The sequence below is a fragment of the Ascaphus truei genome, chromosome 2 (genome assembly GCF_040206685.1).
Source record: "Ascaphus truei isolate aAscTru1 chromosome 2, aAscTru1.hap1, whole genome shotgun sequence".
In the NCBI taxonomy this organism is placed as follows: domain Eukaryota; kingdom Metazoa; phylum Chordata; class Amphibia; order Anura; family Ascaphidae; genus Ascaphus; species Ascaphus truei.
In genome coordinates, this window is record NC_134484.1 from 186,573,218 (window position 1) to 186,645,306 (window position 72,089).

Here is a 72,089-nt window from a genome sequence, read left to right on the forward strand (position 1 = left end):
GTAGAACCAAGACCAGGCCAGCTGCACATCTCAATACATGTTTCTCAATACATGTTTTAAAATTATTTTAAGTTTTTCAGATATATCATTTTAGTTTTCTGATTGCTTTTATGATCGTATACTTTATTAAATTTTTCATGCGTTATGCTATTTTACCATGTTCTGCTTACTTTTTTAGTTTATTTGTTCCATAATGTGGTATACATTCCAAACCAAAACCAAATTAAGTTTAAAAAAACCCATTAACTAAAACACAAGTGAAAGTGCCCACCCATAGGTGTCACACCAGTATTGTAGCTGGAAACTTTAAGATTCCATAAACGTCAATACTTCACATTATCATAGAGGGAAAAATAGCGCAATAAACCGTGAGAATTACAAGTAAATCCCATTAACAAAACAGTTGTGTGGCTGTCATATGAAGATTGCTTGCTCCAAAGCCGTTACAAAAACTTAAGCATTTTTTGTTTGCGTCAACATGCTTAACTTTGGAGTTTAATAAATAGCCTCGAAGATGTTGATTGATAATGGACTGCAAGTGAATTCGTTTATGTGATTCCGTGATCTCAGATTTACAAAGCTTCTTTGAACAGATGGACATTTAATTATATATAGACTTCAAAAAGCTTAGCAGTGAAAGCCACCTCCAGCTTTTCTAAATCCAATCAGCATGGCTATAATGCTTACTACCTGTTAGTCTTTTAACGTTCTTCTAACAAGTGCTGTAAAGTATTTTTTGCTGGTATTGGCTGCTAAGCAGCACATTTTAATAAACATTAATCATAATTTGACCTATTGACTCAAAACTTTGACAGAAAGTTTACATTAGTAAGAAAAATTTAATTTATTTACCACGACATTTTAAGGGTGGTTGTCTCCTATAATTAAATATCTGCCCCCTGCCCTTCCCCTTTCTATGTGTGTTCCTGACAGTGAGGGAATGTACACTGCATAGTGGTTTATATTGTTTAAAGTGCCAATATGCAGGCACAAGGCATACCATATCCTTTCTTAATGTTACAACCGTACATAATTATGTTTATATGTTTGGTTTAAGTTAAATATCAATTTTCAGGATTTAAAACATTAATCCAAAACGGCATCATCAAGGGGATTAATACAGTTTACAGTATTATATTACTCATATGAAGTGGTTAGTGGTGTTAGTGGTTAGTGTTAGCGGTAAGGCAAGAAGAGTTTGAAATAAAGCAGAAATACAATATATCTATATATGACTTTACCAAAGAGGTAGTTTGAGTGTTATTATCTTTCGTGAGTCGTGAAATTTACAAACAGGTGCATTTTATATGATAATTTTCTCCAATTAGAACAATTGGCCTAAATGTATTATTTTATTCCAATTTATAAGTGTGCTAAAGATCAAACGTATTATACAAAGATGTATAGATAAAAACACAAAGATTCCGTGCCCTACTGAAGTGATAGTGTGGGGGATCGCATGAGGGCTCTGTAATATCTCCTACATTGTCTTTGGACGACTCGTCGCCATGGCAATGCAGTGTCACATGACATCACATTGCCATGGTAACGTGATGTCACGTGACCCCGCTGCGTTATTTGATGCCGAAGAGAAGGAGGGAGGGGGTTGTGAGGAGGTAAGGAGAGCAGGCAGGCAAAGTTTACGCACCCCTGCCTTAGGGCTGTTATATAGTGGCCGCGTGTGCTATGCCATGCGCGTGCACAGCACTTATAATTGGCCGAGGTTAGTCAGCCCTTCTATACAAGGGCCGCGCATGCGCACGGCAGTGAGCGTGCATCCGACCGACAGCAGAGAAGACAGGGAAATAAAGATTTCGCGCCGCTACCGGCGCTGAAATGTATATAGGTGTGTGTATATGTATGCATATATGTGTGTGTATGTGTATGTGTTTGAACGTGTCTGTACAATGTTAATAAATATTTTATTTTTACGAAAGTTTTTTTTTTTATTAAATAATAAATTGCACACACACACACACACACACACACACACACACACACACACACACACACACACACACACACACACACACACACACACACACACACACACACACACACACACACACACACACACACACACACACACTCACACTATCTTCACACAGCTTACAGCTTGTCACGGGAGACTCCTGTGGCGGGTAGGATCTCGGTGGCTGGAACAGCTCGAGCGTAGTAGGGGTCACAATCAGAGGGGCCGAGACAGGCGGCAGACAGCGCAGTCAGGAAACAAGCAGAGGTCCGAGGCAGGCGGCAGGTAGCGAAGTCAGGTAACAAGCAGAGGTCCGAGGCAGGCGGCAGGTAGCGAAGTCAGGTAACAAGCAGAGGTCAGCAACGAGGAGACTGGAACAGGACAGGGGAGCAAGGACAGGTCTGGGGGCAGGGACTGAGAACAGGAACAAACAGGGACAAGCCAGATTACCAGCAAGGGCTTTTACTGTGAACAGACTTCTATGGTACAGGTACAGAAAACAGATTAGGATCAGAGGCATGTGCAATACTGAAGGAGTCTGACTTCAAGCAAAGGCAAAAGCAACAGACAGGAAGCAGAGCTATAAAGGACAGAGACAAGAGCAAGAAGAAGACAGACAGGCAGACAGAGGAACCCAGAGGAAACAGAAGACAGCAACACACCCAGTGGACAAAGAAGAACTACAGTATGGCTAGGCAGGAGGTCTAGTAGACCCTGACACAGCTCAGCATACACACAAAATACACACACTCGATTGAACAGCCCTAAGATGTAAGTGAGAATTGGGAGCTGTTGTGGTTCATATAATATATTTTCTATTTTTACTAAGAAGGTTGTTCTTGTCCTCTTGTCTTTTTTTGTAAAGATGTATATCTGTTTGTTTTGTTTAACAACCAAGAGAGTTAACATTCTAAGACTCATTGGATGTGTTAAAATGTTACTCAAAAGCAGCATGAGATAAACAATATTATTATTTTTCATTTTGCACAAGTTGACAATACTTAGCATTTTTTGGGGATATTCGCTTTAACTGAAAGAGTCTTTAATAATTAGAGGGTAATAAACTGCTTTTAGTTTCACGGTATAATTGTTGTTCAAATACTGATTACAGAAACTAATTAGGAGTGCTGGAGTCAAAGATTTCTTTCTTTTCTTTTCTCCAGAAACTCTGTTTCATGTTGTTTTGAAAGCATACATTTAACAGTCCCAATGAATATGTGTAATTACAGGCTAAAGCTGTAAAATTCCGGGCATTATTGAAATCCCTACTCTCTGAGTGGTTAAAATTCCGCCATTATTCATTCAGTAATGCCTGGAATTTTTGGCAGCTTCAATGTGTTTATTTCCAGCCAATCAGCTTTTCCTTTTTGTCAGAACAGCTCTGAGACAGGGCAGGGGATTAGTAAGGAGGCAAGATCAGCTCTGAGACAGGGCAGGGGATTGGCCAAGAAGCAGCAGCAGGCAGTGACTCCTCCTCCCTCTTTGAACACAGCTTCATTTTGAGTTGAGGAGGGAGAGAGTGTTTGTGTAGCTGCAAAGTAAGTGTCTGTCTCCAGTTTGTTTGTAGCTGTAGTTTCTGTCTATTTAGTTTGTGTGTGTGTGTGTGTGTAGCTGCAGTGTGTGTGTGTCTGTGTGTAGCTGCAGTGTGTATGTAGCTGCAGTGTGTGTGTGTAGCTGCAGTGTGTGTATGTAGCTGCAGTGTGCAGCTGCAGTGTGTGTGTAGCTGCAGTGTGTGTAGCTGCAGTGTGTGTCTGTGTAGCTGCAGTGTGTGTGTGTGTGTGTGTGTGTGTGTAGCTGCTGTATGTGTGTGTATGTACACAGAGGGGGCGGCAGTGTGTGGATATAGATAGCTGCAGTGTAAGTGTATATAGAGGTGCTTTAATGTATTTACCATTTTATTTTAATCAAAAAAATCTATATAACTATACAAAAGTGTCTATTATTTATGAAAAAGCCTACATTTAGCTTATAATAGTAATAATCCCCTCAGAACAGGGCATTACTGGCCAATAATGCCCTGGCTGGGTTAAAGTCCCTCGGCTTCGACTCGGGCCTTCAACTCTTCCAACCAGGGCATTATTGGCCAGTAATGCCCTGTTCTGAGGGGATTATTACTTAAGTATAGCTCAAAAAGAATGATGTGTATTTTTCAGGGATGAGAAGACTGTTAAGCAGATCATCCTTCTTTTAGTACAACACAGGAGATAATCATTGTGAGGGCTCGAAAATACACTTGTCCACTTGTCTAGGATGAATGGAAAGGGGTGAGTGACATGGTGCTCAAAAGAACCACCTCTCTAAGGCCCAGATCCACACAGGTCCGATGTTGACTTAATGAGACCTTAACTTAAGGTACCGCCCTGTTAAGTGCTAATGAGTATCTTCAAAGCTCACTTACTGTATGCAGTGTTAAGTGCTGTTTTCTGTTGCAACAGGCCTTGTGTTAATTATAACGGCTGCTATTGCTAAATGCTAATGATATGTAAGATTTGTTCCTTCTAACAACGCATATCCACAGAGCTCATTATAGTTAACACTGGGATTTAATGGTGTGTTAGTTAGGTCAGAGCAAAATGCGGCTTTACTCCCATCCAGACCCTGAAATATGGGTCTTTCTCTCTCTCTCTCAAAGACCTAGTTGAAGCAAATGTGAGGCAGTGCTAACTTAATATTAGTCTATGCCAATGAGATAACTAACGACCGTTGTATTTGCATATAATTAACTCTGTGGATTTGCGTTAACCTCAGGGATCTTAACGTCTGTTACTGATTTTGATAACATGATTTATGAGCCCATAGTTAATAATAATAATAGCATGTTCTTGTATAGCGCTGCTAGTTTTACGTAGCGCTTTACAGAGACATTTTGCAGGCACAGGTCCCTGCCCCATGGAGCTTACAAGGCACAGGGAGATAAAGTGACTTGCCCAAGGTCACAAGGAGCCGACACCAGAAATTGAACCAGGTTCCCCTGCAACAATCTCAGTGACAATCAGTGTCTTTACTCACTGAGCCACTCCTTACTCCATGATTTCATAGTTAACAGATCTCTTTGGTTCTGGGCCTATGTCGCATTAACTTCAGGTACCATAGAAATTGAAAAGGTGAGAGAGAAGTGGGAGAACAGAAAACAAAATGGGAAATGCTATATTTTAGGTAGGAACTAAAGACTTCCCAAGACTGAAAGTGGATATGATACTGGGATCAGATATAATAGGTACAAGGATATTTAAAAAACTGAGATCGGTTCCACCAAATGGCATGCCCTTTAAACCAGTTGCCATAGACAGGTATAATTGAATGACACTGGAACAAGACTGATTAGTTTAACTACTAACAGTCATAGTAGGCTTCAAAAGTGGGACAACAGATAAAGTTGACAACCAACAGAAAGCCAGACTGACTTCTGTTCTGGGGTTGGTACATTGTTAGCAGCGTTGATGAATAAATAAAGGCACAATATAGACTTAGAATTGTGCAGTTTTAAATATATGACATACTGTAGTTTAGGCTGAATACAGGGAAATCTTACCAAGTTTACATTCTGTGTGATGTTGAAAATATGTGACTAGTAGATTAGCCTTTATCATTTACACAGCAGAAGGCTTCAAATGGAAAGTGCAGATCAGTGCTACTGATTTGGTAGTGGGTGATATTCCAAAGGGTTTGGTACAATGTGTTAAGAGCTTGGTAAGCTAAATGCTTTGGGCTAAGTGCTTTTTTTGCACTATAGTTCAATAAAATGAAGTGCAAATAGAAGTACTGTAGTAGAGTTATAGCAATACAAGGGGAAACAGAAGTGGTAAGAAACCTGAGGGTTCTCAAATGACCAAAAAGGAAAAAGTGTTTATAAGTGGCATTCCGATAAGGATGAGATTGGTCACTGTGGCACTGTTATGCAATGTCCAGTAGTATTCATAAATAAACAGTGACTGTCTTGATAAAGGTCAATGTAATGGACCAAAGCGTAGGCATTTTCATAAATAACAAACATCACACACACACTATAGTTCCTGCATAGAATTACCAAAATGTTTCAATACAGCAACAAGGTAGTTGGAAAAGACAGAATGGTCCTAATGCATATTGTTAGTTGTGCTACAAGCAAAACGAAGAAGGTTTTAATGCTACATTACTGATCTCTGGTAATATCTTGCATGGCGTAATTTATTCAGTTCGTGAGGTTGCATATTCAGAAGAACACAGGCAGCAGAAGCAAAAAAGGATCACCTAATGACTTCAGTTACAATTGTGAAAGAAAGGGAGATGCTTAAAGACTTTCACAAATTTCAAGGGCAGAAACAGTGTGTGGAACTACCTTGTTTTCTAGAAGAAAAGCTCTACAACAAGAAATCATGGCATGAAATTTGATGCAAACAGCCCATATCTGTCAATATTTCTATGGTCGTAAGGGAATTTATACATTTCTAATTGCAAAGAATAATGTAAATGAGAAACTGAAAATAAAAATATATATTGTACCATATCTGAGCATCAAACTAACATATTTTTATACATTAGTTTAAAGAACATATCACAGCTGATTAATTATCCCTTTGCAGAGACCTGGAAGCCAGGTCCAAATATAGTATTTCCTGTGTGGGCTCAAGCTATGCAGTAAAAATGACCAACCTTGCCAAAATGTTAAACATTTTCAGAGTGTTACCAATTCTAATTAAAAGGAAAGATAGGAAGTCTCCAAAATAACTTTTCCAAATGAATTTGGGTTTGGTAGAAAACCCAGGGTCCAAAGTACGGTAGAATCTTGATTAGTTCCATACACTCTAGGGATCTGACTGTCCATTGCTTTATGGCATACTATAAAGTTGCATAATGCAGTCAGCTTCATTGTGGCACCTAAGCAAGTGTCTAGTAAATGGGTTGATATAGAAGCCTTTCACGCCAGACCTATTTACAGTACAGTACATAGATTTTTTTTAACTTTGGCTTTCCGAAAAGTTCATTGTCAGGAGTTTCCCCCCGTGCTTTTCTTATACCCCATTGTTTCTATTGTTTTAGAAATAATAAAAAAATGAAATTAGAAACAAAAGATAATTAAATTAAAATTGAAAGAGCAAAAACACAGTCATTTTGTAAGGAACGGTATCTGATGTTTTAATGCAATCTTCTGTACTTCAAAGTAGATATGAATGATAAAGATGCATATTTATTAGTAAATAACATAGCTACAACCTGATAATGATATTTAGTAAGGAAGGTGAAAGTTGCCATTTTTTATTTTTGTCATACAGGTGCTTGATATACAGTAAAGAGGTATGGGAACACCGTGGGTATTTCGCAATTTTAATAAAATTAAGATTTCCTAAAAAGCTACTACAGTATATACCAAAAAAGGTAATTTTGAAGGCAAGATGTACAAATGAGTGCAGCGCCTCTGGTTGAATAAATGCTATAATGCAAATGCAATATGTAAAACCAAAGCAAAAAGTGCACATCACAATCCTGTGTTTTGCCTTTAATTGTAATATTTCTTACATTCTTAAAACACCAACCTCTGCCATTGTCATTTAATGTGGTGATATGGAAATATTGATACCTGATCTCTACTGAATACATGCAACATGTACTTTTCAGGCCAACAATGGTAAGAGATCAGATTTTGAGTGAAATGTGTTTCCATATACTGGAGGTAATTACCATCAAACTATCAGTACACACAATGTACAGTATGTAGCTGCACAGATACACTAACACTAACTACACTGTACTATTCTGAAGCTGCAACTACCTAGAGAATGAAGTCAGGAAAGGTTGAGGCTTGACATCCTCCACTGCTGCTGACTTCACTTCACAGCTTCTCTACAACTTTCATGGAGTTTTGCGACATTAGCAGCAAAACGTGTTAGGTTGCGTATGTGTGATAAGCAAACATTTGACAAACGCAAAACACACATTGCTTTGATTGTTAACCTGTAAACAAAATTGCCAAAACTTTAAGCTTTGTACAAATTTCTATAAAAATATGCCAGACCGTACACAGAATGAACTCGGACATATGTGCACATCTCTACAGTTTAACATGTGAACACCAACAGAAAAAGTCCTATTGTACAGGTATTATAGGTATTACATATCAGATCAAACAAGGATCAGTGCATTGAGGCACTTTTGTTTATGTTTTCACTGTGCACTTTTAAGGAAAAGTATAGAAATTCTATTCTGAAGCTGCAACTACCTAGAGAATGAAGTCAGGAAAGGTTGAGGCTTGACATCCTCCACTGCTGCTGACTTCACTTCACAGCTTCTCTACAACTTTCATGGAGTTTTGCGACATTAGCAGCAAAACGTGTTAGGTTGCGTATGTGTGATAAGCAAACATTTGACAAACGCAAAACACACATTGCTTTGATTGTTAACCTGTAAACAAAATTGCCAAAACTTTAAGCTTTGTACAAATTTCTATAAAAATATGCCAGACCGTACACAGAATGAACTCGGACATATGTGCACATCTCTACAGTTTAACATGTGAACACCAACAGAAAAAGTCCTATTGTACAGGTATTATAGGTATTACATATCAGATCAAACAAGGATCAGTGCATTGAGGCACTTTTGTTTATGTTTTCACTGTGCACTTTTAAGGAAAAGTATAGAAATTCTATTAATAAATAGCACTGCAGCTTTTACTGGTAGAGGCATGGAGTATAGAAAAATTTGCCTCCAAATATGAACTGCTGTTGTAATAATAAAAAAAAATGCAATAGTTACTGTAGTATATATGTTTTTGGTAATACTTGCATTTTTTTTAAATATATGATATATTTACTGTTATATAACATTATAACCTGAGCCAGATATGTTTTCATATTTTCACATAGAACATGTGTTTTATTAATTATGAATAATTATTACTATTTGGTATTTACATTTCATCAACATGTACATAACACATCTGCTTATCCATTTGCAATTCCAAAAAGTGTCCCTTAGAACAGATTAAAAAACCAATGGCCTCACCTTTACTAGTTACCAGATGTTATGTGAATCATGTTAGATCGGTTGGTTGTGTATAGTATTTTAGATGCATTGGATGTTTGTTTCTATCACTGTTTGGAAAACAAAAATTATATCTACTTGAACTACTTAACAAAACTCCTACATTGCACAACCCTGCTTTGTGTAGAAATGTAGCAAAAGTCAGATAATTGAATTATAAATGACCAAAGTCCCATGGTATATGTTACTACCTTCAATACAAAAACATTTTTTTTACATCTCTCTAGTTAGGAAAGCTATTTCAGCACTACTAGGTTAAACAGCTCCTAAAATAGAACTCTAGGCAGGGGACACGTCCTCTTGAAAGAAAAAAATATTACATTATTTTTTATCATGGGCGGTCTTCTAAACGGCGGATGTTCCTAGCCCCCTTGCTAGAAAGAAGTACAAGATGACAGAAGCATAGACTACTCTCCCATTCCATTAAACTGTAGCAGTATAGGAGCACACTTAACAAAGCAACTGCTAGTGAATACAACTGAATTAAAGCATTATAATAATTCAGGATTTTTTTAGTTCCGTGTTGTACAGTATGTACAACAAAATGCTTAAGAAGGAGAATGATTTAAACATTTAAAAGTCAGTATACTGTTCAGCAGAAGTAAAATACCATTGTCTACATTTGAAGTGCTCGAATGAACAATATGAAATACACTTGCGAAACTCCATGTTTGATTGAGTGGTCTCTGTGCAGTTCTCTTCTAGCCACAGCACTCCAATCACCATGGCAACACATCCTTTTATTCAACCCAGCAAACACACTTAAACAAAAATAATTTTATGATAAAATTAGCCTTCTGCTTTGCTTTTGTGTGCACTGCATTCTCATAGCAATATACAATGACTCATATTTGTATTCCCCAATAGTAGTTTTAATAACTATATCTAAATTTATATATGCATTTAACAGATTCCTTGAATAATATTGAAAAGAACAAAAAACGTAAGTATTTGCAGTAACTTGAATGCAGGATGCATAAAACATGTAACCTATGCTAATTAGCATATTTTTCATCTGTTATAAGATCTGGTGTTTATTACTTGGGAAACATTTTTTAAACAAAATTCTAGCTCTGCAATTTCAATGGCTTCAAGTTGCAAAAAAAGAACATGGATTTTCAGCAACAATTCAAATTGAATGGTGGTTCAACACATTGGAAGATACTAACACTTTACCTTACTGTGTTCTTTAAATGCATGGCAAAGCACCTGGTAAATGGTAATAAACACAATAAAACATCATGCTGCCAGAAATTGTTTAGTCAACATGTAGTGAACTCAGATAGTGACTTATATGTCAATTCAAAGAGTATGTTTACAGCAGGGCTCCACTACTTTAAAAACACCCAACATAGGTCTTTCTCATCTCCAAACAGTTCCACATAATGTTCAGAGAACAGCACACAGAATAATAAATGTTACTGCTACTAACTATTCCCTATTCAGTGTAAGCAGCTGATCAATTTGTGTCACCATGATAAACAGTAAATAGTCTGATGAGGCATAGGTCATGTTTTAACACTTCCTTTGGGTCTCCAAGCTCTTCTTCTCGTCATACACTGTAATCATATCAGCAGCCCCATGCTATGACTTTATATAATCTCTTCTTCCTTGAAGTCTATACCTCTCTGTATTCATTTCAGTTAATGCATCATCGCATTCATAGTTCAAAAACTTAGGACATGTGATCTGGGGTTGGGGTTTTTGGTTTCTGCTCCCATTCATTGTTGGGAAATCAAAATTGGTGATTTATTTCACACCAAGCAATTAAAAGCACACCCGGGAGAGCAAGTTCTGTGTATCCAAGGCAATGAATGACCCTGGAAAGAAGCAGCTGTCCCTCTACCATTTTTTGCCACAGGATAGTAAAAAAACACCCTGGAGGAAACCCTGTGACAGCTCCAGGACATGTCACCTTTTAGGTTTCGGGATGTCACCTGCCTGAGACACCCAGAGAATGACACAAAGGAGCATTGGTACATTGTGTGTGAGGCATTTCAGCACCGGGTAAGGGGACAGCTCCGGGAGAGCTGGGAGCTTCTTACCTGTCGCCAGGTTGAGGGAAATCCTGGCCTCGGCCAGATAAGGGGTGTCACTTTTTGACCTGACTCTCCTGATGGGTCGCCGGTCAGTCTCCTCCTCTGAAGATGCCGCCATTAAGGGGTGAGCAGTGTACAGGGTCGCCCGGCGAGCTAATGCAGTGGGGAAAACCAAAACCAAAAAGGGGGAAGGACAAGAGGGAGGAGGAAGAAAAAGATCAAGGATGAGGGGGAGAGGTGGAGGAGAGAGAGAGAGGAAAGGGAGAAAGGGGGAGAGAAAGCGACAGGAGGGGGGAGGGGAGGAGGAAAACGGCAGAAAGACAGACAGGGGAAGGGTAGGAAGGAGAAAGAGAAAATGTGTTAAGGATCTGCGTTTAGATGGGAACCGGAGCAGAGAGAGCAGCAGTGAATGGGAGGTGAGGAAATCCCTCCCCTATCTCAGCAGCAGCAGCAGCAGCAGCATCCTCACTATTCATGTTCATAGGAGCAGAGATACAACCACAGCTATGGAAGGGGACATCTCTCCCAGGACCATGCAGCGAGGTCCATTGGCGGGTACAAGGGAACTGCTGTATTCATCCTGGCAGCATCTGATTTTGGAGGGTTACATAGGAATTCATAAACCACTACTAGTGCTGGATGGGACTGCATTAGGTTAATTCAGAAAACCTCATACAGTAGATGTCTAGCTATAAAGGCTGAGCTGAAGTGATGTTATGGGCTAAAATAAAAATGTCATTAATGGCACAATTCTGACTTTAATGACAACGAGGGCTATGTATACTCTGGTTAACAAAATGTACAAACTGAGGAAAATTAGCAGCAGTCGAATTTTAGGGAAAAAAACACCTCATTGGTTTCAATTAGATTTTCTTAGTTTGATACACACCTGGTGCAGCGTTTTACCTGTTATAAACCTTGATACATAGCGTCAAAAGACTCAATTAAAGTCCTGTAAGCCAATAAGGTGGGGATGTGAGATACCGTACTGCTGAATAATAAACGAGACTTGCTTTCAATCAACTACAGTAGATTACAGTAGTACTACAGTACACACACAACGGAGGGAGAGGTGACCACTCACCTCGAGATTGTGGGGTTGTTACATGGGTTATCTTTCCCATTTTATTGTACCATACTGTGGCCTCGTCTAACATCTGTACATTTGAATCTAGGATATAGATGTCATTTTTGACTCGGAAATACAAGCATGTGGTGGCTGAATGTGTGTATCTTTAGCAAGATAACTTTTAAAACTCACAAGGGCACACACCACTAAATAATACATACATGTGTTGCAAATTAATCTAGCGAGGAAAACACACCTGACATGTTTATGCTGCTGCTTTTTGTGTATCATGTTCCTATTTCTGCCAGATATATTGATTTATTCAGCCATATTCCTTTATTGGTGTCAATTGTACCACGGATCTCTAGCTGGCAATAATCCAACTTCCTGATGGCTGCTAACAGTAACATTTCCTAAATAATTTCAGTGCACATAATAATAATAATAATAATAATATATATATATATATATATATATATATATATATATATATACACACGCACGCACGCACGCATGCACGCACGCACGCACACACACACACACACACACACACACACACACACACACACACACACACACACACACACACACACACACACACACGGTAACCAGGGAAATCCAGGTAACAAAGAGACAGCACACCGCAATAATGAAGTAAATAAAGTGTATTAACAACACAGTGGCTGCCCTGTGTTGTTAATACACTTTATTTACTTCATTATTGGGGAGTGCTGTCTCTTTGTTACCTGGATTTCCCTGGTTTCCCTGTACATGTTTCTATATGGGACGAGCATCTGCCTTCATTTGAGAAACCGTGAGTGCAAACTATTTTTTCATTGACTATATATATATATATATATATATATATATATATATATATATATATAATCTCGATGAATAATGTAAAACAGAAATGTGGGTTCATAGTACCAAGTGGATGCGACTTTTTTCTGCAACATAAACACATAGCCTTGGTTAACAATTGTAGTAACTATTCTTTGATTACTTATAGCAATAATAACAGGGTCCAGAAGGTGTCCCATCTGTCTAAAACATCTTCCATTAAACTGTATAATCTTCTAGTCAATGAAACTTTAAAGGCAGGTACAGTGAATACCAGTTGAAATGAGAAGTATGTTTTTTGTGCCAGTTAAACAATTAAAAGACTAGTATGAAAGTGACTTTAGAAATTATTGTAGTGAAGACAGGCTTTCCAGTCACATCAATAAATATATGCAGTATAAATATCTTGAAGCAAGTGTAGTTGAATTATGCCTTAATTCTCCAATACACTACAGTACTTCCCAATTGCTGCAGTTGTGTGAACTATTTCATGTTTATATATCGTTACCTCTTTCCTTCCCTTATTCTAGTATGGTATTTGTTTGGTATTTTAATTCTGCAAAATGTTCATCAGATGTTTTTGTTTCATAGAATTATGTTTTAAGTGCAAATGAAGGTCCTTAATCGATTGAGAATCACTGTAATAGTATTGCTAACTGTTCAGTAAAATGCTATTGTTACTCATCTCTAATACTACATTCCAGTGTTTACAATGTGTCCTGCACTACAGTATATATAGTAATCTATAAAGTGTCTCAGTTGGAGCTTCCCAGTGCTTAAATAATAAATATATTAAAGTGACAGTACTAAAGTGATTTCAATATATAGTGAAATAAATTAACGTGACTGTGATTATATATAGGATTAGGATAAAGGCGGCCGCAGCTGTATAAAAAAGTGTAATAAGGCACTGGGAATATAAAAAGAAATCCCTGACTCAAACTCAAAAAAGGAACAGAGTACTTGGTCCCAAACACATGTAGAATCTCAAAGTTTTAGGATGCAGTGGATGTCATTCAAAAGACAGTGGAGATTGAGATCACACTGAGACTGTCACTTTGAAGATTTTCTCTGCAATGTTTTAAAAGTTTTTTTCAATGTGAGTGCACATTTTTTACATTTATTCAGATAAAGTTTGTTTATACTATCTGCACTATTGCATTTTTCTCAGTTTCTCCCCCCCAAGATCAATTGCAGTTCACAGATTGACTCACAGTTTGCCACAGTATGGGACATGCTTATTTAATCCAATTACATGTGAGTAAACCCTTCAGATGAATTTGCAGACCACATACCTGTTGTGACAATATGGCGACATTATTTTTTCTTGGAGCACATCCACTATATATAGTAACTATGTTATATATCCTACTCAAGATTTTAATATGATACATTGCCTCTTTTAGACCACCCTGTTAGCTACCAAATAAGATCTGTCAGTGGTATCTTTGTTGAGGTTACACTGTAGGAATTGAGGCCAATAACTATACAAGTCAATGGAATGGAACATGGATGATTAATACATCTTCTTCATTTCCTTTCCAAATTCCCCTGAAATATTGTGTTTTCAGATGTTCGTTGGTATCATCCTACTGTAGATGCAATCACATTTTAATGTGAATATTCTTTCTATATACATATTTTGATAAGGAGACCCAATATAGTATTATTTATTCAACACAAAGCCTTCTTTTTGAGATATGTAAAAAGTATCCTGTTCTAAACACTTCTGTTTTGGGAGCCTTGGAACACAAAAGATAATTAACAATAGTTTATGGACTCCATCTCAGTGTCCTAAGAGTACTGTGGTGTGCTTACCAGCAGCCATCTTTTTCTTGCTCAGATTGCCAGCGACATTGTAAATGTGTAAAGGAACAGCAAAGTCTTCTTTACTATAAATTAAACCACCCTTGCACTCAAGCACTCACCGTTGTTTGAATATGTATGTAAAGGGATTAAATAGATGAAATCATGTCAAGATTGGATATAGATAGTATATCATGTAGAGTGGTACAGGGTCCAAATTGGGAGTCTCTACCACTCATGTCTCAGTCTGGCCTCTGCAAACTCCTTTGTGTATTCAAATGGTTTGGCAGTAAGGCCTCTGGTTTCCAATAGCAGTTTCAAAATGTACATTTTCCATTTCTTTAGAAATGTACTGCTCCTGCTATCCCTATCCAGAGAGACATAAGACCTTTCAGTAGACATGACTCCAGTCTACTAGTTGCCCCAGGATGGGTGGTTAGACCTCCCGGGTGGGTAGCGGGAGGGGTTACTCCCGCTTTCTTTCTCTAGCCTCTTTTTTTGGCCTTCAACAGTGGACTGCAGCCAGCAGCCACAAGGATGGCACTACCTAGACCTGGTTTTCACTAAAAACATTTCTCTCTATGATTTTTCTATTTCTCCCTTTTCTCTCTCTGACCATCATCTCATCTCATTTTGTCTCTCTCACTTTTCCCCTTCTCCACCTCCATCTACCCATCATTTCTGCAGAGACCTACCAGCTTTTGATTCCACTTTACGCTCCTCACTCTCCTCTCTCAGCTCTGCTCCAGACCCTGACAATCTAGTCAGGAACTACAACTTTGCCCAATCCTCCTCTCTTGATCTACATGCCCCGCTTTCTCTCTGCCATTCTCACCCTTCTAACACCAAACCCTGGCTACATTTCCTTTAGCTCTTGCTTTGGTTTCTGGACCGTCTCGTGCTCCCTCTTGTACCAAGTCACCTGGCCTCTAATCTCTTCCTCCAGCGATGCTCTGGTGATGCTCAGGGTAGCCTTCAGTTCCTCTTGCTGCTCTGCCAGGACACAATAGGTACTCAGACGTTCCTGCAGCACTTTTACTTTGTTAGCTGCCTGCAGATTTTCTTCTTTCCCCTCTGTAGGTGCGTATGCAGATCTTGCAGATGGCTCTGCAGTAAGTGCTGTGTTTGGGTGCATTGCTCCAATGCTTCTAACTTTTCCTGTTCAAATTTCATTTTTTCTAGCTTGTGAACCTTTTCATTAATTTCACTGACAAGGTCAGTCAAATCAGAAATTTCCTATTTCAGACTTGTATTTTCTCTTTGTACAGTCTCTATAATTTTCAGGCCCTCCACGTAGTCCTCCTTCCATTTACGCACTTTTGAGTTGAAACTCCAGGTATCCTGGTGTGAGACTATTAGCTCTGGGTTGGGAGTCTGATGCTCCTTCTGAGAGACTTTAAGATCCATACTAAGACTGTGGACATCTTTTTGAGAGTCTCCAGCTCCTCGGCGAGACAAGGAAAAGCCTTTTTAGAGATTTCCAGTTCTGTCCGGCGACTGCTGATTTCTTGGTTTGAGACATTCAGTTCTACTGCACCGACACACTTTATTCGAGCAAATACCCGGTATGTACCTGGCAGATACCTGGAATGCGCCGCTCCTCACCTCTGACAAGCCCCGTTGCGTTTGCCTTCCCAGCCTGGGTTCATGCCTGGCTGACGGGCGGCTGATCTGTTAAATGATAATGATTAGGATTTAATAGGCTGCAATGCTTCGCGTGTCTACCAGATGGCATAAATTCATGAATTGTAATGCAGTATATATATATATACTGTGCAGTATTGCAGCCAGCGGGAATAAAATGCTTCAATCCCTGCTTGGAAAATACCTCAATGCACTCGGGCAGAAAACAGTCACAAACCTCAATACACCCGGGTATACCCGAATTCGTGGGACTAGCCGAGCTCGAATAAAGTGTGTCGCCAGTGTATGCATAGAGTACAAAAAAGACACAGCGCACAACGCTCATAGTGCATTACAAGATATTATTGACATATATAATAAATGGGTGAGTAATGTGCGTACATCAAGTATGATAATAACGAGCAGTTTCGGGATATTTTACCCAACACCTCCGGAGACCAGAATGGGTGTCCTTGCAGGAGTGATGCTGCTGTCCTCGATATCACAGGGTCCTATTGAAGTCGGTTGCACACCTCTGCTGTTCCTTGCTCCCCTAAGCACAGGCAGGCTTGGAGCTGCTGGTTCCTGCAATGTTTCAGCAGGGCAGTCTTTAGCATCAGCTGGGCGTCAGCACTCTCCTCCGCGTGAAGCGCTTCAAGATCGTGACGTCACCACGGGGGTTTTCGGCGCCGCTCACAGGCAACCAAAGTCGCGCAGTAGGGTGCTGATATAGAGCTAGAACACTAATAAACCTTGTCCTACGCGTTTCGAAACGGAACGTTTCTTCATCAGGGACTGATAAAGAGTGGATTCTGGTAAAACCTGTGATGTGCAGGCCCTATTTCCTATTTCCAGTGTCTCCCCCTTCTTTTGGGGATCTATATGTCTGTTCCTGACGGAGTCTAAAAAACCCGAGGGTGGGGGATGGGTCGGTGATCTCTGTCTGGGACTTGGTTTAAAAACTCTTTGATTAACATTCGACTCATATCTAACATATTCTCTTTGTCCATATTTAAAATTTGGAATGTAATTTTTGCCTTTATAATTTGGGTTTCTAAAATGACCCTCATATCTAGATTGGCGGGGATATCCATTGCCTGGGGTGTAACCCCTTCTATCCTCATAGCCTTGGACATCCCTGCCCCTCTCATTCCAATTTTCCCAACCTCTTTGATTAGGTGTAGGAGTAAAATTACTATGCTGTTCAGTGTTTCTAGTTTGGGATTGGGAAGAATCTCTTTTATCCCCACCTTTCTGATTTGTTTTAACTGACCTGCTTCTTTCTTGGTCTTTACCCCAATTCCTTTGTCTATTGTTATCATAGTCGGCCTTGTCTCTGAAGAACTTTTCATGTTTCTTTTTAATGATTTCTTCCTCCGCATGTTCAAGTTTCATGCGGAGGTCGTGCTCAAGCTCAGAGCAGTCATAATCGATTACCAAGGGCTCAAGCACTTTTATAACATCAGAAATCTCTTTATCCATTGCTTTTAGCATTTTAGTTCTTTTACTTAAATATGTTTTTAGACTTTGTAATCATTTTAACTATTTAATTTTACTTTTCTGCTGCTCAATGTGTTCAGAACTCTTCCAATACTTTCATGCTTTCTTTTATACCCTATATTCTATCACCCACTATTCAGGTCCATAGGGCAATGATATTATTGATTCTGTGTGTATTTATCATGTTTTTAACACCTTTTTCTTTATTTTAGCCCATCTACTGCGTCTTGGTTAACAGTGTTTTTGTTAATAAAGTTTGTTCATAGTTTTTTTTTGCATCTGTTAATCATAGCTAGTGACGTATGGTTTCGGGACTTTAAACCCGCCCCTGTTGGCTTCCTATTGGACAATTACAACTAAGGACTTAGCCAATGAGATACGATCGCGGGATTTATACGTTTTACCAGAATCCACTCTTTATCAGTCCCTGATGAAGAAACGTTCCGTTTCGAAACGCGTAGGACAAGGTTTATTAGTGTTCTAGCTCTATATCAGCACCCTACTGCGCGACTTTGGTTGCCTGTGAGCGGCGCCGAAAACCCCCGTGGTGACGTCACGATCTTGAAGCGCTTCACGCGGAGGAGAGTGCTGACGCCCAGCTGATGCTAAAGACTGCCCTGCTGAAACATTGCAGGAACCAGCAGCTCCAAGCCTGCCTGTGCTTAGGGGAGCAAGGAACAGCAGAGGTGTGCAACCGACTTCAATAGGACCCTGTGATATCGAGGACAGCAGCATCACTCCTGCAAGGACACCCATTCTGGTCTCCGGAGGTGTTGGGTAAAATATCCCGAAACTGCTCGTTATTATCATACTTGATGTACGCACATTACTCACCCATTTATTATATATGTCAATAATATCTTGTAATGCACTATGAGCGTTGTGCGCTGTGTCTTTTTTGTATCCATTTGTTAGCTCCAGGGGGTATCTGAGCCCCCCCACTCCATCACAGCTGCAGACGCTCAATCCTAGGTTAAGTTATTTAATTATTCGCTTATTTTTCACCTATCACGTCACTATTTGGTTTTGCGCACTATCACTCTCTTTTGTTCACTATGCATAGAGTATAGCTTATTCTGAGAGACTTCCAACTCTACGCAATTGCGAACCTCTTGCTGAGAGACTCTAATCTCTTTCAGTGCCTCCTCATACTTCTGTTTCAGGTTAGCAATCATTTTGTCAGACTTGCTCTGCTTTTCATCCATGGCAGCAACCGCAGTGTTTTCCCTTTCTAGACTAGTCGTCACCTCCTCTAACTCACTCCACAAGAGACACTCCGTTTTCTCCCAACCTGCCTACTCAAGTAAACCTGGCAGTATACATCTCTGTAACTCTTTGTTAGCCTCTTTCTCCAATTGTTCACGGAGAAGGTCACAGTCCTGCCTGGCAGTTTGCATCTTCAGGGCTGGTCAAGGGATCATCACTTATTGGTTCTAGCTCTGCTCTCCTTGTACGGTTTGTTAAGGGTTTATTACGGTCCAGATAGACATTTGTGTGGTGTACCCGACTTCTGCCTTGGGCCTTCTGGAGATTCTGTTCTTCCAGAGACGAATCATCCATTCCCTCTAGGCTGCAGGAAAATCCATCTCCTGGCTTCCTATCAAATCTGTATCACACACTAAATTCTCTTCTACACTTTTAAAACTTTACACTTCTTCCCTGCCTTACATCACAGCGCTAATTTCTCGCTATACACCATCCCCACTCTTGCCTTCTGCTCAAGGATATCTTCCCTCTACACCTTTTGTTTCTAAAGCCCTCTTCCGCCTTAAACCTTTTTCACTGACTGACCCACACCTCTGGAATACCCTTCCCTCAATATCTGACTAGCACCCTCTCTATCCACCTTTAAGACCCTTCTTAAAACACACCTCCTTAACAAAGCATATGAGTAGCACCGTGGCTGATACTTTACACCTTAGGCCAGCGGTGCGCAAACTGTGGGGCGCGACCCCCAGGGGGGGCACGAGACTGCCGACGGGGGGCGCGGGGTTTACAGAGGCCCCGCGCGCTTCCCGAAGGCACTTAAATTAAGTGCCGGGGGAGCAGCAGGGCCTCTGTAAACCATACTTACCCGTGGCTCCGGCGGCTTCCTCCCGGCGTCGCCATGGCAACGCGGCGTCAAATTGACGCTGCGAGGTCATGTGACGTCACGTTGCTATGGCAACGTGACGTCATTACGCCGGAGCGAGGGTAAGTTGGGGTTGGGGGGGGCACGGGAGTGAGGGGACAGCCGGCAGGGGGGCGCAGGGAAAAAAGTTTGCGCCCCCCTGCCTTAGGCTGCGCTTATAGTGCTGGCAACGTCGCCCGAAAACAAATGTATTGCCGCCGTCGCGTGCGCTTATAGTAAGCGCGACGGCAGCAACACAAAATTTGGAAGCCGGTCAAATTTGATTTTTCAGAGGCTGTCGCCACATGTGACAGCCTCTGAACCAATCAATGACCTGGTCGCCTGCGATGTCGCCGCAAAGTGAATGACAACTTTTGCTAGCGGCGACGGGTGACATCACCTGTCACGTTGCCGTCGCGCGCATTATAAGCACGGCCTTATACATAAACCTTAGCCCCTTACAGATGCACTTACCAGAGCACCTTCGTACTGTCTCTGCTTACTAATTCCATTGAAAGATCTTCGGAGCAGGGACTCCTTTTCCTAAATGTCATTTTTATGTCTGATGCACTTCTTCCCACTATGTGTTATTTGTATTATTTGTTATTTATATGATTGTCACGTGTATTACTGCTGTGAAGCGCTATGTACATTAATGGCGCTATATAAATAAAGATATACATACCTACATTACCTTAGCACTAGTAACCGCTAAGTAATTAAGGGATTAACCCCTTCTGCAACCCTACCAGGAGGCCTAACCACCCACCCTAGGGTGACTACAATCTTCACCCACCCCCTCTACCACCAACAAACTGGGTACTGGTGGTTAAACCCTTCATTACCTTAGCAGTTAGCTACTAATGTAATAAAGCTCTGCTTTTATTTTATATTTGTTACATAGGATTGAAGCAGGGAGTCTCCAGGGCTGAACCACATTACTTTCAGCTGCAGTGCCCCCATCTTCCCCAGGTACAGGCCCCAGCATTGGGTGTCAATATCTCTTGCAAGTTTAAATGTCCCAGTCGAGGGGGCTGTGACACAGTACATTTAAAATTTGCATAAGATACCGGCACCCAATATAGAGGCCTGTACCTTAGGAATTATGGGGCCCACGGATCTGAAATTAATGCGGTCCAGCTCTGGAAACCCCCTGCTTCAATCCTATGTACTAAAAATAAAAACACTGCAATCGCCTGTAAGAGCTGTACATAGAGAGGGATCACTTCTCTCTCCTCTCTCTGTGTAGCTCTTCCAGACTGGTGGAGGAAAATAGTAAGTGCAGGTCATTTAGCTTGTAAAGCAACTACAAAATCGAATAGTATGGCACTATTTTTAATAAATGGTATAGAAGTTGCTATTTGCAATAGAGAATAACATTTTTCACAAGTTTCCTACTGCGAGCTATGAACATGCCAACACGATCAATTTTGCAATTACAAAATCGAAGCTACTAGAATACGCCCCTAAGACTTTATCTGCAATTTCTTTGGCCATGTTGTGGCACCATCAGTTGTAGCATTTGTAGAAATGTTCTTCTTCCTGTCTGCCTTTTCCTGTCTTTGAGACTTAGTTGCCCTGTTGACTGTAGCCCTCTAAATATTTTTCCATAGATATTTCGAAATAAGACAGAGAACTGAAAATAGGAGCTGTGTCAGAGACTAGAAATAAGTGTTCATTGTGTCTTGATTGTGATCTTGACTTTCTATTGCATTGTACCTTACAAGCCCTTAGGAGTCAGACCATTTCTTGTTGCTTTATAACCCAGGGACACTGGGAATGTGGCCATTCAAAGAGCTGGTGTCATTGCTCTGTCCAGACTAGAGCAGATAGGCTTCAGGCTGTCTGATGTACAGTATAGGTTATAAAGTTTCCTCTTCCTTCTTTTCAAAGTAATATTTTTATTTTTCATTTGAACACAGCAGCAGTGTCCTGGAATATTGACAGATCTCCTCCAGAGGAGCCCCATAGGAATCTACAAAGAGTAGTGAAACGCATAGGGCGGCATCAGAGGTGAACTACCAGAGTGGACAAGCCCAGCTGACACTCTGCAGTCCCATTTTGTGTTTGCGCAGACCAGACAGATCTCTGGAGAGTTGCTGTAGGTAGAGAGGATCCACACCACAACAGACTAGCAGCACTGTTCCAGCAGTTAGCTGATCTCTTCTGGACCCCTCTTGAGTGTCCTACATAGATGATTCCCACATTTGTTCGGGAGTTTTTAACTGTATTATCTCATTTGTTGTTAGTAAAATTGATTTGCACCATGTATTTTCCTCCAAAGATAACAGGCAGCCTCAGAGAGCCTAGTATGCTGCGCTATCTTGCGCTGCACAGTGGGGTTGCCTGCGTGTCATGACTGTGCGTTAGGCACGGCCAGCTCTGCTCCACACTTGGACTCTGGGAAACGGAGGGGTCAAGATTTCCCTCCAATCGATTCGGCCCATGAGCCAGCATGAATAGTGGCGTTACACGGTGCAAAACCGTAATCTACCTGTAAGTAGTTTTTAAATTAAACTTTGTAATGTTGAACTAGTAAAATGCAATTTTTTTGCCCCTTTTTTCAATTTGCTCAGATGTGAAGAAGTATTTATATATAATGTTTTATATTTTTACTATGAACATAGTAAGAAAAAGTTTTGAAGGGTTTTCACAATCTGTAACCAATCTTTGTTTGCTGTAAGATTACTTGTTGATTTCACAGGTTAATTGTGTATTAGCTATTATAATTTTGCCCTTTGTTTGTAAAACACCTGTTAGAAAAACAAAGAAAATTGTGTGGCAATAAATGCGCAATAAGCATGCATTTCACTTCACCCTTTCAAAATAAATATATACTGTGTAGTATTGTCAGGGTCGCCTAGACCTCCTGCCTAGCCATAGCTTCCTTGTCCACTGGGTGTGCTGCTGCCTTCTGTTGGCTCTGGGTTCCTCTGTCTGTCTGTCTTCTTGTTGCTCCTGTCTCTGTCCTTATAGCTTGCTTCCTGTCTGTTGTTTTTGCCTTTGCTTGATGTCAGACTCCTTATGCACATGCTTCTGATTCCTGATTTGTTTCTGTACCTGTACCTGTATTATAGAAGTCTGTTCACAGTAAAAGCCCTTGCTGGTAATCTGGCTTGTCCCTGTTTGTTCCTGTTCTCAGTCCCTGCCCCCAGACCTGTCCTGTCCCGCCTGTCCTGTTCCAGTCTCCTCGTTGCCGACCTCTGCTCGTTACCTGACTTCGCTACCTGCCGCCTGCCTCGGACCCCTGCTTGTTACCTGACTTCGCTACCTGCCGCCTGCCTCGGACCTCTGCTTGTTACCTGACTTCGCTACCTGCCGCCTGCCTCGGACCCCTGCTTGTGACCCCTACTTCGCTTCCTGCTGTTCCGGCCACCGAGATCCTACCCGCCACAGGAGTCTCCCGTGACAAGTATATACCTGGCACATTGTGGATCGGGTATACAGAAGATTGGGAAGGGCTGGGATTGACCCGGCGGTCTTGGTACATGTTGGAACCAATGACAAAGTTAGAGAAAGATGGATGGCCCTAAAAAATGATTTCAGGGATCTAGGCCAAAAGCTTAAGGCAATGACCTCCAAGGTAGTATTTTATGAAATACTACCAGTGCCATGCGCTACCGCAGGGAGACAGTCAGAGATTAGGAAGGTTAATGCATGGCTAAGAAAGTGGTGTAGGAAGAAGGGTTTGGGGTTTTTAGAGCACTAGGACTCCTTTTCAGACAGGTTTTTGGGGGTGCTTAAAGACAATTATATGACCAAAATTATTGAGGAACCAACCAGGAGACGGGCAGTACTGGACTTGGTAATATTAAACAATGAAGAAGTAATAGAAAATATTCAAGTCCTGGAACATTTGGGTAACAGTGATCATAATATGGTCTCATTTGAAATAAATTATCAAAAAACAGATTACTTGGGTTCAACAAAGACCTTAAACTTACATTGGGATGAGGTTTTTGCAAGGAAAATGTAGAAGATAAATGAGCTGTCTAAAACATTGTTAGAAAAGCACACTTATCAGTGTATAGCATTGGGTAATAAGTATAAAAGAAATAAGTCAAAACCAATGTGGCTAAATAAACAGGTAGGGGAGGAAATGGAAAAGAAGAGGCAGTTGTTTAGATTCTTTTAGTCAGAAGGGACAGAGGCATCGTATCAGAATTATAAGGAATGTAACAAAAATTGCAAAGGGCAATCAAATTAGCAAAAATGGATAATGAAAAAAGGATTGCAGTAGAAAGTAAGATCAACCCTAAAAAGTTTTTTAAGTACCGTAATAACAAAAAAATGAGAAAAGAAGATATAGGACCCTTTCAGTGTGAGATGGGCAGGCAGATTATTGGAGATAAGGGAAAAGCAGAGGTTCTTTGTCTCTGTGTTTACCAGGGAAGAATCATGTTCAATTGTAGTGCCGCAGGAGGAGATCACGACCTCCATATTAATGAACAATTGGTTAACTGAGGAAGAAGTTCATAAGCGAGTTGAAAAAATTAAAGTAAATAAGGCACCTGGCCCCCGATGGCATACATCCAAGAGTTCTCAAGGAGTTAAGCTCAGTAATAGCCAAACCATTATATTTAATATTCAAGGACTCCATTTCCACAGGCTCAGTACCACAAGATTGGCGTAAAGCAGATGTGGTGCCTATATTTAAAAAGGGAGCTAAATCCCAACCGGGAAATTACAGACCTGTAAGCCTGACTTCAATAGTGGGGAAACTACTTGAAGGTTTAATACGGGATAATATTCAGGAATACCTAATGGAAAACAAAATTATTAGTAATAGTCAGCATGGATTTATGAAGGATAGATCATGCCAAACTAACTTCATTTGTTTCTATGAGGAGGAAAGTAGGAATTTAGACCAGGGTAATGCAGTTGATGTGGTCTACTTAGATTTTGCAGAGGCTTTTGATACGGTTCCACACAAGAGGTTGGTGTACAAAATAAAGCAAATTGGACTCAGTAAAAATATATGCACCTGGATTGAAAACTGGTTGAAGGACAGACAACAGAGGGTTGTCATAAATGGAACCAAATGGAACTTTTTCAGTTTGGTCTAAAGTCGTGAGTGGAGTACCTCAGGGATCAGTACTGGGACCCCTGCTTTTTAATTTGTTTATTAATGACCTTGAGTTTGGCATCGAGAGCAAAGTCTCGATCTTTGCTGATGATACTAAATTATGTAAGGTAGTAGAATCAGAGCTGGATGTAATTTCTCTCCAGTTGGACTTGGAGAGACTGGAAACGTGGGCAGGTAAATGGCAGATGAGGTTTAATACAGATAAATGTAAGGTTATACATTTGGGAATCAAGATTAAATAGTCGACTTACAAATTAAATGGAGATATATTGGGGGAATCCTTGATGGAGAAGGATTTAGGAGTGCTTGTAGAAAGCAGGCTTAGCAATATTGCCCAAAGTCATGCAGTAGGTGCAAAGGCAAACAAGATTTTATCTTGCATTAAACGGGCAATGGATGTAAGGGAAGTAAACATAATTATGCCCCTTTACAAAGCATTTGTAGGACCAGGCCTGGAATATGAAGTACAATTTTGGGCACTACTCCTTAGAAAAGACATTATGGAACTAGAGGGAGTGCAGAGAAGAGCCACTAAATTAATAAAGGGGATGGTCAATCTACCTTATGAGGAGAGGCTAGCTAAATTAGATTTATTTACATTAGAAAAGAGGCATCTAAGAGGGGATTTGATAACTATATACAAATATATTCGGGGACAGTACAAGGAGCTTTCAAAAGAACTATTTATCCCAAGGGCAGTACAAAGGACTCTGGGCCATCCCTTGAGGTTGGAGGAAAGGAGATTTCACCAGCAACAAAGGAAAGGGTTCTTTACAGTAAGAACAGTTAAAATGTGGAATTCATTACCCATGGGGACTGTGATGGCAGATACAATAGATTTGTTCAAAAAAAGATTTGACATCTTTTTAGAAAGGAAAGGTATACAGGGATATTCAAAATAAGTAAACATGGGAAGGATGTTGATCCAGGGATTAATCCGATTTGCCAATTTTTGGAGTCAGGAAGGAATGTATTTTCCCCTTATGAGATATAATTGGATTATATGTCACTGTTTTTTTTTGTTTGCCTTCCTCTGGATCAATAAGTAAGTATAGATATAGGATAAAGTATCTGTTGTGTAAATGTAGCATACTGTAGGTTGATCTTGATATACCCATGTCTTTTTTCAACCATCTACTATGTAACTACTGTATAATTTTCAAGGACACATACAGTAACTTTTACTTTAGGGATAATAAAAACATAGTGTAACGGGTATTCCCCACCCAAGAGCATATGGTATGTGTGTGCGGGGAACCTAATGTTACCAGGTGTGGTGCTTTACCTGTTAGGCTCACAGGGGGCCTAAGCCTCCGCCACGGGGAGCCTGGGGCACGTAAAATAATAGGAGTAACCTCGTACTCGGTGCAGTGCCTCCACCTGCGATGGCTCCCACCAGAGGGGGAGTGATCCTCGCAGGACAATATATATATATCACACACACAGCATGTAAAACAACAAATAACTTTACTGTAGCAACCGTACTTAATCATATATATATCAACAGGTGTCCCTCTCTAGAGGAGACACTACTACTGCGTCTCGCAGGACGCTACCCCCTTTCACCGGGTGATCCCACCCCGTGTCCAGTAACCCCACACAATATGTCCTCCACCCGCAAGTGAGATAAATATATGTGTGACTGCGCAGCCACTATGTCTTATATGAATCGATGGTATAGTTGGTGCACTTGTAGATTACCTGCGGAGCACTCCAGTGCCCGGGCCTGCCAAGGAGCTTCACAAAGGATCCTGATGACGAGGGAATACAGGAACTACCGTCCGGGGCAATCCCACCCGGATGGCTGCTGCAGCCGCAGCGGAGGTCTGAGCCCAAACCTCTGGATGGACGCGCAGCGTCCGCTGTGTCCCTAACTGACTCTGGATAATAAGGGGCACGGTCCCTAACCTGGGGCCTGTCCCTGAATAACACTACACTACTGGTGGCTCAGGGCTATCTGGGGCCTAGGGGGCTGCTGGCCTAGTGCAGGGAGTCACTGACTCCTGCACCCTACCTCCTTCCCCTAGCTGCTCCTGACGCCGACTGACTAACGTGCTCCAAGCCCGCGAAATGTATCCAATCTCCCATGCAGGGAGATACTGTAGCCCTATTGGCTCCCTGGGGTCATGTGGGGTGCTCCTAGGCTCATGGGATATGTAGTCCCTTCTCTAGAGCCCTCTCTCTATTGGGCAGCGTTCGCGCGGTCTATCTGCGCATGCGCAATGTCCCTGGCTGGGCGCCGCATGCGCTCGGGAGCCGCCGGGGACCTCCGGAGCACCGGAGTGCTCCCTGCTTGGCCCCCACCCACCAGAAGTGCCAGCGGGTCTATCAAGTGACCCCCGACAGCGGAGGTAAGAGGAGAGGGGGTCGCGGCACAAAAGGGGACCTGGCTACATCCTCCACCTGGTAAAAAACCCCAATGTCCTCGCTTAGGATACATAACTCAACAATGTACAGAAATTATATAATAAAAATGCAATTCGATCATATAACTGAGCACATTCGCATTGACTTTATACGATGTTGCATAATTCTGTGAGCATCACAATCACAGATTGGATTTTGCTCCGAGACCACTGCTGAGCCTCATAATGGGGTGCCCCAATTTGATCATTGGTTACCCGATTTGGAGGGTACCTGACTCTTTGGCTCCTTCGGAGCTGTTCTTCTACAACTTCCTCTGGGGAGTAATAAACACAGTCCTGAGGCTCAGCCTCTTCCCTTGAGGGGAGAATTGTCTCTGGACAGTCTCTGTTTGGCACAAAGCACGGGCTCTGTGGATCCAAAGGCTGGCCTGTTGGGGCCACCTTAGTAGGCGTTGGCCTACGGGGCCCTTTACCTGTAGCTCCTCCGGGAGATGCCCCTTCTGTGGAGTAGTCCCTTTGAGAGGGTCCTTCCATAGGGTCTTCAGGAGTTTCAGAGTGGTTTTGTTATTGACAGTCTCTTTACCCATCTCTGATAAGTCGGACTCACCGTTGAGCGGTGTGGCCAGTATTTCTGCTTCCTCATCTCCCACTTGTGGAATGGGGAGAAGATGGTTACGGTGCCATACCTTTACCCGGCCTTCAGTGTCTTTGATGCGATAGACCGGGAGGCCAGGCATCTGAGATTCTATTTCATATACCCCGTCTCTCCATCGGTCGGCCAATTTGTGTTTTCCTGGGACTCCCAGATTTCGAAGCAACACAGCGTCTCCAGGACGAAGCTCCCGATATTTGACCTTATGGTCATATCGCCTTTTATTGCAGTCAGCTTAGCTGTAGATTTCTCAGCCTGTTGGTACGCCTGTGGCAAGCTGTCTTTGAGTCGTTGCACGTATTTGAAATGGGTAGCGTTGTGTATCCCATCCGTCGATACGCGAAGGCGTACATCTACTGGCAGTCTCGCCTCTCGTCCGAACATGAGGAAGTAGGGCGAGAATCCAGTCGACTCGTGTCGGGTACAGTTGTACGCGTGAACCAAGGCCTCTACATGTCGACTCCATTCAGTCTTCTGAGCACTCTGTAGAGTTCTGAGCATGTCCAGTAAGGTTCGATAAAATCGTTCGGGCAATGCATCTCCCTCGGGATGGTACGGTGTTGTTCGTGATTTAGCGATGTTCAGCATTTTGAGCAGTTCTCGGATCAGAGTGTTCTCAAAATCCCGACCTTGATCGGAGTGAAGGCAGTTTGGAAGACCGTAGTGCACGAAGTACTTCTCCCATAATATTTTTGCCACCGTGATAGCTTTCTGGTCTTTAGTGGGGAAGGCCTGGGCATACGGGTGTAATGGTCCGTGATGACCAGCACGTTGCATATTCCTCGGCTATCAGGTTCAATGCACAGAAAGTCCATACACACAAGATCCATGGGGCCAGAACTCTTCAGATGGCCCATGGGTGCTGCTCTGGTGGGCAGGGTCTTGCGTTGTATACACCGAGTACAACGGCGACAATGGCGTTCTACGGCCTCTCGCAACTTGGGCCAGAAAAAGCGGTCTCGGACCAACCCAAAGGTCTTCTCCACACCAAGATGTCAATGTTCATCATGTAGGGACTTTAATACCATGTATTGCAAGTTCTTAGGGAGGACTAGTTGTCGTCTATCCGGGTGGTTGTGGTATTGCACCACCCGATAGAGTAAGCAGTTATCGATTTCAAATTTGTCCACTTCCCGCATGAGCGAGGCAACCAAGTCGTTGGGAGCACGCTTCAGAAGGGCTGGATTCTTCTTTTCAACGGCTTGCCTAATGATATTAAAGACAGGATCTCGTATTTGGTAGTCTACCAGATCTTTCCACCGTAGCACTTTGTCATGAGTTATGTTCATCCCTTTTGGATCGCAGTAGGCGGCTGGGACAGCCTGCGACTGGCATCCCAAAGAATCCACAACCCGTAATTCTGAGAAGGCCACTTGATCATTTACGATGGCGGCAGTGCTACACATAGCTCGCACCCCTGGTCCTGGGAGTTCTTCCCATTCCTCATCATCTTGAGTAGCACTTAGCCCTGGCCGCCTGGAGAGGGCGTCAGCCCCGACATTCAAGGGTCCCGGCTTATACTTCAGGGAGAATCGGTAATTGTTCAGAGCTGCCAGACATCGGTGTCCTGCTGCATCCAATTTGGCCGAGGTATTGATGTACGTGAGGGGATTGTTATCCGTCCTTACCTCAAACGTAACACTGTAAAGGTAATCGTGGAGCTTCTCGGTGATCGCCCACTTGAGAGCCAGGAACTCCAACTTGTGGACGGGGTATTTCTGTTCACTGGGTGTCAGACTGCGGCTGATGTAGGCTACAGGCCGAAGGCCCTCGGGGTGCTTCTGGTGCAGGACGGCACCCAGTCCATTGAGACTGGCATCCACATGCAGAACGTATGGTTGTTTGGGATCAGCATACGCAAGCACCGGCGCTTCGGTCAGACACTTCTTCAATTTCAGAAAGGCCTGTTCACACTCAGATGTCCATTTATCGCCAAACGGCTGACGGGCCGATACGGCCTTCCTTCCTGTATCTTCGGGGTATATCTTCAACAAATTGTTTAGGGGTTTATCTCTACTAGAGTACCATTCCACGAAGCGACGGTAATACCCACAGAACCCGAGGAAGGATCGTAGTTCTGTGACATTCTCGGGACGCGGCCAGTTCACGACCGCTTCTACTTTGGCTGGGTCGGTGGCGATGCCTTGAGCAGACACAATGTGCCCCACGTAGGTCACCGAGGTGTGACAAAACCGGCACTTGTCTAGGGACAATTTCAACCCTTCCTTCCCAAGACGGTCTATCACTTTAAGCAGCCTCTCTTCGTGCTCTTCCAGAGTCCTTCCAAAGACAATGATGTCGTCCAGGTAGACAAGACACTCCCAAGCGTTCATGTCCCCAATAGTCTTCTCCATCAGTCGTTGGAAGGTAGCAGGGGCCCCACATATACCTTGGGGCATACGTGTAAATTGGTAGAACCCCAGGGGACAGACGAAGGCTGTTTTCTCCTGATCCTCTGCATTCATGGGTACCTGATAGTACCCGGATCGTAGATCAAGCACGCTGAACCATTGGCTTCCGTTCAGAGCATTCAGGATCTCTTCAATGCGAGGAAGGTTGTACTGGTCCGGTATCGTACGATTGTTCAAGGTTCGATAGTCGACACACAGTCGTACGAACCTGTTCTTTTTCCTCACCACCACTATGGGAGAGACGTAAGGGCTCCGTGACTCCATCAAATCCCAGCGGTCTCCATTTCTTGCAAGACGTTCCTCACATCGTCCACATCCGTAGGGGCGATGCGACGAGAGCGTTCCCGGATCGGAGTGGCATCACTCAGTCTAATGGCATGTTGAGCGCTGTGACTGCACCCCACATCCATCTCACTCGTGGAGAATACAGTCCGTCATTTATTCAACTGGGTTGTCAGCCGCTCTTTCCACTCCGTTGGCAACGTTGACTCGCCGAAGTTGAAGTCTAACTCGACTAATCGCTCATCCACTGCAGCAGCGTTCACCTGAGACGTTGTTTCTACAGGGCTAACCGTATATATGCAACCCAGACTCTGTCTGGCATCAAGATCCATCGGGAATGGGGAGATGTTCTGCACATATACGTAAGTTCGTAGAGGGATTTTAGTCGTCCACTCCCTTACTTCGGGTAGTACCCTATACCCTCTCTGAACTTCTTCCTCGGGGGTACTCTCCAGAGAGAAGAGCTGATCGTTCTCATCTCGCTCGGGATAACAGCACCAGATGGCCATCCATTGCACTCCCCCTGGTAATATGGTCGTCAGTCCACGTTGGCGATTGTAGAGATCCCCGTGACGCTCCAATGCATATACCCGGTTGCACTCCTCTCGTAAGACGGGGTCTAGGAGCGAATTGGCCAGCGGCAACTCGTTGGTCTCTTTCAGGTATGCTCTGATTACAGCTTGTACTATATCAGTGTTGGTTCCCAAGATGATCGGATGCTTACACTGGTCTTGGGGCTCCGGGCATACCATTGTCGCTACATGCATGGGGTTTTTCTTGACGGTGTTCAGTTGGAGTATTTCCAGTTGAACCCTTACAATCCCATCGATGGGGTAGTCTTCATTACTTAACCCCCTAACCTTCATATGTTCGGCCAACCTCAGGGGGCAGTGTCTAAGGTGCTGGTCATAGAACTTGCGGTATATAATGGTCACTTGTAATCCCGTGTCCAGTAGGGCCGATGCGTAGATCCCTTCCAGTATAACAGGCACGATGGCCGCGGGGCCTACTTGACTGTAAGCTTCCCTTGGTGAGGCGTCATCACTGGGGCCGGAGTCAGAAGGGGCATCTTCGGTTCCAGAAGGAGGGGGTTCTGGGTCAGACGCTGCCATTTGTACGCGGCAGACCATTGACCGGGCTGATTTTCCTCTATCGGGAGTTTTTTCCTCTGGAGGATCCCCCCTCTCTGGACAGTTACTGGAAAAGTGGCCCTTCTTACCGCAGTTATAGCACACAACCTCGCGGCATTCTGGACGAACCCTGTGACGGGGAAGGTGGTCTGTCGGAGGGTATTGACTTGTACCCCTTGGACGAGGCGGCAGACTCTTCCTTCTTCTCCATAGAGCACTTTCCCTTTGAGACGGAGGGGCTCTTGGATTTTGCGGTAGAGTGTAACAAAGCATGTGCCTCCTGAATTTTCACCTGGCGCAGCAACCCGGTGAACATAGGGGGACTCCCGTCCATTATTTTGCTGCAGAGCATATTGGCTATGGGGTGAGTGGGGCTTGATCCCCGCAGGTACTGCTTACTAAGCGCCTCATCCATCCCAGAGGCAGGAATCAGCTTACGATTGAGTAGGATTCCCAAGACCAATTGCAGGCGGTGTATAAAGGCCGACAAGTCCTCTCCCTCCTTCTGATAGAGTTTGTAGTACTTCGTCCAGATCGCTCCTTCATCTTCTGCTAGTCCGTACGCTTCCAGCAGGAATTCCACCATCTCCAACGCTGTCAACTCTGGATGTTGGTCCCTGTGGATGGTTACAATGGCAGAAGCGGGAGGCTTGAGACACTCCATGATACGCTGCCTTTTTACTGTGTCAGTGCATGACCATTTATCTACGACTTTTAATGCATTCTCCCTCCAAAGGTCTATCCCTTTCTCCCCCTGTGGTAGTGGAAGTACTCCCGAGAAGGCTTTGAGTTTCCGGTAGCTTTGGGACTGGGAGGCTATGGTGATGGCTTCTACGAATTGGGGTAGCGTCACTCCCATTGCGGAACCTTCATTAGTTACCCTCTCTCTGATAGGCCAAGAGTTCACCTCGTGGGGTGCAGGGGCTGGTGGAGAGGGTGGACTGTCAGCCCAACTAGTGGCTCCCGTGAGAGCGCTTGGAGTAAAGGAGACTTTGACACTGGTGCAGTTGGTGTCCAAGTACTGGTGGACGGTTCATCTGAAGCCTGAGGAGGGACCCTTGATGAAAACAATTCCCGTATTACTTGTAATTCCGATTATATAAGGGGGTAGCCTTCTGGCGGGCACCCGGGGGCTACTAGAGTGTTTGGGGCCGTCTGTTGGCACATGTACCGCCCCACAGTGAATAGTATGGCGCTCCAATAAAAAGTAGGGTCGAACACCCTGCCCCGGTACCATACTTTATCTGACCCTAGGAGCTCCCTCAGCGAGTTCCGGATGTCGTTCTCCGCCACTAACGCCACCTACGGCCACAACGTAACTAGGGGGCTCCAGGACGGAGATGGCTCATGCATGGACCTCTTGACGTGAGGAAATTACCATGTTGCTGATCTCTTATGATACTGGTTTGAATAGGGCACCCCAGGTCTGAATCTCAGCAGCGCCTCCAAATGTAACGGGTATTCCCCCACCCAAGAGCATATGGTATGTGTGTGCGGGGAACCTAATGTTACCAGGTGTGGTGCTTTACCTGTTAGGCTCACAGGGGGCCTAAGCCTCCACCACGGGGAGCCTGGGGCACATACAATAAAAGGAGTAACCTCGTACTCGGTGCAGTGCCTCCACCTGCGATGGCTCCCACCAGAGGGGGAGTGATCCTCGCAGGACAATATATATATATCACACACACAGCATGTAAAACAGCCAATAACTTTACTGTAGCAACCGTACTTAATCATATATATATCAACAGGTGTCCCTCTCTAGAGGAGACACTACAACTGCGTCTCGCAGGACGCTACCCCCTTTCACCGGGTGATCCCACCCCGTGTCCAGTAACCCCACACAATATGTCCTCCACCCGCAAGTGAGATAAATATATGTGTGACTGCGCAGCCACTATGTCTTATATGAATAAATGTTATAGTTGGTGCACTTGTAGATTACCTGCCGAGCACTCCAGTGCCCGGGCCTGCCAAGGAGCTTCACAAAGGATCCTGATGACGAGGGCTGCTGGCCTAGTGCAGGGAGTCACTGACTCCTGCACCCTACCTCCTTCCCCTAGCTGCTCTTGACGCCGACTGACTAACGTGCTCCAAGCCCGTGAAATGTATCCAATCTCCCTTGCAGGGAGATGCTGTAGCCCTATTGGCTCCCTGGGGTCATGTGGGGCGCTCCTAGGCTCATGGGATATGTAGTCCCTTCTCTAGAGCCCTCTCTCTATTGGGCAGCGTTCGCGCGGTCTATCTGCGCATGCGCAATGTCCCTGGCTGGCCGCCGCATCCGGGGACTCACTGCGCATGCGCAAAGTTGCGCAACATGGCGGCGCCCTGATCGGGAGCCGCCGGGGACCCCCGGAGCACCAGAGTGCTCCCTGCTCAGCCCCCACCCTCCAGAAGTGCCGGCGGGTCTATCGAGTGACCCCCGGCAGCGGAGGTAAGTGGAGAGGGGGTCGCGGCACAAAAAGGGGACCTGGCTACAATAGTCTAATGTGTGATCAGTGGACCAACTCAAAGATAAATTGGTTTTATTTTACCTGATACTGTATTTGGAAGCTATTTGGAAACAGTTTAATGTAATAACTTATTGTACTAGATCCTTGTTTATAGCATGATATACTGTATTTTCTTAAAAGCTATGTATTTATTTCTGACTAGCCGTTCTTGAAAATGGAGTGAATCACTTGTAAGTAGTATAGTAAGTCAAATAACATGATTTTCACATTGATATCAGAAAAAAAACGGAAACTATTTTGACCTCTTTATTTCATTTTACCTGTAATTTAAGGCTGAGTCCATGGTAACTGCAGTCGTGCGGAAGCGCGCTGAGGCTGAGAGAAAGTGGGTGCTTTCCCTGGCCTTAGTTCGCGCGCCATCCGGGGGCGTGTCGGGGGGCGGGCCAGTGACGTCACGGAGCTGGTTCGCCCTCATTGGACAGTTACTGGAAAAGTGGCCCTTCTTACCGCAGTTATAGCACACAACCTCGCGGCATTCTGGACGAACCCTGTGACGGGGAAGGTGGTCTGTCGGAGGGTATTGACTTGTACCCCTTGGACGAGGCGGCAGACTCTTCCTTCTTCTCCATAGAGCACTTTCCCTTTGAGACGGAGGGGCTCTTGGATTTTGCGGTAGAGTGTAACAAAGCATGTGCCTCCTGAATTTTCACCTGGCGCAGCAACCCGGTGAACATAGGGGGACTCCCGTCCATTATTTTGCTGCAGAGCATATTGGCTATGGGGTGAGTGGGGCTTGATCCCCGCAGGTACTGCTTACTAAGCGCCTCATCCATCCCAGAGGCAGGAATCAGCTTACGATTGAGTAGGATTCCCAAGACCAATTGCAGGCGGTGTATAAAGGCCGACAAGTCCTCTCCCTCCTTCTGATAGAGTTTGTAGTACTTCGTCCAGATCGCTCCTTCATCTTCTGCTAGTCCGTACGCTTCCAGCAGGAATTCCACCATCTCCAACGCTGTCAACTCTGGATGTTGGTCCCTGTGGATGGTTACAATGGCAGAAGCGGGAGGCTTGAGACACTCCATGATACGCTGCCTTTTTACTGTGTCAGTGCATGACCATTTATCTACGACTTTTAATGCATTCTCCCTCCAAAGGTCTATCCCTTTCTCCCCCTGTGGTAGTGGAAGTACTCCCGAGAAGGCTTTGAGTTTCCGGTAGCTTTGGGACTGGGAGGCTATGGTGATGGCTTCTACGAATTGGGGTAGCGTCACTCCCATTGCGGAACCTTCATTAGTTACCCTCTCTCTGATAGGCCAAGAGTTCACCTCGTGGGGTGCAGGGGCTGGTGGAGAGGGTGGACTGTCAGCCCAACTAGTGGCTCCCGTGAGAGCGCTTGGAGTAAAGGAGACTTTGACACTGGTGCAGTTGGTGTCCAAGTACTGGTGGACGGTTCATCTGAAGCCTGAGGAGGGACCCTTGATGAAAACAATTCCCGTATTACTTGTAATTCCGATTATATAAGGGGGTAGCCTTCTGGCGGGCACCCGGGGGCTACTAGAGTGTTTGGGGCCGTCTGTTGGCACATGTACCGCCCCACAGTGAATAGTATGGCGCTCCAATAAAAAGTAGGGTCGAACACCCTGCCCCGGTACCATACTTTATCTGACCCTAGGAGCTCCCTCAGCGAGTTCCGGATGTCGTTCTCCGCCACTAACGCCACCTACGGCCACAACGTAACTAGGGGGCTCCAGGACGGAGATGGCTCATGCATGGACCTCTTGACGTGAGGAAATTACCATGTTGCTGATCTCTTATGATACTGGTTTGAATAGGGCACCCCAGGTCTGAATCTCAGCAGCGCCTCCAAATGTAACGGGTATTCCCCCACCCAAGAGCATATGGTATGTGTGTGCGGGGAACCTAATGTTACCAGGTGTGGTGCTTTACCTGTTAGGCTCACAGGGGGCCTAAGCCTCCACCACGGGGAGCCTGGGGCACATACAATAAAAGGAGTAACCTCGTACTCGGTGCAGTGCCTCCACCTGCGATGGCTCCCACCAGAGGGGGAGTGATCCTCGCAGGACAATATATATATATCACACACACAGCATGTAAAACAGCCAATAACTTTACTGTAGCAACCGTACTTAATCATATATATATCAACAGGTGTCCCTCTCTAGAGGAGACACTACAACTGCGTCTCGCAGGACGCTACCCCCTTTCACCGGGTGATCCCACCCCGTGTCCAGTAACCCCACACAATATGTCCTCCACCCGCAAGTGAGATAAATATATGTGTGACTGCGCAGCCACTATGTCTTATATGAATAAATGTTATAGTTGGTGCACTTGTAGATTACCTGCCGAGCACTCCAGTGCCCGGGCCTGCCAAGGAGCTTCACAAAGGATCCTGATGACGAGGGCTGCTGGCCTAGTGCAGGGAGTCACTGACTCCTGCACCCTACCTCCTTCCCCTAGCTGCTCTTGACGCCGACTGACTAACGTGCTCCAAGCCCGTGAAATGTATCCAATCTCCCTTGCAGGGAGATGCTGTAGCCCTATTGGCTCCCTGGGGTCATGTGGGGCGCTCCTAGGCTCATGGGATATGTAGTCCCTTCTCTAGAGCCCTCTCTCTATTGGGCAGCGTTCGCGCGGTCTATCTGCGCATGCGCAATGTCCCTGGCTGGCCGCCGCATCCGGGGACTCACTGCGCATGCGCAAAGTTGCGCAACATGGCGGCGCCCTGATCGGGAGCCGCCGGGGACCCCCGGAGCACCAGAGTGCTCCCTGCTCAGCCCCCACCCTCCAGAAGTGCCGGCGGGTCTATCGAGTGACCCCCGGCAGCGGAGGTAAGTGGAGAGGGGGTCGCGGCACAAAAAGGGGACCTGGCTACAATAGTCTAATGTGTGATCAGTGGACCAACTCAAAGATAAATTGGTTTTATTTTACCTGATACTGTATTTGGAAGCTATTTGGAAACAGTTTAATGTAATAACTTATTGTACTAGATCCTTGTTTATAGCATGATATACTGTATTTTCTTAAAAGCTATGTATTTATTTCTGACTAGCCGTTCTTGAAAATGGAGTGAATCACTTGTAAGTAGTATAGTAAGTCAAATAACATGATTTTCACATTGATATCAGAAAAAAAACGGAAACTATTTTGACCTCTTTATTTCATTTTACCTGTAATTTAAGGCTGAGTCCATGGTAACTGCAGTCGTGCGGAAGCGCGCTGAGGCTGAGAGAAAGTGGGTGCTTTCCCTGGCCTTAGTTCGCGCGCCATCCGGGGGCGTGTCGGGGGGCGGGCCAGTGACGTCACGGAGCTGGTTCGCCCTCATTGGGGCGAACCGCTCCCGTGACCGGCCCTGCGCTCCTGTGAGCGCCGAAACGAAAAAATTTTTAGGAGCTATGCCTTAGCACGCCTGCGGACGCGTGCGCGAGCCCCTGCTAAAGCCGCTTTCATTGCGGCTGCAGGGGCTCACTGACAAGCGTCAGTGCGCCTCAGCACGGGTCAGCGCCTAAGCGCTGACCATGGACTCAGCCTTAATGTGTGTACTTTGGAGTAATGGGCATCCATGGTATGTGAGTAATGGCCGTCCATGCTACTGGTAGTCCAAGTGATATGAAATAGCTCAAGTCTTTAGAAGAATAAAATATATGGGAATTACATAAATTTCCTAGAATCAGAAAAAATCAAATACATATATATGTTATCTTTAGCAGATACATTTGTTTGCAAATAATGGTATTATTTATGACACTATTAAATGTAAACTAACAATTTTTGGGTTGAAAAATTGACGTTTCGGATTTAGACTATTTTTATGTCAGTAAGATATCCTCCTGAATGTGTAATTTTACACTGAAACATTGTTCTTTCAATAAAAAATAATTTGTTTATTAGCTGTAAGTCTGGTTGCGGGATGGGACATTTGGTCATGGCCTTTCCACTGGCGTTTAGCTGCAGGGGGACCCTCTACCACAGCTGCTCCACCACTGGACATTCAGCCAATGCCCTCTTCTACAAGAAGGAGTTTTAAGGGTAGGGAGATAACTTTAGGGGTTTTAGTGGTTAGGGTAGCGGGTTAACTCGGGGTTTTAGTGTTAGGGAAAGTGCGTAGGGTAAAGGGTTTTAGGGTAAGGGGTTAAGGTTTTATGGGTAGGGGTAGCGTTAGTACTAGGGGTTAAGATTAGGGGATTTTAGGGTAAGGACTAAGATTAGGGACGTACCTTGGTGGTGTAGCGGACGAGTGTTCCAGCAGCGAGGTGAGCAGTAGCTAAACGGTGGCGGGCAAATGTCATAGATGGGTCTGGTTGTGCCACACTGTATCTCCTCTTTGAAACATTATTACTGTGCAGCTGTGTATGTGCACCCAGCAATTATACTACGGAGCATTACATTTCAACATTGCTGCTGTAAGGCTTGTATTCTTTTCTTCTATGTTCAGTAGAGATAAATAGTGTTTTAAATAGTGCAATTTATTGTACAATATTAGATGGTAATGTTCTGTAACTTTTTACTTCTCATATATTTACACTGCCCTAAGAACATTTTATTGAATGTAATGTTTGCTAGCTTTGTACAATGATTAATAGACATAGCACTTGAAATATCAAATTCTATTCAGTTGGAGAATACAAACTTGTAAGAGCAGGGAAAGTGTTTCATGTCTGCATACTTCTCTCTCCTGGGTGACCTTCTCAATTTCTCTCTCTCCTTGATGGAACTTGTCTATTTTCAATATCTCGCTTAGGACCACAAAAGACACCTGGATTTTGGATTCTGATGCTAACTCTGTTATAGTAGCAAAGTATTTCATATAGTAGAATAGTATTTCATATTCATTTTGTATTATAACACCAATAATGTATTAGCTTTCTCTTGGTTTTTACTCTTAATTGTTTTGTAAAATCTTTAAACACATACATACAGAATGAGACAAATAATAAAAAATACGTCAATCAATAACACAGGAAACAATACATGCAATTATTTAATTACATTAGGCAGTAATCCCATTATTTAATTCAATTTTAAGTAGTCCTAAAAACCCATGCAAATTGACACAGATTTCCTTGAAAATATCACTTCTATCTATCTTAAAATGAGCCACCCTTACTGAGGTGCTGTGTGTTTGTGTGTGTGTATAGAGCTCCAGTGTGTGTGTGTGTCAGTGTCAGCAGCAGTGTTTATGGGTTTAGCATGTGTGTGTAGCAGCAGTTTGTGTGTGTGTGTGTGTGTGTTGAGGTGCTGTGTTGTGTGTGTGTGTGTTTGTGTGTGTGTGTGTGTGTGTGTAGAGGTGCTGTGTTGTGTATAGAGGTGCAGTGTTGTGTGTGTGTGTGTGTGTGTGTGTGTGTGTGCTGTGTTGTGTGTAGAGGTGGGGAAAAGTTTAGTAAGTGGCTGCATTTTTTTAATGTGGCTGCAGTCTGTGTGTGTGTGTGTGTGTGTTGTGTTGTGTTGTGCTGTTGTATGTGTAGCAGCAGTTTGTGTGTGTGTGTAGAGCGGCTGTGTGTGTGTATAGAGCTACTGTGTGTGTGTGTATAGAGCTCCAGTGTGTGTGTGTGTGTGTGTGTGTGTGTGTGTGTGTGTGTCAGTGTCAGCAGCAGTGTTTATGGATGTAGCATGTGTGTGTAGCAGCAGTGTTTATGGGTGTAGCATGTGTGTGTAGCAGCAGAGTTTGTGTGTAGAGCTGCTGTGTTGTGTGTGTGTGTGTGTGTGTGTGTGTGTGTGTAAAGCTGCTGTGTTGTGTGTGTGTGTGTGTGTGTAGAGCTGCTGTGTTGTGTGTGTGTGTGTGTGTGTGTGTGTGTGTAGAGCTGCTGTGTTGTGTGTGCAGAGGTGCTGTGTTTTGTGTGTAGAGGTGCTGTGTTGTGAGTGTAGAGGAGGAGCTGTGTTGTGTGTCTAGAGCTCCAGTGTGTGTGTGTGTGTGTAGAGCTGCTGTGTGTGTAGAGGTGCTGTGTTGTGTGTGGTGTGCTGTTGTGTGTGTGTGTGTGTGTAGTAGCAGTTTGTGTGTGTTGAGCTGCTGTGTGTTTCTGTAGAGGTGCTGTGTGTGTGTGTGTGTACAAAGAGGGGCGGCAGTGTGTGGATATAGATATCTGCAGTGTAAGCGTACAGTATATAGAGGTGGTTTCATGTATTTACCATTTTATTTTAATAAAAAAATCTATTTAACTATACAAAAGTGTCTATTATTTATGAAATAAGCCTACATTTAGCCTATAATAGTAATAATCCCCTCAGAACAGGGCATTACTGGCCAATAATGCCCTGGCTGGGTTAAAGTCCATCTGCTTCGCCTCGGGCCTTCAACTCTTCCAGCCAGGGCATTATTGGCCAGTAATGCCCTGTTCTTCTGGGATTATTACTTAACTGACATTCGATCAAACTCTATCCAACTGATAGGATCCCACAAGGACATGCTCGAAATGACCTTTAGCTTGTTTACAACAAAAGCAACCATTGGATTGATTAGAATTATAGACAGCAGTGCGATAGGGGGTATGGTACATATGATGCAAAATGTTAAATAATTAGGTTTATTTCTATTGAATTGCTTTTAAATAAGGTATACTAGAAATATGATTCCAAACAACTCAAGATATATTAAGACCCAGCTTCTGTACTGTTTCTATTCTCATTTGGTTTTCAAATAAATAGTATCCCAACACTATAAATTAATAAGATAACAATAAAAATAAGAAACCAACTTGTGCCTACTCTGTTGATGTACAGTATTAGCTCTTCCAAAGGGCACAAATGGATAGGCCTTATCAAGCTTTGATTGAAACTCAACCAAAATTGTATTTAATGATTATGATAACTAATGATGTTTAAATTATAGCAGTGCAAAGGTTCAGTTCTCAAAGGCTACCAAAAATACCTGATTTTCAGAGCAAGTCATCTTAGTAATAATTAGGACTGGGCTAATACTGTAGGTTAAGTTTGTGATAGAGACATCCTAAAAACCTGTTTTTATCGTAGCCCTCGAGGACTGAACTTGATCACCATTGTTTTAATGGTATCTGAAAGTGTTCTCTCAGCCTCCCAAGTGGTATGAAATGATCTTGGTAAAGGAACCCTAGATTCTTCACAGCCCTTTCAAATTCCGAAATGTTATGCACCTCATCAGAACCATAATGGCCCACAATTGTTATTACAGTTTTGCATTGGCAAAACCAACAGTAATGTAAAATTCCTACTTCAGACTTCAATCGCCAAGAAAGGGTTGAAAAGAAGAGCCAGAATAAAGTAATCACGTAGGCCCAAATTTCCAAGGAATTTAAATGCGTGTACCTTGGAGAAATGGACGTCCATGACATTTGATTAATAATGGACTTTCATGTTATTATTATTATTATTATTAATTAATTATTTTGTAAATTAGAGTGTCATTTATTACACTATTATTTAAGTGTAAATCACTTAGGCCCAGATCCATGGGAGATAAGGCGTGCTAAAGCTTAGAACCCTTAAGTAAAACTGGATCTAATTTATACAGTATAAACTGTAAATTACAACTCAATCTGCCTTTTCACCAAACCCCAAATGCACTAAACTACTTTTGAATAGTAACCAACATTTCTGCTAAATAATTATATTCAATATCTGGAACATAAGGTTATTTTAATTCTCACTGTTAGTGCTAATGATATGTAAAGGCGGTATTTCCCCATACATGCTATTTTATTATAGTCCCATTTGCTTTGTATATCCCCCAAACACATCCCTAAACAGCACATGGAGAGACATCTGTGAATTAAAAAGGGGCACACCTTACCTGGATTTGTACCCCCCTATTTTATTTTCTGTACCCCCCCCTTCTTTTTTTATTTATCCCAAACCCTACCCTCCCTTGAAAAAGTCCTATCAAATCTGAGTTAAAAAAAAGGGGGGGGGGGGGAAACCTGAGAAACCTGGGAAATAGGATATGAGGAGTCATTTGCATATCTAAATTAGCATATTACCTAAAATAGAAGACTTTGGAAGAACATACTTAGAGCGCAAAGTTGAGAAAAAAACAGAGCATACTGTAGTGTATTCTGTCGATTGTTTTTCTTTTCTCTCCTTTGCGCTGTAGGTTTGTTCTTCCAAAGACTACTATTTTTCTCTCCAGGTGAGAGATCCAAACCAGCTGCAGGGAGAGTATTAGTTTTATAGCTCAGACCATTGTTATTGTCTGTTAGCGTTTTGATATTTGCACAGTTCTTTCTCTCCCATTTACCTAAAATAGTAGCAACGTTATTTTCCCTAACGTCATTTGCCCTCATTTAACAGAGCTTGGTGTATCTGGGCCACACACCTGAGTGCCCTCCTGCACATGCTGCTGGGGAGGTGGTGTATAGAAGGGATTGGAAAGCCATGAAGCGGCCAGGCACACGTGGTCGCCAGCAGGAGGAGGATGCCACTGGGGAGAGTGAGCCCTAAACCTCCCTTATATGAAGGCTTAATGTATATAATTTGGCAAGATTCTGTGCGATTTATCACGTTTTTCACAATTCCTGTAGCTTTGAAAATTGCTCCCCATTGGCCTGGCTCAGTCGAGGCTAAGCAGAGTGACTACAGAATAAGTGGACTGTCGCCTAGTTTTTGCAAAATGTGACTCTAAAGACCTAGATGTATCAGACATTATTGCACCCATCAATGCAATGCGTTAACACAGGCACTTTATTTAACAGGATTGCTAATGAAAACAATGATTACAGACGTAACACATTACTGATGCAGCCACCAGTATTAGAACACATACAGTACCGGAGAAATTCCTGGGAGATTCTGGGGCAGTCTCACAGTAATTGCCTCAACATTTCTGTAAAATTCTTAATGGCCCATCGGATTTACACAGCAGGGGGTCCCTGCAGTCCCATTCAGTTTGCAGGGACCCCCTGCTGTGTTAACCCTATGGGCCATTAAGAATCTCACAGAAATGTTGAGGCAATGTTGAGGCATTTACTGTGAGACTGCCCCAGAATCTACCCAGGCAGAGTTCTTATACTCGTTGCTGCATCTGTAACTTATGCTAGTTAATGGTATGATAACATCATCTACTACATCTGTATCTGTTCCTATAACCTTATCTCTATCTCCCTATTCAATATGCGCTGTGAAGCTGTTTCTCCATGTATGGGGAACTCTGAGCTCCATTCACCGCTCATGTGTATGCCATGGAATCTCTGAGTGGATTGAGCTCAAAGGTTCCCTGGCAGCATGGGGCTTTTAGAGTTTGTAGAACAAAAACACAAGGACAAAGTGGATAAAAATATAACCACATCATAAGGTGCTCAAGGTCAATGCTGAGAGGTACAAATCAAATACATATTGGTGGTGCTATAACCCAAAAAACTCAAAATGAAAAAGAGGGAGAAAGAACCCAGAACATAATGGGATACTGTATATACGGTTCCTGGTCTCCTAAAAATTAGGAGGGATGAAGCCTAAAGGGTTAATAAACAGCACTCAAATGTGCCTTCTACCACAAAAACAATCATACAAGAATATCAGAGTGAGATATAGGCTCAAATCTAAAAAATTAAATTAATTGAACACAAAACCTAACCCACAACAATAAAATCCATACAGTAATTAAAAAAACAAACATAACACTGGCCATTTTCCAAGTTAATAAACATATAACCTAGTTCGGAATGATACAAATACATGAATTAATTGTGTGACCACCTTCAATGTCACATCAATATTACTTCAATTCACCCACCGATCAAACACAGTTCCATTGTGCACTGGTCATGTTCATGAAGCCCAGGGACGGGGGGGAAATGCACCACTGCCATTTTTTTTACAGCATAGTCAGAGCCAAGCCAGTTTTGAACCTTCAGTGCACTAGCACCCGACTGAATCAAAATCCACATTAAATCCTAAATGATCTGTGGGAGTGAGCTGTGTACAGAATTAAGAAGGGGGAAATTATACCTATTTGTGGTGACTGTTAACATTAGCTATGACACACCTGATGAAAGCAAAGAGATCTACAGTATGGAGCAGGCTTAATGTCTGGGGACCATACCCAGGTCTGTGTCCAGTTCAGCACCCTCTGCATATTTGTAACCTACTGATAAAAAAAGTTTAAGCGAAGGAAAGTGAATAAGTGGGGAGGCTGAACACAAGTGAAATGACAACAATAAGTGTGCCTACAGATGCAGCGGCCATTATTTTAACAAATCACGTGGTGTATACCTTGGAATACCCATGCCATGGCGCGGGATTTCTTCCAACCGTACCGCCTTAAGACGCAAGTGCAGAAAATGGCATTTTAGTGTTCTGGTTTTTAAACACCTGAAATTGACACCGTAATACAGTACTGTACACATTACAATTCATTCATTTCATTGCATTTAATTGCACACAATCCATGAAATTCAAGCAAAGTAGCCGCGATAAACATGTGTGCCTGGGGCGATTGGCGGTGTTAATGCCATGTGGAGTACAGCAGAGCACATGAAAAGGGCTCCGTGATTTCTTAAAATAATGGCCGCTGCCTCTGTATGTCTAGCGCTCCACCCCACTCCTTTTACACTGACTTTACTTGGCATAACAATATTATATGGAGGAGAGCACTTTGAAGGATGATCCAAATAGGTTTAACACACAGGCTATAATTTAGCATGGTCAGTGCACAATAGAACTGTGTTTGATCGGTGGATACATTGAAGTAATATTAATGTAACATTGAAGGTGATTATATTGTACAATTAGATAATGTATTGTGATTATTCTGATCTTTGACTAAGGACGTAGTCACACATTATATTCTGATCCATATATTTTATTGGATATTATCTGGAGATTCTATATTTATTAGTTTGGGAACTGGTGAGTACCATGTGTGTTTCTTTAATTACAATATCAATTTTATAGTTGTGCGTTAAGTTGTGTGTTCAATACATTTTATTTTTTATATTTGAGTCTATATCTCACTCCGCTATTTATGATTGTTTTTGAGGTAAAAAGTACATTTGAGTGCTGTTTATTAACCCTACAAACCTATAGGCTTCATTCCTCCTCTATTATATATATAATCTAGTGTTCTGGTTTCTTTTAGAGTTTGTCTACGATCTGACAGCTGCAGTATAGGAGTATTCCCATAAATGTAATTGCTGGTGCAGTTCCCGCCTGTAGGCAGAAAGCTGCATATAAGTAGTCATACAGTGAAGAAAAATAACAGGTGTTGCATCAATATGGCAACAGCAAAAGAAGTGTACGTTTATAAACAAATAGTAGCCTATATTACTGATGATTTAGAGTTGTCTAAATTCTCTCACAGTTCCTGGCAAAAAATGACTCCTAACAAAATTCTTTAACATCATCAACTTTAAGGTGCAATCACTGTTAGTTTGCAAAAAATTAAAAATAACATTGTAAATGTAGGAATGTAATAATGTTGCTTAACCTATACGGGACCCTTACATTGTTCCAGTGAACTTGTTAATATCAATCAATGTAGAAGTAATAATAAATATTCAAGTCCGGGAACATTTGTGAAAACAACAACATATCGCCCCGGGAAAGACCCAAAATGATTAACCGCCTCGATCACACCCATATCGAACCAAAAAACTATATTCCTGTTAGCAAAACGTGCCCTCCAAAGCTCATGTGCAAATACCAGTGGAAAAAACTCTAAATCCGTGAAAATCTGACGCTCGTTATTGGAAGTCGGCCGACCCCTCCACAGAGTCTTCACATGGTAACAATGCAAAAACTCCAACCACACGCCCATATCCTTCCGAATTACTGCTGTATTGTGAATAAAGTTATGCAGATGCCTCACCCCGGTGGTAGCAGCCACTAGCCATTTATAGAATGCAGATGCCTCCTCACCGGCGTAATCCTGGCAGCAAAAAACAGATGTCAGCCTAGCAGGCTAGTTAGACATGCATAAGCGTCCTTAACACAAATGTCCGCTAATTGTCTTGCCTCGCCCATACCTATTGCCACTGCCGGTGAAGTAACATCCACTGTCACTTCTGGGGAGGCTAATGACGTCTCACCAACTTCCAATCTCAACTGCCAACCCCTGCTTAAGAGGTTGCAACCCTCCAGGCTGCAGCTACCCTTGGCAGTGTAGCCCCCACTGCCACAATAGGAGGAGCTAACAACACCCCTAAACCACCACAAAGGGCCTTACGCTGAACACCTAAAACTTCCAACATCCCTTTCACGAAGGCAGCTAAATCTACTAATCCAGAGACACCTGCATTCCCACTCTCAGATAGTCCATTCCTTTGTTGACTTGGGCCCAAGCTTGCGAGCCCTAAGCACTGCTGCCCTTCCCTTACTTGTAAAGATAGCAATCCTGAACCATCAGGTGCTAATTACACTAGACGCCCTAATCTGACCCCCTCAGGGAAGATCCACCCAGGATAACTAGGGACTGAAGCTCCCCCGCATAGCCCCTATCTCACCCAAGGGGGAGCCGATGCCCTCTTCTTACCACCAGCTGATCACTTCCCAGCACCAGTTACCTCAGCTCCACTTTGCTGAAGGACCAACTGGCTTCTGTGCACGCTGCACAGGTGCATCCTGTGCCTCCAAGGCACCTCTCCAGGGGCCTGCACATCTTAGCTGTACCTCAGCAAGCCGCACTCTCCTCCCATGCTGTTCAGGTACCTACCTGGGGGCCTCAGACCTGCTGCCATTAGTGACTCCACCACCTGTCAGCAAACCTGCAAGCTCTTGCTGAAGACAACCCACTTCACGAGAGCGGGCCTCCTATTGAAGCCAATCCAGTACATCCTTCACAGGCTCCTTTGCCACACCAGACAACCTTCCCTACCCAGACGCAGAATCCAATCTTAACAAAAATTACTTTTAAAGAGTGAAAACCACCTCTGTAGCAAGAAGCTTCTGACTGCATGACTGGCAACTGCTGAACAGTGGAACCAACTGATTCCCCGCTCGTTCCTGATTCAAAACCTCCCCAAGCCCCACCCCCTCCAACCGCATCATCAACTGACACTCCGGGAGCAGAGGGGAAAGGAAGGGCACAGAGAAGCATCGCGCTGCAAGCCTCATGACCCGGGTCTGAGCTCCGCAGATGTCGGCGAAGCCATCTTGTCAACGTCATTTGGGTGCGCGGGTCTCGCGAGACCACCATGCCGGCTCAAGCCCAGTGGCAGTGATGACGTCACATCCGGTCAGACCAGATGTTCGTCACCCTGCTGCGCACCAGACAAGGCTGCACCTGGTGCCTCATTCTGGTAGACCGCAACAGAGCTCTGCAAAGCGGAAAGAGAGGGAACCTCACAAGACGGCCGGTAGGCGACGTCCCTGGATTCCTCCACAGGCAGATCCGCCACAGCACTGGCGTCATCCTGGGTTGCGGACCTCTGTGGACATTCCGGAACCTCCGCAGCCTCTCTGATGGACGCATCTGGACCGGGGCTTCGCTGGACACAGTAAGTGGCTGATGGGCTCTTCTCCGCAGGTACTGCCTTGCAATATGTCATCAGGGACAGCAACGGATGGGACACCTCCACCAGGACGCGATGCCGGGGCGAGGGAGTCATCCCGGGCGACCATGCTTATGGAGCTACCATTCTCCGCGGTCACCTGGGGACTCACACCCGACACCCCTGCGGCAGTCCACTCACACTCCGCAGACTTGGATCCCAGTCCTGGGACCGACGGCACCATTACAGCAGGCTTGGAATGGCAGTTGTAGGGCACACAGGCTCACAGCATCCATGGTAGTGTAGTTAGGCAGAGCCACCCCAGTCAGTGTGGGGGCTGTAGATGTAGGCACATTTTCCTCAGCAGACACTCACTGTTGCTCAGCTCCAATGTGAATGAAACACTGGAGTCAGAATTGCAGATTCTCCAATCTCCACATACACTGCACAGCTTGGCCCTTCCAGCAGAGTTTCAATTGGGGTTCACTCTCCCAGGATAATTTTCCCACTGGGAACGCCCAATATAGAACATAATTTGAAGAGAAAATGAAAATGGGGGTGTGGACGGACGTTTACAGAGGTACACACTTGGAGTCGTTTATAATGTGAAATTATAATAAGGCTTTATTGTGCCTTTTCCTTTTCATCAGGAAATTCATCCAAACAAGGGGGGGGGGGGAACAAAGCTTCTAATCACTTGGGAGTATTTCTAGTGACATCCTTGCAATCAGTTCACATCTCCATTAGTTAAGCTTCTCCCAGCCCAAACACATAACATGAAAATAAGCAGATATAAGCAGTCTCTTAATACTGAAAGTCTTATCTGTTTCTTGGAGGGAAAAGCTTCACTGTCCCTGCTTCAGCACCCTTGTCTCCAGGGTTGGTCAGCATACAGGTTTACAAGTTTTCCCTGTGTCTTGAAAAGCAGCTCTGCGGTGCAGAGCTTAAGACCGGTCAGCTCCAGAGATCTGGGTTTCTTTTGGTCAGTCTCTCCTGTGACTCAAGAACCTCTGCTCTGTCTCCACAGGTCAGCTCACACGTGAGCAAAGGAGGAGAGACTTCCTGTCTCAAAGGCAGGCTTTTTCTACTACCTGTACTCAGTCAGGTGGTGCTAGTTAATTTGCTACCAGCAGTTAACCACCACACTGCTGGATTAGAGGCACCTTTGTGAACAGGGATAAGTCCCCTGTTACAGGGGGGTCACGCTACACGGGGGTCACGCTACACGGGGGTCTGAAACCGGAGCGACTCCCCCACGACACAGTACATTCGTGCCATTTGTAGAATGGGGCCCAGGGTCCTTAAGCGCCATGCAAGTTACCTGGTCCAAAACCTCACCCCGGAGTATTTAGACCACACGCCCAGTATAAGCTTCCCACTGTGTTCGCCCCTATAATATAGCCATGTGGGGGTCACACTACCGTGAGCGTCTCCATCAGGCATGCCTCTCCCACAGCACTTCACACACAGTACAATGTGCTAGTTGGGTGAAGGGGTACCTATGGTTATGTCTCATACAATCACCTAGCCCCCAGCCTCAGGACGGGCATGTGTACGAAGGTTCACCCTCCCCGGTGTTGCCTCAAGGAGAAAGTCTTTCTTCAATGAGAGCATGGCTGCCCAGGGGTCCCTGGGGTTGTATCAGGGCCCTGGCACCGACCGTGGCCTCAGCCTTGGTCCTTCATTGTCTTCTGCCCACGCAGAAGCCCCCCTGCATCAGATCCCTTGCATCTGCAGGGTTGCTGCTGTCTTTAAAGTCCCCTTTAACTTGCTGCATTTATGAATTTCTGAAGTCCTAAAAGCCTGTCCTGAGCTCAGCAGCGCTGTTAATCCCCCCACCCCCCCTCTGGGGATATACCCTATTGCCAACATGTGGTGCTGAGGCATTCCTGTTAGGTTCAGGAGATCTGAGCTGTCCGCGGTGATATGGAGACCAGGACAGGCTTTTGAATATCATCTGTAGTTCTTTCCTTTTGGAGTTTAGTGCCTCCGGCTTCAGGGGGCTCTGGCAGTACCAGAAACAGTCCTGGCGCCATACTGGAAGTCACTCTAAACCTCATCTTCTATGTAACTATGTAATTCACGTGCACACAGGTCTGGTGGGGTTTGTGACAATCTGTTTAAAGCAGGGGGAAAGACTGTAGAGAAGTCTAAACATTACTAGCATTTCATTAAAGAACTCAAGTAATGATAATGAGATTGAAAATATGATTAGGGCAATGCTTACTCATCGCACAATATAAATGGGCAAAATAATAGATGCTGTCAAGGTTATTTCTTTTAAACCGTTAGTGAAGTACCCCGCTACAGCTGAATAAGGTAAGTGTGTGTGGGATAAGGTGCTAAGGGGTAGCGTAGTAGGTATACATAGAGAGAAAGAACACACTGAAAGCACTCAATATCCCCTAATTGTGCAATGATAAGTATATTAAAAATAATCTTTAATGCTATACTGATTAAAATAATGGGTGTTAAAATACATCAATCGACACACATATATATAAACCCTACTGATGAGTATATAAGATACTCCGGGTTGGTAAAGTTAGGGAAACGTAAGAGGTTTATTGGATCAAAACGTTCCCAGGGATCTGATATGCAGTGATCCCTTATAGTGGTAATTAGGTATACACTGGTGTAGGGGGAAAGCTAGCTGATAGCCTGTCCTGTTGAACAGACAGATGTAAGGTATTCACGTGAGAAGATGTACTTTGGTTCACAATAGTGATATGCAGATAAATTAGTCGGCGCAGTATATCCGGTAGGACCTCACTATGTATGTGGTAATAAGTCCTTAATCACCTGACAACAGCTAAATTGCTCCAAGGTAAAGGAGCTAGCTGAAATACACAGAGTAAATTTACAGTGGTATATAGATTCCTATAGACAGTGTGGTTTGTGTATGCCTGTGCGCATATTCATGAATGCGCTTCCACTGTCTTAGAATACTATTGCCACCAAAACCTCTGTATAGTGTGGTTCACCTATCTTCTAGGTCACAGATAGGAGCAAGGTGAATGTAAGAAATATACAAAGTGAATATGCTGCCCATATGTAGAGATGTATACACAGAGTACTGCTGGCTGACTGAACAGTTAGTGGATTAGCCCAATGATGACTTGTTAAGTCCCTTCAACTGCAAATATACTAACATGAATTACCTAAATAGAAGCTGTAAACTCCATATATACAGAGAGCTCCTATCACTAATTGACATCTGCACTGGAGCTAATCTACTCCTAGATACGGTGTGGCTGTTGGTATGCCTATGCACATATTCATGAATGTGCTACCACCGTTAGGAGTCTATGATTGCTGATATCACAGTGTTATAGTAGAAATACAGATAGCTCACCCCTCACCAGTGCTTCCCGAGTCACCACTTAGACTCCTGCCCACTTGGAAGGGAACAGCACGCGAGCCGTCTGGCAGCTGTATACTAGCTGTTCACTATTGTGAACCAAAGTACATCTTCTCACGTGAATACCTTACATCTGTCTGTTCAACAGGACAGGCTATCAGCTAGCTTTCCCCCTACACCAGTGTATACCTAATTACCACTATAAGGGATCACTGCATATCAGATCCCTGGGAACGTTTTGATCCAATAAACCTCTTACGTTTCCCTAACTTTACCAACCCGGAGTATCTTATATACTCATCAGTAGGGTTTATATATATGTGTGTCGATTGATGTATTTTAACACCCATTATTTTAATCAGTATAGCATTAAAGATTATTTTTAATATACTTATCATTGCACAATTAGGGGATATTGAGTGCTTTCAGTGGGTTCTTTCTCTCTATGTATACCTAAGGTTATTTCTTTGCAAATCTGGGGCAATATTTGCTTTCAATTGAACTGTTTTTCTTTAACTGTTTTTACATGGAAACTTTGGTGAAAAGGCCCATATGTGTTAAAGATTTCTTGATGCAAAACTACAGATGGGCACATCGGAGCACACTTAGTTTCAGTAAAAAGAACAGTCAGTTTAAAGCAATGGGATATTTTGCTTTGATAAAGCAGAGGCAGTTTGTGAATGAGTTTTGCAACCCAAAGTTTTATAAGATTTTACATTTCAATCTTCTTTGTGTAAAAACAGTTTCCATCAGTTAAAGAAAAACTTAATTGTGTGTTCTCACAGAACAAATGATGGAAGTTTAATGTACATACATTTATTGACAGAAACGTCATGATTCCCTGGTAGTTGCTGATCACCATTGACTAGATAACACAGTTACATCTGTTACATTTTTCCCTCGGAAGCCGCGGGGGAAAAAAGCATTCAGCTCAATCCGCGTATGCAGGGAGTACTGTGGTTGGTATTACTGGTAGTCATCGGTCGCAAGGAAGACCATATTGAAAAAGGCCCTGCTACAGCTACCAACCTCAGCAAGAACGATTGAAGGAGGTGGAGAGGGGAAGAGCGGTGGTTACAATTTGGTGGGGAGGCCTGGAAGAATGGGATGTTTATGGAGGAAGGAAAAAAGGAGTCTGAACTCCCCTAACAATCCTACGCTTTAGTCATGTCAATAATTGTATAGTCTTTGCTCACCATTTAATTAAGGGCAGTTAAATCTAACACTGACCAATGAAAAATGTGGGGTTGCCATGACAACCATTACCTTCATGATTCATGCCAGTAACGTCTACTATGAATGCAGATATATACACTGGCGACACACTTTATTCGAGCTCGGCTAGTCCCACGAATTCGGGTATACCCGGGTGTATTGAGGTTTGTGTCTGTTTTCTGCCCGAGTGCATTGAGGTATTTTCCAGGCAGGGATTAAAGCATTTTATTCCCCCTGGCTGCAATACTGCACAGTATATATATATATACTGCATTACAATTCATGAATTTATGCCATCTGGTAGACACGCGAAGCATTGCAGCCTATTAAATCCTAATCATTATCATTTAACAGATCAGCCGCCCATCAGCCAGGCATGAACCCAGGCTGGGAAGGCAAACACAACGAGGCTTGTCAGAGGTGAGGAGCGGCGCATTCCAGGTATCTGCCAGGTACATACTGGGTATTTGCTCGAATAAAGTGTGTCGGTGCAGTACACAGTGATTTCTCTACATGCACACTTTCTGAGCATAGGTGGGGAATGTGAAGCATAATGCTTGTCTGCAGTTTAAAGACAAGTTCCAAATGACAAAACAGTCACCCCTTGGGACATGACTCTACTTGGATGCCTGTAGTACATTTACGGAGTTACATGTTTTTGTCACCTGTGCGCAATGTAACTTGAAGTCCTCAGGGGGAGTTCTCAAGCAGTAAACAAAAAAAGGAATGTTTCAGTCAGTCATTATTTTTGTGTTCAATATCGAAAAGAAAAACATATGAAAGTAACTGCATCTAGCATCCCAACACAAACCAAAACAACAAGTGGTGGAACATAGTATGCAAGGCAAATTGTGTCTTCATTTACTGATACAAAAACTGGGTTCTCACGAGAATCTTCATTTTGTACAAATGTAGTGAAAATGATATGTTCACTGGTGAAGGAAACGCTAGAAAGATATTAAGCAGTTTATTTATGCTCCATAACAGTTTTCAGGCATACCCCGCATTAACGTACACAATGGGACCGGATCATGTATGTAAAGCGAAAATGTACTTAAAGTGAAGCACTACCTTTTTCCCCACTTATCGATGCATGTACTGTACTGCAATTGTAATATACGGGCATAACTGATGTAAATAACGTGTTTGTAACAGGCTCTATAGTCTCCCCGCTTGCGCACAGCTTCGGCACAGGTAGGGAGCCGGTATTGCTGTTCAGGACGTGCTGACAAGGAGCATGCGCGAGCTGCCGTTTGCCTATTGGGCGATATGTCCTTACTCGCGAGTGTACTTAAAGTGTGTGCCCTTAAACCGGGGTATGCCTGTATTTGCTTTGTATTTGCTGTTGGTATCATCTCTGTGAGACATGCACTGCCTTAATAATGTGACTGTGAGACTATTTCCGTCACTCCCACATATTTCTGCTGGGTAGAAAAACAGGAATGCAGTTCTTGGCAATGGCTCTAAATTTGTTGGTATAGTTACTTTCTTGGACAATCAAATAATTACATAAAATGACTCTTCAGTCTTGCAACGCTGCCAGAGTTGCAGTGACAAGATACTTTGCATGAACAAAGCCCCATTTAATCCACATATTGAATATGAAAAAATGGGGTGTATAACAAACTAAAGCTTTCCTATAAATAGATATCTGTGTTATGCATCACAGCAATTATAATATTAACAAATTGAAAAATATACCTGCAAGACTATATTGCAAAGAGAAAAGTTTTATAGATGAAAATTATTATTTGGAATAAATGCATATACTCTGTAATCTGCAATATTCTGTATACAGTTGAGGTTCCATGTATTCCTGGGGCGCAATCAGAAGTTCATATGCGGCGGGCAGTTTTTACCAGCTCTCCTCATCGACATTGCAAAGTCATGGGACACTGCGTTGTCATGATGTCGCTGCATCGCGTGACATTGCTTTGTCCTGGCAACGCATCACCATGTGATGTCGCTGCGTCAGGTGATGGCGCGGCATGCGATGTTGTGCCACCAAAACGATTCAGTGTCACGCGCTGCTGTAATGACGATGAGCTGGCCTGCTCTACAGAGGCTCCGCTCTCTCCCCTGGCAATCAGTTTCAATGCTGTGGGGAAAAGCGCAGGGCCTCTGTAAGCACAGTACCAATTCTTGGGGGGAGCAAATGCACCTTAGAACTCCCCCTGGTTGTGCTACTGATGTATTCTCCTGAAGTAAAACATATTGTTCCAGTACCTTGTGCTCCTTGACTGAACAAAAGCCTGGGGATAGAATCCACATCCAAAAAGTTAGTCATCTTTGAAGATCTATAACTCGCCAATTTATCAATGGAAAACCTAAATCAAAGAGAACATTCATTAGAAAAATGTCATGATGAAGTGATTGCTTGATAGAAAAAATATATGAGCAGGTCTACTATAGCTAGAATAGGGAACACAAACAAGAACATTTTATAATCAAAATGAATATGGAGACATATTCAGTGCAACAGGAGAATAGGAGATGGAGAAACAATGAAATATGTAACTTTAACCCATTCTTTTGAATTATTTCAGAAATAATTTTTGGCAACGTGGCACTTAAATGTTGTTTGGTAACTTAAATCTGATGCAGCTATGCTGCATATGTATACATACAAGTCATGTCATTTTTCGATATGTGCAATATTCAATATTATTGCACGCGTTGGCGAACTTTGCAAATTTCCCCCTTTTTGGGTTTGGCGAAAAAGTTTGCTTACATCCAAATGTTCACAACAAGTTTGCTTGATGCTAAAAGTCAAATCGGTATTGCATGTTTGATTAACGTTTCTTTTAAAATGTGATTTTGACACTTTCAAAAAGCGAAATAACGATTTTTTTTACATTTTGGTCTGCTTTGCTAGAACCAAAAGTTCAATCGAAAATTTCACAGCTTTCTAGAAGGTTTTGAAACGTTTGATTGAAACGGTGGCCAAGTTGTAGGGGTCAAACAGGGCAGCAGGAAAGAACAGGTTGTCCAGAAAGAGCGGGGTGTTGCAGGCACATTTGTAAATTTCTTACAGGGATTAGCCATCCATATCTGTGTAGGCAGATGTTTTGTCAGTGTGAGAGGAAGGAACCTGTCTCTGAATGTACTCCCACAGTAGACATACCAGTTAATTACAGTCAGGCTAATAAAGAGTTTCCTGGATAAATAAACAACCTCTGGGTTTGCAAGGGCACTAGCAAAACTTTTTGTTAGAGTCAGAAACAATATTCCTTAGCAAAATATGCAGGGATGTCTGCTGAACTGGCTGTAGTTCTTATACTGCAAGCTTCTGAGAACGTAAAGGGCAAAGGGGTGGCTGAGGGAAGGATTGAGCCTGAGGCATATACAGTATGCAGCATGATGATGATGATGATGAGGATGAGGATGATGATGATGATGATGATGATGATGATGATGAGGATGAGGATGATGATGATGATGATGATGATGATGATGATGATGATGATGATGATGATGATGACAACGAAGAGGATGGACTTGGTGTTGGTGATATGAGTAGTGCACAAAACTGTACAAGTAGGGGGCAGAAGTGACTCTGATGGTAGTGGAGGAGGTTGTGATCTCATCCTTGGTGTTGGTGGTAGTTGGAGTGAAGAGGGGGATGATGAAGATAGTCAATTACTCTATGAGTATCAGGCAGCCATGGCCATCACAACTAGTAGTACTAGCCAGTTTCAGACAGGTTTGCAGAGAGCAGGGGAAATCCCTATTGGGAAAACATCTCACGTGGGCTCCCCTGGCAGGTGTTTAGAACCCCGCCTCCCCATCTAAACCCCTAGCTTTTCTCTGTATCAGCATTGCAGCCCCTACTTACATATACTCTAGGTGGCCCATAAATGCCACAGTCCAACACTGGCTCTAGTACTCTTATTATTAGCAGAACACTGAAAAGCAAAATTGACATAGAACTACCTATATCTTCTTTAATTTCAAGTAAATTAATTTTTTTTTTAAAAACACGCATGAGCCCATCATGAACATCATCATTGTCATCTTCAGAAAGAGTCACGTAACATCAGGCAATGCCACCTCATTTGTTATCATCATCACTTTGAGTGCATGACCCTTGTAGTTGCACCCATGGAGAGAGGGGATAAAATATTAACAGCCTCAGCAGCAATAACATGCAGTATTACACAATATAAAACGAAGATGAGGAGGAGGAGGAAGAGTATCATGATGATGATAATGAATATATTGGTGGTCATGGCAGGCACAGCTGAGAGAACACTAGTAGGGGGAAGAGTAGATCAGCTTCTAGAATGCTGCTTGGAGCAGCAGCAGCAGCAGCAGCAGCAAGTATCCCTCTCGTATCAAGTGCAGCAGCACCTTCTAGGTTTTTCATTCCGAGCAGCTGGCCTCATCCTGTTTCTACATCAATTCAAAGATCAGGAGTGTAGATAATTTTTAATATAGATGGTGAAGATGAGGGTGCAGTCACTTGTTGTTTGTGCCATGTTATTGTGAGGCGTGGGAAAGTGGGAACTCATCTGGGTACCTAGGCACTTATAGGGCACATGACAAGTCATCATAGGGACTACTTGGAAAATACAGTTTAAAACTCTGACAAAGGCACAAGCAGTAACTGTTGGGAGAAGGAGGGAAGGCTATATTCCTGGTAGCCGACAAGGTGACTCAGAAGGCTTTTGTGGGGAAGGTCATCACGTTAAACGTACAGATGATAGATGTACTTGGCACTGGTAAACTATGCAGTAATATTAAGGATGATGAGGCTGTGGGGACTACTTCTGCATTAGCTGATACTAGTAGTGGGGAGCATAGGCATGAGGTAAAGAGGGTGTCTGGCAATAGATAAACACATGGAAAATACACAGTAGGCATATATTAACACTAAGGATGTTCCACAACTCACAACTTTACCAAGAACTTATTTAATTAATGGGCCACAGCAACAGGGTCGAGTGAGAGAAATTGATTGAAATTGGCAAGTAAGATCCTCCGATTTATAAGCTAAGCTGCTGCAGCTGATCAGTGCCACCCTGCCCTTGGCATATCACCTTCACCATCAGTACCCACTAGTGTATATCCCGCATGCCAACATCACCATCAAGGCCAGCTGATAACTTGCCACTGGCCTCACTACATATTTTAGTTCTTTTTTTACTATTTGGTGGGAGCCCAAACAAACCAACACTCATACAACATTGCCAATTTCACAACAATCTGAAAACATCTGCAAAATCTGGTGAAAAATGTTGCTCATAATACTGTTGCAAATATCAGAACAATGTGAACTATAACAAAACAATCCAGAAAATGCATAATGTAAGACAAAGCACACAAATGTTGTAATTTTAGTGTTTGGGGGATATCTGTGATACTTAGAAACACATCTGTAAGAGATGTGTGCAGAGGTATGCAATGGAGACTGTTTTTAAGGTGAAATTAAAATAAGGCTTTATTGCTTGTTCCTATAAACAATACAGCAAACAAAAAGATACATCAAACAATAAACACTTATCCCTTTGTTAAGGCTAACTTACTTCCCCAGTCCCTCTCTGCAAGGCTGGGGATGGGGAAGCCCCTTACCCACTTATCACCCAAAGTCTCAGCAGTACCTTAAGACCGGTGGCCCTTCAGGTCAGTGGTGTCTGGGTAGGTCTGGTCCCCTTGTGTCTTTCTCTCAGGACACAGCCCTCCTTTTCCTTCTGTCAGCTCCCTTGTGAGCCAAGGAATCTCCTCCCTGTTACTCAGACCACGCTTTTTCTAACAGTCCTAATCAGCCAGGTGGAGTCTGCTGGATTTAACGGTGATAAGTCCCTGTTACATACCTCACCTGTTTGTGGGAAGTTCGGGCTTACCACGGCCAAAGCCCATCTGTGACGGTGAGGGGGTACCCAGGCCAATAATAAAGGTATTATGCCTGGATGGGTGCCCCTGAGCCATGTTGGGGAATTGTAAAGTTCCAGCTCTGCAACCCAATGATGGCAGAAACACTGTAAATGTAATGAAAATGTATGTGTGTCTTACTATTCCAGGAGTGTCCAGCAACGTGATTTCCCTGCTTCAGCACAGACCAGAATAGTAAGACCAGGCAGGGGAATTAATTATATTTAAAGGTCCCCGGTACATGCCCGAAACTCCAGAACTCAGTTTGAGGTTCAGAACATCTCCCACCAGGTATAAGGTGGCGAGAGTAATGTCATTTCTAAGTTTAAAGTGTATAAATGTAGCAGTGTTTTATTGTGAATGCATAAAGGAAAAATGGTTTTAAAGTCTGGCGCTTGGCAGCATTAAAAGCGGCTTTTTGCTAACTTTGGCTAGGAAGCTCCAAGAGCGCTGAGATTTGCTGTGAGCGCCGGTCGGGTAAAACCATGTAAAGTCATATACAGTAGCGCAATTTTTATACAGTCATATAATAATTGATGAATAAAAGACCCCTATTTTAATTGTTCCAACATATTAGGCACATAGGGATTTTCATTGCCAGAGATAGAGGAAACACTTAATTTATAATCACTGTCGTTTAGAAATGCACGGCAGGAAATTCCTACAAATGAACGGAGCATCTCCAGCCCCGGACTTCTAAGACACCCCACTGGCGTGCTGCTGTGATGTCTGAAAAAGTCCAGAATTGAAAGACTCCGACCTACTAAGGTGTGAAGTGGGGAGGGAGAACCCAAGTACCCCCATTTTAGTGTAACGTCTGGGCAGTCTAGCAAATGGTGACTTGCCCAGATTGAGTGTTGCCAGGTAAAGAGGTTGGGTCTTATATGCTAAGCGGCAAAGGTGTGAGGTTCGTGCATGCCCTTAGCAGAATGAGAATCCACCTCTGCCAGGCTTGTAAGGTATTGGCAACTCCGGGATAGGTGGGGGAAATTATTCCCATGGAGGGATTGGCTGCACAGGTTAGGTATAGGAGTTTTAATCCTATAAGAATCTGTGCAGCCCATCAGGAACCAGATTCACCTAAGATTCAGTACAGGAACCTGGAAGCAGACCTCTGCCTGGGGTGAATGCAGCAGGTCTCAGGAGCAAGGCAAGACTAGCACCGGGGATCCAGCGCTTCAGTACAGGAACCAGGAAGCAGACCTCTGCCTGGGGTGAATGCAGCAGGTCTCAGGAACAAGGCAAAGTTAAGGCAAGGTAGCTTGTGGCAAACACAGTTACATCCAAGTCCAACTTGGTTTATGCTCAGCAATGAGGGAAAGGGAGAGCCCAGTATAAGAAGGGCAGATAGCCAATCCACAGACAGAGGTGTATGGGAATTCCTCCAATGAAAGAGCAGAGAGACAGAACTGCAGTGATTGCAAGCACAGGTGATAGTGCTTGCAGATCAAAGGGGAGGTCTGTCTGAGAGCTCACCAACTCTGCAGGCGTGAGCTCCAGCCAAACCCAGGAAAGGATTCCTTACAGTAACAAGCTTCAAGAGTTCGTAAGAACTAAGGTTCCAAGTTCTAATACTACAGCGGTAGAACGAACGAAGCAGCTCCGGCAGAGTAACAGTGGTTGTGAGCGGCGACACTGACCAAGGACTGTTTCCATCTCTGTTTGCGAGCAACTCCCGCTACTGGGAAATTGCTCCTAGAGACTTTGTTTTGCAAGATTTCGTTTTGGGAACAAGATATTTCATTTGCCCCGTCCCAGTAAGTGTATTTCAAGTGTAATTGTGTAACATAGTGTGTATGTCATTTGTGGAAATAAATTACAATTTATTTTATCTCTTCGATTTGCTCAATCAAAGGATCCGGGTATAAATGTGTTAAAAGTGCTGGTCTCCCGTGACACCATCCTTCCACTCTCCCTCAAGATATTTCTGCGGCTCAAATGAGAGAGGATGGAGTACAAAAAGCCTCAGTCCTGTTGGGATTGGATCCCTTTCTCCAGGTTATTAGTGTCTCCTCCAGAAGGTACTTGAGATCAGCACTCCTCAGTCGTGCGAGGAGGACTTTTTCCCACGTACAGTCTTTCTACTGACCACGTGGTCATGAGATTTCCTCTGCGTCGAGTGATCCTCCCTTTGTAGGCAGACTGTATGGCGACAGCCACAGAACGTTTACGCAAATAGCTTTCTCTCGCCAGCTTTTCCTTGGACTCCAATTTAGCACTAAATGTCCATTCCTTGTAACCCTTGCTCAGGTCTTGCAAAGTCTCTGTCAGCTTACTTTTGAATTCTGTCTGATATCCGGAATCTATTTGTACTATCCTAGACTCGTGCCATTTCATGGTTTCACTTTAAGAGCATTCAAGAATAGCTATCTGAGTTTTCAGCTTTGAAACTGTCCTTCGTCACTTCTTTTTCCACTCAATGCAGTTGCCAGTTCAGCTTCTCTAGAACTGAGTTGTGATTTCACATTTACCTGTTAACTCAGAGCAAGGCTTAAATCTGTTTCCTTTTCTCCTTCTGATCTGCAGCTGCTGGTGCTTCTCTAGGACGTTGTCCAGCTCCAGCTGCAGCCGGGACCTCTCTTTGGCAATGTGGTCCAGCAATTTGCAGGCATCAGCCATCTTGGCCTCATCACTCAGTGTCAGGCTTTCTCCCCTGAGTTTAGGATGACCACCGACATCGGGTTCTGTAGCCATTTTCACAGGGTGTTTAAGCTTGGCGGAATTTTTATCCATACCAATTGACTCCCGTGGCATCTCCGTTTTTTAGTTGCCTAGTGTTGTACCTGTACAGGTGTGAACACCGAACCAGTTCTGCCACAATCTTCAGTAACCAAAGACTGTATCTTTTTAGTGGCTATTTTAATTGTGAAGTATATGGCTTGGGCCATGGGGCCACAGTGGCATGACTGTATTGGTATTGCGCTTCTCAGTCGTAATTCGGTTCTTCTTTCCTGACTTGTATGGAAAGCCAATCGTAGTAATGAGATGGCATTGTGAGTGCGCTTATAGCAAAGCACAGTTTGCTTGGTTGTGATGTAGAGCTTATATGTGGATTGAATCACACTAGCAGCTTCCTTCAAATTTTTGTAGTATCTTTACTGTAGACACTTCCTAACATTTGACTAGAGTAATATTACACACTGCTTCAAATGTTCATAATTCTTCCTCGACGTTGCATTCTCCATACGGATTGGAGAAGGCAGGCTGCTTTATTCTGGCGATTTAGCCGATGAGTTACCATTCCTCTGTAGGCAGCCTGTATGGTGAGTGCTGCAGAGCATTTGCGCAGATACATTTCTCTCTCCAACCTTGCTTGGACAAGAGCTTTGTAGTACTTTTGAATTACTCTGCTGCTTCTCTCCCTTTTAAGAAGATTAGCTCATCAGCGAGAGAATCCTGTTTCTGGAGCTTGCTCTGATTGTGCATCAACGCATTCTTCATTATATTTTGGAGCACTGCGGATTTCTTCGCTAGGTCTGCAGCTCCTTGCCTCAGTTTCTGGACCTTCTTGTGCTCCCTCTTGTAAAGAGTCAACCGGCCTCTAAGTTTGGCCTCTAACAATGCTCTGGTGATGATCAGGGTAGCCTTCAGTTTCTCATGCTGCTCTGCGGGGGACACTGGATAATCAGACGTTCCTGCAGTACTTGTACTGTACTTCTTTAGCAGCCTGCAGATTTGCTTCCTGCAGAGATCGCTGCTTCTCTTTGGCAATCTGTAGATGCGTACGCAGACCTTGCAGTTGGTTCTGCTGTAGCTGCTATGCTTCTGTGTATTGCTCCAATACTTCAAACTTTTCATCTTCCAATAGTTTCTTTATTTTTTGTAGCTCGAGCAGCTTTTCCTTCTTTTCATTGACGTGGTCAGTCAAATCAGAATTTTCTTCTTTCAGCCTTGTATTTTCTCTTTTTACAGTCTCTGTAATATTCAGGGCCTCCTTGTAGTCCTCCTTCCATTTACACACTTCTGATTTGAGACTCCCGGTCTCCTGCGTGACACTTCTATCTCTAGGTTGAGCGTCTGAAGCTGCTTCTGAGAGACTTTAAGGTCCATACTAAGACTGAGGATAGCTTTTTGAGAGATGTCCAGCTCCTCAGTGAGACTGTGAAGTTCCTTTTTAGAGATTTCTAGTTCTGTGCAGCAACTGCTGATCTCTTGGTGTGAGGCATCCAGTGCTACGCGGAAAGTATGAACCTCATTCTGCGATATGTCCACCTCTGTCCGAACACTGTTGACCTCCTGGTGTGAGGCATTCAGTTCTATGAGGAAAGTGTGAACCCCTGGCAATTGCGAACCTCTTGCTGAGAGAGACAAATCTCTTTCAGTGTCTCCTCATACTTCTGTTTCAGATTAGCAATCATTCTATCAGATTGACTCTGCTTTTCATCCATGGCGGTAATAGTAGCGTTTGTAGTATCTAGATCTGTCCGTAGTTCCTCCAATTTGGTCCCGGATTTAAAGTACATTGTGAGAATAGACTTCTGTAGCTCCGCATTATCTTTCCTCTCCAGTTTCAATTGTTCACAGAGCAGATCACAGTTATGCCTGGCATTTTTCAGGGCATCTTCAGGGCTGGTCAAGGGATCGTCACTCATAGGGTTCTGGCTCCGCTTCCCTGATATAATTTGAGGGTTTCTCACTGTCAGCACCTGACAGACACTTCCTGAGGTACATGACTTCTGCCTTGAGCTCTCTGGATATTCGATCATCCGCGGGACGAATTCTCCATTTCGTCTAGGCTGCAGGGCATTAAGCCCCCATTTTCCTCCACAGGATCTGCGGACGTATCTGATCCTTCCATGGTAATTGGAGAACCTCTTTTCTTTTTCTTGTTCCGCCTTTTTGCTTTGGATGACTCTGTTCCATCGGGCATACTGGGGTCTCCTTCTAGGTTACAAACTTCAGCAGTTTAACAGCATCCACCATGCTTTTCTTGCAATTGCATTAGCTGACAGGAATTGTCAGGGTCATAGATACTTGTTTGTTCGGTGTGTTCCGAGTTTAGGCACCTCCACCATCCTAGCGGTGTTTTTTGGGTGTGTCTTGTTTCAGGTTCCCCATAAGAGATATCTTCATCCTTATCCTCATAGGACCGGACGGGCCACTCTTCCGTGGGGTAGGGCTCATAACAGGAACGCCGCATCTTGTCCTCCATTTTGGTGGTATCAGGTGTTTTTTTTCTTCCTGACATTGTGAGGCGCTATTGCAGCTGTTTTCACAGTATTCACTAGAACCCCAGCTGGTTGTCCTACAGGTGGGCAGACTTTGCTTGCAGAAATTGTAGCTCTCACTGGCGTCTCTGTAGACTTTTTCTTCTTCTTAACTTTGAATGTTTTGAAACATCAGCAGTACTGTGCACACATTCTTTCTCATCAGTGATACTGGAGGTGCACTTGCTAAATAAATCTTCTGTACCTTCCTTGCTTGCTGCTGCAGTTCCTTGGCTCGTTGAAAAAAATATTCCTCTGGCTGTTGCCCTTTTTGTGGGGCCACGTAGAGATCATCCTCATCATCGAATAAGGCCTGAAGGGACACTGCTCTGTGTGGCCGGGCTCTTTACACCAGGAACACATTTTCTTCCCAATTCTTTCAGAGTCTGTATTTGATTTCAGCTGGGTGGCCATTTTAAAATCTCATGTTTTTTTTTCTTTTCTTTCACAAGTGGTGGGGTAGACTCTGGTCACAGCATCAGTCCCTTGTGTGGGTCACCGTCTGTCGCAGTTCTCCCAGTCAAACTGTGGCATTGTGGCTTTGTCCAGGGCAGTGTAGTTTTCCTGCCTGGATGTGTAGCCCTTTAATTCTGGTCACTTTTGAATGTGTTTTGTTGCTCAGACTGTTGCAGGGACTTATGCAGGCAAAAGCACAAACATTTTCACAGACAGTCTCCGGGGCCCCTTTGAACTTCAAGGGCCACCTGTCATCCAAACTTCTGACACCATATGTTAGAGATGTGTGCAGAGGTACACAATGGAGACTGTTTTTAAGGTGAAATTAATATAAGGCTTTATTGCCTGTTCCTTTAAACAATACAGCCAACAGAAATATACATAAAGCAATAAACACCTATCCCTGTGTAAGAGCTAACTTACTTCCCCGGTCCCTCTCTGCAAGGCTGGGGGGGGGGGGGGAGAAAGCCCCTTACCCACTTATCACCCCAAAGTCTCAGCAGTACCTTAAGACAGGTGGCCCTTCAGGTCAGTGGGTGTTTGCTGGATGGTCCAGGTATAGAGGTCTGGTCCCCTTGTGTCTTTCTCTCAGGACACAGCCCTCCTTTTCCTTATGTCAGCTCCCTTGTGAGCTAAGGAATCTCCTTCCTGTTACTTAGACCAGGCTTTTTCTAACAGTCCTAATCAGCCAGGTGGAGTCTGGTTGATTGCCTTTGCAATTAACCAGCACACTGCTGGATTTAGAGGCAGTTTCCCTCAAACAGTGATAAGTCCCTGTTGCAACCTCCTTCACGTTTTTTTCTTAAAATAATGTATATTTCGTTGTTGGCATGCAAAGTGATATACATCGTAGACTAATAGTAGCACAAAAGAGCCATAACAGATCAAGAGGACCAGGGAAATATAATTATTTTACATTGCTGAAGCTGGTCTTGAACAGCAGTCTCCAATTTTACACATTAATGTTGTACAGTACCTACAGGAAAGAGCCTCCCTATTTGCAAAGGAGAGCTTATTGAAAAATAATAAAATAAAATGTCACAATAAACGTATAGGACAAGTATGTATTATACGACAGCTACTATACTGCAGTACATTAATGAAAGAAAATCCCCGCCTCCCCCCATCCCAATACTTTATCGTTGCCTTTTGCCCTTGGTAAAATGTAAGAGGATGTATGCTGTAGTCTAGTAAACTATTCACACCAGTTACACTTCTAACACATAGCCTAAAAAGATGTCATTGCAATCATACCCACAGTTGGTTACAGTATTGATCCTTGCATGCAGCATGCTCGCAATATATTAATTTATCAACACAAGTACACCACACCACTGGGGTCAATAGTAACTATTTCAATGATGCAGAAACCGGCTCTGCCTTATATTGCAGTCCCTGCTACAGGTGCTTCTGCATTAATTAGTGTCTCTTCCCATCAAAGATATCTCCGTTAACATGTAATAGTAGGTTTTACAGTGCAAGGGATGAGGATGACCACAAATAAATTGGGTTGTTGAGGTTTACCAATGATGTTTATGTGTTACAGGTGTTATTATACTGTACAGATAAATGGGAACCTCACCGGTGAATTCATTATTTCGAATATCTACAGTTATGTAAGCATTCCTCGGTTATATAACTAAACACCTAGTGTAGAATCTTTTAAAATCACGTCATGAAAGAACTAGCCAAATAACATCAACCTGAAAGAAAATAGAATGCAAGAAGAAAACATTGACTAAAACGAAAAGGCTCGATCATGGCAGGCTTTGAAAATGCTGCAAAAGAACCCTGCGTGGAGTAGGGAAATAACTTTTTAAGGTAAAATAATCCCTATGATGGTTCTTAAAGAAAGGACAGTTTAACAACAAATAGTACTTACTGACAAAGATTATGAGATGATGACCATTCAAGGAAGCTGTGCTCAAACCAGGCTTCTTTGATCTCAACAAAAATTGCTCAGTGTAAAGAACAATTTTGACTCTTCGACTGGCAGCGAGATGAATAATGCATAACATCAGGCGGACTTCCTGTGATTAACTGATAAAAATGACTAGTACACGTTACCATGGCAACAGAGTGCTACAGCACCATCTCTTCAGTGCCCTCCAATCCACGTGAGGTAAATCACTGGCCCTCCTGTTATAGTGGGACTTGTTTGGGGCTTGGAAATGAAGAGAGGACTCTTTAAGTTTGCAAATACACCCTCATTATTTTATTTTAATTCGAAGTTCATTGGTATTTGCATATCTCTCCCCTATTTCCCACATATAGCGAGCAACGCAACTCATTTTATGAATAGTCCTAGATATTTACATCGTACGACAATTGAGTTCAAAGGTCTCTGCTTGTACAAAAGGATAACAAATCCTTTGTCGGAATATCTCCTAGAAAAACAATACTGTATATGTACAAGGGCATGCAACAGCAACCAGCAGTTTATGAGCTGTGATTTCATTTGAAATGAAATGAGGGGTTTTGTAGCATAATGGCATTCCAGCAGCGTACAAACAGTACTAGTTAAAGGCCATCTATTCAGCACACTTGCCAAGAAAATAAAATAAAAGCATACACATATTTGCATGCATAAAGGCTATTGCTCTGCAAATAACAAATATAACGTGCCAGATACACTGGGAATGATGAAGAGCAGTTGGTCAGTAAGCACAGTACTCACCAATTTCAATGGCCGCTCCAGCGTTCTGTATCGGAGGAAACAAGCTAATGTAGTTCAATGGAGGCTGTAAGACTGAACTCGCAGCTCACAATTTTCACTTCAAGCTCAAATAAAGAATTTGAAGTAAAACGCCTGACAGCTCTGCTGTTCTTTCATGTTATGACGAAGTAAAAGCTCTCATCTCAATTCTGATTGATGCTGCTTGCTATTAACATACATTAGCGTCTAATCTAAGAGAATTGAAAAGGTTTTGTCAAAGAGCATTGTATTTTATGTGTTCTTTCTGTTGCCCCCTCAATTTAATTTGCATTGGCAATTATTTGTCTATTTTCAGGGCTCCGCAAGGTGAGTAGCACATTCCCATCCAGTACCTTTTGAACAGTGTTTTTGCTACAAGCCTGCAGTGCTTTTATTATGATTTAACATACAGTAGGAAGGAGTGCAATTATAACAGCTGTTTGGATTCCCAAGGTATGGGTACCCACTTGGTAGCCCACAGATGGTGTGGGCCCAAGGGTATTTAATCTAGCCCCAGAACTGCTGGTGACTCAAAAATAGGCAGAGAATATCATGGAGAACAATGCAACATGAAGAGGTGGAAGACAAATGAAGGGCTGAGAACAATTTCAAAATAGATTGAGGAAGGGCACAAGAGATTGTAGGGAGATATTCTTAATAAAATGCATTTTCTTTATTCCCCTGACCAAGCCATTGTTTGTACACAGAGCAAGTCCTCCCTGTAACACTGCTGGTAAACAGAATTACTCTAGCTGTGTGGTACAGAAGAGATAAAAGCCTAAGAGTGTAATTCATGAAGTAGCTTGGGGTACAGAAAGTGGAAAACTGATATGAATGGTATCTATGTTGTGTTTCAGCTACTGGGGAGGCAAACAATCTGGGAGTCAATGGAATAACTATCCATGCGTTCCTATGCAGTGGTGTTTTTTGCAGGGTGAAAAGTGAGAGAACCCTAAGCAAATGAATATGAGTTTGAGCTACAATCCCAAATTTTAAATACAGACGTAGTGGAAAAGGCATTTATCCACTTCCATTTATCATCCCTAATCATTATATAATCACAATATGGATTTTCTTGATAATCTAAAAAAATAAATAATCAGAAACTCAGTTCCCCCAGAAAAATACCCTGACATTGTGATTATATTTAGACAAGCAAACCTTGGTTTAACTAACCATCTTTATCAGTGTTTCTGTGGCCTCAGCCATAATAAGGATTTATAAGTATAATTAGACATTTATTTTTTACAATAAAACTAATTAGTGCAACTAAAAAAGGGAAAACTTAGGCTTCTAGAAACACAAACATACTGGGCTGTAAGTACAAAGAAATATTGTTTATGTAGACTGCCGTCAGATGAATTTGTATTAAATATCCATTAGAGGTACAGTATCAATGTACAGTATATATCCTACTGCATACATACTGTATGGAATTGTTCATGCTGGTTAACTTGTGAAGTCTTCCCATTGACTTACATTGAGTTGATGGGACTTCTTTCAAAACATGGGCCCCACTATTCCCCCCTCCACTCAATCATTTCCTTTTGGGTAAACATGTCGTCAACACACCAAACATTTTGTGCAATATAGTCTTGTTTGCACAAGTGCAGCTTAAAAAATGTCTCAACAGTGAGAAATATACCATTCTTATTTCAGGTCTCTTCCCCCTCTACTCCAGAACTTACTGGGGCCCAGGGCATTTCTGATAACGTTAAAACGGAAAATAATTTTAGCTTCACTGTACCAAGTCAACATGAGGAGGGCCTGTTACATATCAGCATGGGCATTCTTCTGATATTATTTATTTATAACATGTTTTACCAGGAAGTAATACATTGAGAGTTACCTCTCGTTTTCAAGTATGTCCTGGGCATAGAGTTAAGATGACAAATAATATATGGTTACAATACATAGTTCTATAAGTGAACAGGTTATACATTATATACAAGACATACTGTAGCATGCACAGTTAAAGAAAATATATATTATAGACATATGTAAGTTACAGACCAGATTAAATATCACCACTTAAAATGGTAAACTCATCACTGATTGATTTGGAATCCTCTTGAGATTTCTGATTTTTGTGCCAACTTCATCAAATAGGCTTTGGTTCATGAATAACAGTTCTGAACCAGTTTGAACAGTTTTGGTTTTAATGAATAACAGTTAACAAAGAATCCCCAATGCACAGCCAATATGACAAATGATTGAAATAAATTTTCATATTGGATGTGCATTGGGGCTTCTTTGTTTACTGTTGTATTTTTGAAGCCACTTGTCCGGTAGCACTGCAATTGGCACAATTCAATATATAATACTATGGCTCTGGGTTTGTAGTCAAGGGCTTACAACACTTTGGCCAAAGGGTTAAACTAAAAGACCATTTTATTCAAAAGATATATATATATATTTATTTAGGCACTGTACCGTGTATTAATGTCTTTAGATGCAGCACTGAGCTCTGTCTGTGTTTCATGTTCTGTCTCTGGTTTTAAAAATATATATTGCCATGCTCAGTAGCACTCCTCTTTGACACTTATACGCATATATATATAGGTTGTGGTAATTTGGGGGTTCAATATGAGCTTATATGGGTCCTGTATGTTTTGTAGTTTGCCAAGATTTTGTTTGTCTAATTTTGAAGAAAGCCAATGTCTCCACGTTTGCGTGTGACCCTGAGGTCCACATGAAGGGCATGAGATAGGTTGTTGACGAGGCTGACAAATCTTATTGATAGATCCTGCTGAAAATGCTTGTTCTGCTTCTCTAGATTTTCTGGGATGAATGGTATGACTTGCATTTTTGCAACTCACTTCATTTGTGGCTAGATCACATGGTTGTTATACATGAGTAAATACTGTGATGGAGTGAGGGAAGTCATGCTCCTTTGTCCTAAGTCATGAGATGTTCTGTAGATGAATTTGTTGTTTTTCTGCACTAGTAGTTGCTCTAACACAGTTGTTTCCAACCTTTTTTGATTAAGGAACCCTATGTGAAATTCTGAGGAACCCCAACTCTCTCTAACAGCGTGTCTGAGATCAGATGCTTTGTAAATTCTTCTGCATTTGGTACAATTTTTAAATTACCTGAAACTTTCAGGGAACCCTTTAGGGTATACACTAACAACTCTTCCAACAGGCCCAGCAACGCTATACTACACTCCGGGCTTGCTCCCACTGCTGTGGGTGTGTGGTATCATACCGTTCCCACCACAGTACTGGGGTCTAGCTTGGTCTGCGGGCATACAGGCGTGACACCCTTGGGGTGGTCACCTTGGTAGAGATAAAACCTTGGACCGTATTTCATTCCGCTTCTATTGGCCAGGGATGCATAGTGATATTGCTAAGTTGTGTGCGACATGTCCTGAATGCCAGCTGACTAGTCCGAAGGGACAAAAACCAGCCCCTTGGTTCCTCTACCCTTGGTGTCAGTTCCCTTTGAGAGGATTGGAGTAGACTTGGTAGGTCCTCTAGAACCTTCTGCGAAAGGACACAGGTTTATTCTCGTAATAGTTGACTATGCAACAAGATATCCTGAGGCGTTCCCCCTGAGGACAGCAATGGCAAAGCAAGTAGCCAACAAATTGTTGGAGCTGTTCTCACGGGTTGGACTTCCCCAGTTTATGTTGACAGACCAAGGTACAAATTTTATGGCTAAACTGATGCAGGATGTCTTAAAATTACTAGAGGTCAAGTCTGTTCGGACATCGGTCTATCATCCACAGACTGACGGCTTGGTAGAAAGATTTAATCGAACACTAAAAGGGATGCTGAGGAAATTTGTAGATTCAGAGAAGAGAGCCTGGGATGAACTTCTTCCTTTTCTGCTGTTTGCCGTGCGCGAAGTTCCCCAGGCCTCCACGGGATTCTCTCCATTTGAATTACTGTATGGCCGCCAACCCCTGGGTATCCTAGACCTCCTAAAGGAGTCCTGGGAGGAACAGCGGTCCCCTTCTAAGAATATAAACAAGAAGAGCAAAGGAGCACTGCTAGCAAGAAGATCCTGAGGAAAAAAATCCTATAGGAAAAAATGATGGGCACAACTCCAGACTAAAAACTGAGGGTATTTATTCCATGGACTCACAGGGACAAAAACACAGCCCACGCACCAACGTGTTTCGTCCCGTGGGACTTTATCAAGGTGTAACATGAAAATATACCTCCTCACATTTATAGGCCCCATTTCGCGCCAAAAAGTCAGTGGGAACGCGTTGCGCATGCGCGCCAGTGACGCGTCGCAACACTGTGACACCGCCTCATAAACAACCTATCCTCTCAACCCATGAGGTGACGTCACTCGTGTGCGCCCGCTTCCAGCCTGACATGCATAGCCCTAATGCTCCCACCGGGCTAGAGGTGGAAGGGGATAATAAAATAACAATAACTTTATTGATACACTAAAAACGGACAAACTGACAAAACTAACTACAACTGATATACTGTAATACACAAAAACGTTCAGCTATGAAATACCACATAATAAAACAAGAAAGATTAAAGAAAACCTAATGATAAATTAAATACATTTAGATGCAAGAAGATGTTTAAACAATCACAAACCCAACCTGACTGTGATAATTAATAAATAATAAAGTATTAAATATATATATATATATATATATATATAAAAATAAATACTAATGAAATACTGAATAAGCAAGAACTAAATTTATAAGAAAAAGCACAGACTCGGTATATGTGATTGTTATATAGCTGTTCTACGTGCTAACAGCTGTCACCCAAGGGCCCTTATTAAAGGAATCCCTAAAGGTCAACTTATTCGTCTTCGACGCAATTGTTCGAATGACGAAGATTATGAATTACGTGTCAAAGATTTGTTTGATCGTTTTGTACAGCGTGGCTATAACCCAGATGATTCATGTAAATCCATACAGGAGGTTTCCACTATCAATAGAGCGGATTTGTTTCACCGCTCAAAGAAAGGTCCTATGATTAATGATACACCATTGTTTATCACTTCATTTAGTGCTCAGGCTGAACAGGTTAAATATATCCTAAAGAAACATTGGTCAATACTGTCTCTGGACCCCATCCTGCAACCATATATAACCTCAGGTCCAAATGTAGTTTATAGGAAAGCGAAGACGGTAGCTAATTCCTTGTCCCCTGGTCTTTTCTCTTCACAAATTAACCAGATGAATGTACTTCCTAATGGTTCTTTCCCCTGCAGTAATTGCAAGATTTGCAGTAATATGAAAAAGTCAGATAGCTTTGTTTACAGCCAAACTGGAAAGACTCATACTGTAAGGTCATTCATCAACTGCAAATCCTCGTATATTGTCTACCTCATCACTTGCGGATGTGGTAGCCAATATGTGGGAAGAACAATTAGGAATCTTAAAATTCGCATTATGGAAAATGTACGATTGATTTCCAAAGGGAATCTGAATCACCCTGTCCCCAAACATTTCACTAATTGTACCCAAGATCGATTAAAAAACTTCAGTTTTCAAGGTATTGAGTTCATTCCACCATTACCCAGAG

General features: G+C 43.2%; 1 long non-coding RNA gene across 1 annotated transcript; it reads right to left on the bottom strand.

Annotated features, from left to right (window-relative positions):
• Positions 1–9,653: 9,653 nt before the first annotated feature.
• On the bottom strand, positions 9,654–58,046 carry LOC142488618 (uncharacterized). The gene is made up of 3 exons (XR_012799536.1): positions 57,951–58,046; positions 54,577–54,677; positions 9,654–11,184 (listed from the first exon to the last, which is right to left on the bottom strand). It is a non-coding gene; the product is annotated as an uncharacterized LOC142488618 (long non-coding RNA).
• Positions 58,047–72,089: the final 14,043 nt, after the last annotated feature.